The sequence below is a fragment of the Lycium barbarum genome, chromosome 9 (assembly GCF_019175385.1).
Source record: "Lycium barbarum isolate Lr01 chromosome 9, ASM1917538v2, whole genome shotgun sequence".
NCBI classification, from domain to species: Eukaryota; Viridiplantae; Streptophyta; class Magnoliopsida; order Solanales; family Solanaceae; genus Lycium; species Lycium barbarum.
This window is the reverse complement of record NC_083345.1, coordinates 10,634,363-10,706,451: the sequence shown is the minus strand read 5'-3', so window position 1 is coordinate 10,706,451 and position 72,089 is coordinate 10,634,363. Positions and strand designations below refer to the sequence as shown.

General features: G+C 36.2%; 3 protein-coding genes across 8 annotated transcripts; 2 read left to right on the top strand and 1 right to left on the bottom strand.

Annotated features, from left to right (window-relative positions):
- Nucleotides 1-32,084: 32,084 nt before the first annotated feature.
- On the top strand, nt 32,085-41,642 carry LOC132610352 (uncharacterized). 6 transcript variants are annotated; one of them, XM_060324657.1, is made up of 16 exons: nt 32,085-32,583; nt 33,674-33,832; nt 33,952-34,068; nt 34,548-34,632; nt 34,791-34,899; nt 34,994-35,061; nt 35,139-35,264; nt 35,339-35,390; nt 35,460-36,264; nt 36,508-36,702; nt 36,841-36,901; nt 38,617-38,730; nt 39,881-39,994; nt 40,108-40,194; nt 40,967-41,034; nt 41,111-41,642. In XM_060324657.1, the coding sequence occupies exons 1-15, from the start codon at nt 32,474-32,476 to the stop codon at nt 40,991-40,993; spliced, it is 2,229 nt and encodes a 742-aa protein (XP_060180640.1). In that variant the 5' UTR covers nt 32,085-32,473; the 3' UTR covers nt 40,994-41,034; nt 41,111-41,642. The 6 variants fall into 6 exon arrangements, with proteins under 6 accessions (XP_060180640.1, XP_060180641.1, XP_060180639.1 ...); XM_060324658.1 differs by having other exon boundaries at nt 35,339-35,634; nt 35,710-36,264; XM_060324656.1 differs by having other exon boundaries at nt 35,339-36,264; nt 41,104-41,642.
- Nucleotides 41,643-42,540: 898 nt separating this feature from the next.
- LOC132610354 (uncharacterized) lies at nt 42,541-45,704 on the top strand. The gene is made up of 2 exons (XM_060324661.1): nt 42,541-42,963; nt 44,806-45,704. The coding sequence occupies exons 1-2, from the start codon at nt 42,604-42,606 to the stop codon at nt 45,334-45,336; spliced, it is 891 nt and encodes a 296-aa protein (XP_060180644.1). The 5' UTR covers nt 42,541-42,603; the 3' UTR covers nt 45,337-45,704.
- A 14,239-nt stretch (nt 45,705-59,943) lies between these two features.
- On the bottom strand, nt 59,944-69,083 carry LOC132609650 (26S proteasome non-ATPase regulatory subunit 13 homolog B). The gene is made up of 6 exons (XM_060323723.1): nt 68,873-69,083; nt 63,871-64,317; nt 62,743-62,823; nt 61,411-61,607; nt 61,226-61,325; nt 59,944-60,492 (listed from the first exon to the last, which is right to left on the bottom strand). Exons 1-6 carry the CDS (start codon nt 69,020-69,022, stop codon nt 60,307-60,309), a joined length of 1,161 nt encoding a protein of 386 aa, XP_060179706.1. The 5' UTR covers nt 69,023-69,083; the 3' UTR covers nt 59,944-60,306.
- Between the last annotated feature and the right edge of the window lie 3,006 nt (nt 69,084-72,089).

Here is a 72,089-nt window from a genome sequence, read left to right as displayed (position 1 = left end):
TAAACAAATAATTTCTCAAGACCAAGTTTCATAAAAAATATGCTTATTCGGGCAAAGCTACATAAAAACTGGGGCACCAGCAGTGTAGAAATAGAAGCAGTGGAGAAGAGAGAGACAACGCAAAAATTTAGGGCAACAATATCAGATTGTTGTTACTTTCCTATTTTAATTTGGTAAACTTACAGAAATAACTACCTTATTATAGGTTCTTACCATTAGTAGCTACCCTTTTCAATATTACGATATGTAGCTACCATTTCATTAGTTTATGTCTTTGGACGCGTGTATTTGAATGTCTTCAAATACATAACTAATCCGTAAACAATAACCAGATCCCTTAAATCTAAGCATTAACGGTGGTGTTTATTAATAGGCATAATAATATCTATTTTTAATATCTTTCTCTCTTCCCTTCTTTTGGTAAGGTAAATTTTGTTCCATAAGTTTAGCTTCCATTTCTTTCTCCAACCATGATTTTCGTTCTCTCTTCCCTTCTTTTTGTAACTAAATTCAAAATTCTAAAACATTAATAATAGAAGGAAACACAAAAATAGAAACTACGATCATTCAACTGGTAATTCGAAAAATACATGATTTGTAACTTCAAAACGCTTAAAAAATAATTGTATTTAAGTTTTTATTGAAAAATTCAAATACACAAATACATTCAAACATTCATAAATGAATTTAAATGACTGTGTATTTGATTCGCAGTTCATCACTATTTCAAATACACAAATACATACAAACAAAATACGTCACTCATTGGTTCAAATACACAAAAACATGCAAACATATGCATCACTGGTTCAAATACACAAATACATAGAAACATTCATAAACGAATTTAAATGAGTGTGTATATTATTCGCAGTTGATCATTATTTCAAATACACAAATACATAAAACAAAATACGTCATTGTTTCAAATACACCAGTACATAAAACATTCATATACAAAATTGAATGTATGTGTATTCGGTAAACAGTTAATCACCGATTCAAACACACAAAAACATGCAAATATATGCATCACTGGTTCAAATACACAAATTATATACATATTGATTAATGAAAACAAAAATAATTAAGGGTTTAGGGTTTAGTGGAAAAGAAGAAGTTAACAATGCTAGTCGTTGTTGAGAAGAAGTTAGGGTTTAGGATTTAGTGGAAGAAGGAAATGGAACATGGTTGAAGAAGGAAAGGGAAGAGAGAAGGAGAATCATGGTTGACGAAGGAAAGGGAAGCTAAAATTATGGAACCAATTTTAATAATAGTCAATGCCAATTATTAAGGGATTTTTTTAACCATGTATGTGTATAGTTACTGATATAGCTATGGATGGTAAATTAGAAAAGTAAATTAGTTACTAAACATAAATAATTAAAAGCGTAGTTATTATCAATAAATAGGTATTATAAGAAGCTACATCAAGTAATTATTCCTTTTATTTTGTTCAGGACAAGTTTAAATTTTTGTCTTTTTCACTTTGTTTTGTGCTGGACCCGAGTTGGGCCTGCTCTTTTTTGTTGGACTTTTTGTTTCTACATAAAGAAAAAGCCCACTTGGGAGAATTTTTTATCTTTTTATTTTTTAGACATAGAAACTATGTCTTGTCTGACATAATTTCTATGGAGGCATAGCCTTGTCCGGCATAGTTTCGTAGGATAACTTCATTTCTACAGAATTACTACATAGAAACTATCTCTTCCTGTCACGCCCCAAAACCCACCCTGGACGTGACCGGCATCCGACGTCCTGAACAACATCGGAAGAACCTATACAACAAAATAATAATACTTGAACCCGCCAGGTTCAACATTCGCCTCCAACAATTTATAAATTAAATGTAACAAATCATGAAAACATAAATTAAATCAGCGGAAGACTTTATAATTTAAATGATTCACCCCAAAACATGATAGTGTGCCCGAAAGAGTTAAACGACAACTCTTCTTCTACCCACATTCGAATGTATACTAAGGAGCTTCTAAGAATAAAGAGTAAATGTCTAACCCATCGGGACGCAGCCCGGAAACTAAAATAAGTAAATGAAATTAAATAAATAGAGTGTCCCACGAACGAAGATGTGGGCTCACCAAATCAACAACAACAGCAAGTTCTCCTAAGCGTCGGGAGTATCACGAACCCGCTCTTCTCCGTTTCCTAATATACCATAAAAAATAACAATGGTATGCCTGAGTAATTTCGTACTCAGTGAGTGCCTCAGGGACAACAAATATTATAAAAATAAAATATAATAATACATAAAGAAATCAGTTCTGAAAAGATGGCATAAAAACAGTCATTCCACTTTGTAATTCTTAATATCATTTGTTAAACAGTTTACAAAGCCATTAATCAATATAAAACAAGTATTCAACATGTGTGTCTCAATAAGAATTATCAAAACCGATTATAAAGTCTTTTGTCAAGTTACAACTATCAATTATGCCTTTCAAATTGATCATGATTGTCAACAACAGTTCCATGAGAGATTACGAATATCACACATGCCGATACATGCCCAAGAATCAATCACATCGAGGGGATGACCATAGGGTTCCCTTGTCACAGCGCACCACACCGGATTATAAAATCCTCGGTGACCACTCATTGTTGACACCCAATTTTGTCCCACCTTTCCTCCAAAATACCTATTTTTTCGCTTCTAATATTTTGGCAACTTTAAAAAATAATTATTCACATTTTTACTATAATTAGCTTTATTAGTACCGGCATTTCATTATCCTGTCATTATCTTTACTGCCGTCACTACTACCGTTATTACCATTGTTATTAATTATTATTATTATTATTATTATTATTAATTTATTATTATTATTAATTATTATTATTCTTATTATTACCATTATTAGTATTATTATTATTATTATTATTATTATTATCGTTATTATTATTAGCACTATTATTACTATTAGCATCATTACTGCCGCTATTCGTTATTTTTATTTATTATTAGTATTATTATAATTTTTACGTTTCAGCATCTTTTACCAACCTCTGCATGCGCATCGCATTTTATTTGGCAAGATTAAATGATAGCGTTATTCGTTGTTAAAATATTATTGCACGGCTATTACAGTATCATATAATTTTATTACCTGAGCCCTAATAATTACATATTTTTTGTATTTTTTGGTAACATTTTGTCGCACTCAATATATTATTAATTAAAATGGGTCTCTTATTCAAATTTAGAAACCAAACTATTTCTTGCACTCAGTCCGTATTTGATCTATCGGACCCCAGATCGAGGTCCAATCAACTCATACTATTTTCGGACCAATTCATAAATCAACACATTTTCAATTTACCTAGCCACATCTTAATTCAATAGGCCTGTTCTTTTAATTTTCTAGCCCAAATCAATTAGCCCACATTTTAATACCCAGCCCATTACCCACTAAACCCAAACCGACTGGCCCATTTCGTTTAACAAGAGATGAAACCCTAAGGTTTCATCTTTTCTTCCATTCACGCCGCGCCTCCCCCTTCTCTCTTCCTTTCTCTCTCTCTTCCTCCACCGTACCCCCACACCACTGCGATCTCATCCTCGTCTGTTCCCCACTCTTTTCATTTCGCCTGACACCCCACGTTACCCCCACGTTTCGTACCCTTCTCCGACACCTCTGCCACCCCCCACTTCACCCTGTCGCCCCACGCCTCTGACACCCCCACTCCCCTCTGTCTTCTCCACTTCTTCTTGTTCCACCACGCCCTGTCCCCACGTGGCCTCTGCGCTCCACTCTCCTTTGCTCCCTCTCCTCTGAAACTCAAGCGGAAACCAATTTATAAGTTGGGTTTCATCATCCATGAAAGGGAAGAAGAAAAGAGATCGGGGATTTTGGTATTAAGAAAATTTCCCAAGAACCAAGTTCTGAACCATACAAAACCCTAAAAAATTGATCCCTTTAGCCGGAAAATTGGATAGAAATCGAAAAGCTTTCATTCTATCACCAGAAATCCCCCAGAAAACATCAAGTTCGCAACAGTCGTAACATTTTATATCGATTTAACATACCAAATCGATCTTCTGTTTTAGTTTTTTCCCTTTTTTATTGCGTCGGATCCGAGAATATACAAGTTTGATTCGGGTTTGGGTCGAAGTAGATTCGTAGTGTTCGAGCATAGATCGAAAGCCCGTACTCACTTCGCTGCACTCGAAGAAGGTCCGTTAATTCCCCTTCTCTCTTATATTTTTTTCGCATTTTTAGTTTCCTGATTGTTATGTGCTATCATTTGTGTGATTTGGCATGTGGTTGTGTTAGTTCAATTTGTGGTTTTGTTTTTGTGATTAAAGCATGTTTATGTGCTGGTATGATTAGATAAAATGCTTCCGTCTTAATTTGTTTTAGTATGTTAGGTTAGTTCAGTATGGTATATCTTATATGTTATAGCCTATTATGTTAAGCACGATTGGTTATTATTCTATCCTGTTTTAATTTAAGCACGTCTTTAAGCATTGTTTGAGTATGATTTGTCCAGGTTAAACATGTGTCCTGTGTTAATATACTACCGTAGTAAGCCTAGTTAGTTGATTATTACGTAGTAAAGTTCAGGCATGATTTGATTCTGCTTGGTTTGAGCATGATAGTGCAATCAGCCATCCTTTATCTTGTTGCTTATCTGAGTTAAAATGGATTAAAGGACAGGAGAAATAAATCTGAGTTTAGAAGAATATTGTTGGAGTTTAAGCTTCAGAACTTATTATGATTATCGAGAATAGATTTGAACAATTTTTCGCTGTAAAAATGGAGTTGGTGAAGCATAATGATATTTGTTTCTTGTCCAGTTTCAATATGAGTACCTGTTTGGCCATTAGATATCTAAACTAATCGGTTTATCAGTCATGATTGAGAATTAGGTGGATTTTGGTAAACTAAGGAGTCCATCTGTGTGCTTCACCTTGTTTTCAATGGAAATAACAACCTGTAGTTATACTGTTTGAATCTATCTAAACATTAACTTACATTTAGCATGGTTTAGGTGGTTAATAACTCTAAATGATGAAGGATGTCCAATTTGGCCTAATATGGTGTTGTTAGTGTTTCTATGCTAATTCACAAACTGTTCCTGAAAATTTCCTTTTTTTGGTATTGGTATGAGTCTACTTGTTTCAGTTAGTTATTCAGCATGAATAAAGTGAGAGTCAAATGGTGTTAATGAGTCTAAATAGGATCAACAGGAATCTAAATTCAACCCCAGTTAATCTTTAGAGTGAGTCATGTAGTTTGTGTCACTATCTGTCAAAAGGATCTAAAATCTTGCCTCGTCTATCTATCCGTATGTACTTCATGTGAGTATACTGAATGCTCATGCCTTCGTATAATTGAACATTTATATAGTATTTCATTTATGTTCTTCTTTAATCTTGTTGAGTATTTGAAAACCATGGGATCTTGTTGTAACCATTTCATGATCTTTGGAAGAGGTTTGAATGAGTTTCATTTAATGAATCTGATAATGCTGGAAGTTTAGCTCAATTAGCATATTTTTAAATAACTGATTTTTTTTTCAGTATTCTGAATTGTCATGCCTGTCTATGGCCACCTCATTCTTTCTTTGAAATACCTCATATTGTCACTGAAATAATGAAAGAATAAAAGGTAAGATAGAACGCATCTTTTCTAATTTAACACTTGTTTCGCATATGCTGTCAAAAATGGAAGTTTTCGCTGTGATAGTTGAGTTTCTCTCAAATCTGAAATGAACAGGATGAGATCTGATTTGTAATAAGGTGTATCATCTTTAGTAAATATTGATCCGAATTGGAATTTTAATCTTTTCTGCTCGATTAAGATGTTATACACATAGGGATATATCAGGGTATACAAAGTATACTGTCTTCACATGCTTTTGGTATGTCATAGGCTTGTATATCAAGTATACATTTGATATATCATCCATCCTTAAGAAAGCAGGGTCTGTTAAGAGGATAAGAACATCGTTTGTGGCCTTGCTTCTTTCTTCCATATCAAAACCTTGTCTGCAATCTAAGCCCTCGAGTTCGAACTTGCTTTTGCTCTTATATGGATCTCTCCATGTCATTTGATTATTGCGTTTCGCCTAACCTGCTGGACCAGGCTCTGTTTCTGTTTTTATTTGATACCATGACTACTCTTTCGGTGCTTTCTGTTTGTCCGAACTCTATACACGCCTAAGTACAATAAATATTACACTGTTTGATTCTGCCTATGTCTAAAGGCTGCCTTGCTTGTATGTTGCAAGTGTGAATTATGTATTATGTGCGTATATTGCTGGTATACTTTCGTTTAAGCACGTTAATGAGGAGATTAGATTGGTCATTATGGATTAAGCTTGAAATATACCATGTATACATAAATCATTTTGTTTGTTTTGAATATTGAAATTATTCTATTTAGCATGTCAAGGTTCAGTTCTTGTTTTGCTATTAACGTGATATTTTATATTGGTTCCGGCTATTTGCTTTCTCTTTTATTTGAAGAATAAGTCTTGTATTCACTCTATTAATCCTTTCCTTTCGTTTTTTTTTTTTTGCATGAAACTCGCATACGAGTCCAAGGGACTCATTTCTCCCCGCATTCGGTGTTGGGCTAAAAGTCCAACATAATCATCTCGAGCCATCCCCGATCAGTCCTTATTCCGCAGCAAAAAAAATAAAATTGCTGGGCTGAGGCCCATATAGCAGAAACAGTGTTTGCAGCAGTGGCCCAAATGGGCCAGATCCATTTAACAGCAGCCCTTCTTAAAATATGGGCTGAGCCCATTTTTAATTATCTCTCCCTTATTTATTTTGTGCATTTAATTTGTATACTAACTGTTTGTTTGTTTTTATTTAGTTTATATAAACCTTAATGAGTTAATAGATTTAGTTTAGTAATGGGTAGTTAGTTTAAAGAGAACTAATAATTAATCCCATGAGCTTCATTTTCTTCTTTCCACATTAAAATTATTTATAGAATCTATAATATTGGCTTCTAGAATGATTTACGGCATAAATTCATATTTTTGAGTTAAAGGAATTATATTTCATTATCTTAATTTTAAAAACATCACTAACACACAAATAGGAACTAAAGAATATTTTGTAGACATCTTTTAAGATTTATTCAAATTATGCAGATGTAGTTCATAAAACATAATCTTGTTTATACTTGTAAATGCGAAGTCAATTAACGCATCATCGTTTAGTTTGTTTCAAATATTTGTCAAAACATTTTTCTACTACTTATATGCAAATTATCATATTTTGAGAATCTTATTTTGAACAGCATTATTCTACTTCCATTTAAAGCATCAGCAGAATTTATAACTTTTTTTCAAATAGCACTTTGAGATCTCCTTTTATGCAAATTATTAGTCTCGTTTCAAATAGCATCATTATTTGAAGTATTTTTAGGAGTCTTATTATAAGTAGTATTTCAAATCCTCTTTTACGCAAAATATTATATTTCCTATAAGTTTTTATTTTAAGGTAACATTACTATGCTCATTCAAAGCTTTAACAACATTTATAAGTCTCATTTTAAAAGCATCTCCTTTATGCAAATTACTACATTTTTCTGCAAGTTAGGTCAAATAGCATTATTATATTTTTCTTCGAAACCTTAGTAATATATGCAAGCTATTTTTCTTAAAATTCAAACACAATATTCAATCTGGATTAATTAACCTAAGTTTGGTCGGATAACTGTAAGTTAACGGATTCTAAAGGATGCCTAACCCCTTCCCTTTAGGATAATATAGAACCCTTACCTAGAATCACACTGATTAAGCAGGCTATTAACAGAGGTTTAATTAGTTTTACCTTAGTTAATAATTAGGTGTCCTAATTCACCGTAAAATCAATTAGGTGGCGACTCCTTAAAACAAAACGATTTAGGAATCTCCAAAATGTTGTACTCCGCTTCAACCCGGTTAAAATGGGGTATAACAGCTTGGCGACTCTGCTGGGGATTTTAGGTTCTAACCATAACAAACTTAGGCTAATAACTAATTTAATGGATGTTTGGTTGTTTTCTTCATTTTTTTTTTTTTGCCTTTATTGTTGCTTTATTTGTTTCTCTTATGTTCTTTTAAGTGACTGTTTTGTTATGTGAAATTTTCTATGTAATAATATGTTACTGCTTTCTTTAACTGGCATTCCGTTCATATTTCTTCCACTCCTGGAAAGCTCACACATATTCACACACTTAAAACGGCTTCGCGGTTCGCGCCCGTGCACTACTAAATTACCCCTCTAGTTGGATTGGTCTAGTGGATTTAGTCGATCGGCGGTGCAGTCGACGGCCACGGACTTTCCACTCCCAAGTTGTCCGCTTGGGGGAGCCTTGTGTCATAGGAAAACAACTCCTAGTCAGCCTAAGATAGAGCTAAGCCAAAACCCTTTTTAGGACATGCACGAACCTAGGAGGCTTAATACCCAAGGTGTATTAAGTCCATTAGTCAACCTCTGCCAAATGTCCGAGTGGGTCTACGACCCCGAGCGACGGTTATCACGCTATGTGCATTGATTTGAAGGATGAACGTGTGTTATATGGACCATGTGTTATTTAGGTAGAACTAACCATTTGTGAATGCAGGTAACCATGAGTCAGCATAATGTCTACCCGAGGTTTAGCATGGTTTTGAGCGTCCCTCCCCAACTAAAAACATGGTGGGTTGATTTGGGGGACTATGGACAGCGGGTTGTATGTGGAGCATTGGGGCACTTACCGTCTTTGATGGATATCCAACCCTGTAGAGACATCATCGAGGCGGCAACTGTGTTTTGGGATGAGAAAAGGGCCGTGTTTAGATTTGGCAACATTGAGATGACTCCGTTGTTAGAGGAAATAGGAGGCTATGTAGAAAATGTTGCTTTACTACATAAGCCGAAGAAATGACAAAACTGTGGCATGATTATTCCAAAGGAACCTTTACCAAAAGAATTTGTCGACAGCTTCGGGTTCAGAAAGGGTAAAGGTGTAGAGTGTTTACAAAGGTCTAGGATACCATTTGAGTATTTGTATCATAGGTTTGGTTATCAACGAAGTTTCACCGATCATCAAGACGAGTTCTTCTCGTACGACTCTTGGAAACAAAAACGGTGCTTTGCTTTCGCCGTGTGTTTATTAGGAACTATGGTATTCCCTAAAGGAACCACAAGAGACATTCACACCCGTCTCATTACTGTGACTAAAGCTCTATTTGGTGGCATCGACGGGAAACGCTACACTGTGGTCCCTATGATCGTGGCAGATATCTATCGAGCGTTAGGACGTTGCAAGCACGGGTATAAGCATTTTGAGGGATGCAACTTACTTCTACAGATTTGGTTGATGGAACATCTTCAAAAGGTCGACGGGGGTCTAGCATTCCGAAAGCCGACGGGTGAAAATCACATTCTGGGACATGTTCCAGGCGCTATCTTGACGGGTAGATCATTTGAAAAGCCAAATTGTGTAAAAGGGTGGGTAGGATTTCTCAGCCATTTGAACGATGATTCAATTCAATGGATGTTCGGTTGGTTTCCATCCGAGGGTTTGGTGTTTCGTACGAAGATCGTGCCATTCTTAGTTTTGATGGGACTTCAGGGCTTGCAACCTTACGCCCCACTGAGAACTTTAAGGCAATCTGGAAGAAAGCAAAACATACCTTTCGTGGCAGACATGAATCATTATCGAGCTGACTACAAGGAAGGAAAAATTCCTTTTGCAAAAGAGGTTATCCGCATGTGGAAATCGAGGGAAACTATGAAAGCAGATTCAATTGAGCCGAATAGATACCAAGCTGGATGCGAGGATAACTATCTGGAGTGGCTGACCGCTAACTTGGAAGGATCAATCAAACCTGGCGTTAGTCTGAAGGGACGAATTAAGGATGGGAAAGCAGAAGCATGCATCCTACTCCGACAATTGCGTAAGAAAAGTCTTGTCTCTGAAGCCGAGCACCATGCGAGACTTAAGGAAAAGGAAAGGGAGGCAGAGAATTGAAAGCAGCAGGCACTTAATTACGAGCAAAGCATGCAAGAATTGGACACACTTCTAGCTGAGCAAGGGGACACTTGCATCAAAGAAGGCATCAAAACGGGAGGAGTGCTAGCTATGTCATACCTCGCCCAGAATCGCCGAAAGATCGATCAATCAATCCAGGCAACCAAGAGGCTCAAGAGCAACGAAGGGCCTTCCTCATTTTAATTAGTTTATGAAAGTAATTGTAATAATTTCTTTTACATGGAGATTTTAAATTCTAAACATTGTATGTTTGGGGCCTTCAATTAATAGCACATTGGGATAACATATAATTGCATATTTTATCCTTCAAATATGCGTTAGGCCTACCTCTGGCACAAAGGAGGTCCTTTGCATAATAGGTCGCGCTGTATCATGTGATTTGTTTACTATGCAATATGTGTTTTGTTTGCTATGCAATACGTGTTTCTTTCAACGTTGTTTGCAATGTTCATATCATTCGCACCCTACTAACGCATTTTTCTTCATTTTTTTGAAGGTTTTATTTTACTTTTATTATTTCCCCAAGGTTGATTCGTGTTGACTACGAACTGGCAGACCACCCACACTTCACGAGATCAAAAGCACGAGCATCCGGCGATATGAATGATTCAGGGGCATCCGAACAAACTGGCTTAGGACTCGTCACCCTTCCAAGAGACGAACCTGAGGCTTCAGGAGGGGGAAATGATGAACTCATTGCCCAATTGTTGCAGCAAATGGCCAATATGCAAACCGAAATTGAGCGACTGCGAAATCTCACCAACTTGTCCATCACCTTGAACGCTCCTCACCCGGAACACAGAACAAACACAACAATTCCACCGTCCTTTTCGCCCGTCGATTCACCCGCTCCTCAGCCCTCTCCCTCAAACCCTCCACTTTACACAGTCCATCCAAATACTACCAACCCCCAACCAACTAACCAGCAACAATCCACCTCGCAACAATCGAACCCACAACAAGCCATTCCACCCCAGATCCACTCGCAACCAACCATCCCGCAACAAACCATCCAGCAGTAAACCACCCCGCAGCAAACCAACATACAACAAACTATCTCACAGCCAAACGACCCGCAACAAGCCAATCTCCAGCAAACCAACTTCCAACAAACCAATTCACAACCTTTCACTACTCCTTACATTACTCAACCTGCAGTTACCCAAAATAACCCACATACCCAAAATTACCAAGCAGCTCAACATACACCACTGGCGCATATTGCTAGCCATCACACGCAGTACGTACCAGAAGCTCAGCCTTTCACTACCCTGATACAGGCCTTGCAGCATCTAGAGGTTGACCCTTATGAAGAGTTGGAAAGAGAAGTCAGGGCGAGAGCGGACGAGGATGTGGCAAAAGAGCTTCGCAGTCTAAGGGAAGCAGTCAGAAATATCCAAACCAATAGGGGATATGAAGGACTTGAATATGAGGATCTGTGCATTCATCCTGACATCGAGTTACCTGCTGGATATAAAGTACCGAAGTTTGACATGTTCGACGGGAAGGGAAACCCTCGAGCTCATTTGAGATCATATTGCGATTAGCTTGTCGGAGTGGGTAAAGATCAAGCTATCAGAATGAACTATTTATAAGAAGTTTAACGGGAGAGGCACTCGATTGGTACACATACCAAGACCCGCAGAGATGGCACAGTTGGGGAGAGATGGCCCAGGAATTCATGGACAGATTCAGGTTCAACACCGAGACTATCCCGGATCGGTTTTATTTGATGAAGCTGGAGAGAAAATCAATAGAAACTTTCCGGGAATACGCTATGCGCTGGAGAGCAGAAGCTGCAAAAGTCCAGCCCCCGATGGCAGAGAGTGAAATGACAATGCTCTTTCTACAATCTCTAAAAGACCCCACATACTATGAGAGAATGTTAAGCGTCATTGGACAGAAGTTTTCTGAAGTCATCAGGATGGGGGACTTCATTGAAGAAGGGATTAAAACAGGGAAAGTCACAAATCTGGCGGCTTTGCAGGCCAAGAGTAAGGCTATTCAGGCGGATCCTTCTAAGAAGAAGAGAGACGGAGTGTCCCCGGTCATGGCCATCCAAGACCGAAGACCAACCCAAAAATCAACCCACCAATATCGTTCACCCCAGCCTTCGCACTACAACCAGTACACCCAAACACCTCAGCCTTATTACCAACCCCCACCTACCCCCCTTCCTGTCTACCATACTCAACCAGCATACTACTCACCTCGAACCCCTTCCTATCAAAACCCATCACAACACCGGCCAGCCTACTCACCACAACCCCAGTACCATTCACCAAACCGCCCACAAAACACACCCAGACCGCGCCCAAATGTCGAAAGAAAACCAACCAAGACTTACACACCGTTAGCCGAACCCTTAGCCCAACTGTACGAGAGGCTGAAAATGGCAGGGATACTCCAACCGATCCAGGGAAGAACTCCCGATCCCCTCCCTGGATGGTATGGCGGGACTAAACATTGTGCGTATCATTCGGGAGTTGCGGGGCATGATACCGGAAATTGCTTTGCCCTCAAGGACAAAGTTGAAGCATTGATCAAGGAAGGGGTCATACAGCTTAAAGAAGCTCCCCCAAATATAAACGACAATCCGCTGCCCAATCATGGCGATGCAAATGTGCACATGATTACCATTGACGAAGATTGCAATTTGGAGGGGACTATCGTGTCGGTTAAAGGAAAGGAGAAGGTTGAATCGTCAGCTTGTGTTGCTCCAATAATCACGGTTCAAATGAGGGCCCCATTCGAGGTGCTCACTCCAAGGCCCAGGATCACAACTTGTGCGTGTCGGGGAACTTGGCCCTTGAATTGATCTTGTCTCGGTCGCATCCTTCATTCTTCGATGCTTCACCACACATCTTGCTTTGCCGGGGAGTTTCAGTTATACAAAATGTATTTTGAAAATAAAAGTAATGAGATTTGGATGATTTTGAAAGACAATACTTAGTGGCTCTAATCTGTAAAATGACTTGATTTTTGAATTTATTTGCATTTTAGAAATATGGATAGATTCTTATTAAAAAATGGTTAAATATTTAAGACAACTTTTATGTCATTTCTAAAAATTTGTCCCAGTTTCAGTCCTGGGGATGCTTGATTCTGGACAATTGAAAAGCAAGAACTTATAATGAAAGTTTTTGAAAGTGATTTGACCGACTTCAAAATTTTGTCCCAGTTTCAAGTCCTGGAGACACTTGGTTCTAAACAATCGAAAGGTGAGAAAGTTATAATGAAAATTTTTTGAAAGTGATTTGACCGATTTCAAAAATTGGTCCCAGTTTCAAGATATTAAGACACATGAATTTAAACGGTGGTAAGACCAAGTCTTGTATAAAAATCTTTATATATTTTATAGGAACTAAAATGTTTTGGACAATCCGAAGATATTAAAAATTTAAAAATAGAAGGGCCGAACCCGCCTCGGGTTGCCTACGTATCCCAAAGGAATCAGGCCAGACGTAGTTCGTGATCAAAATAAGAACTTTTGAGTTTTTGTTTTTTAATAAAAGGGAGGGCCGAACCCGATATGGGTTGCCTAAATTGAAATTTAAAATACCCGCATTATGAGGTGGGTGCCTGATTCGGAATGAGCTGGTCGAGAAGAGGTAAAATACCTTGCTTGGTTTGAGAATCTGGCATAGGCAAAGTCTAACGAACCCCATGAGATGGAGTTATATGTGGCGGATTTTGAGAAAATTACTGATTTTGAAGTACCATACGACTTAGTTTATCAAACCGTTGCTCCAGACGGGCAATGATCTCCAAATGTGTTTCTGGTTCATTAGAGGATGTGGGATTACTTGTGATCGATAAACTAATAGATGGCTCAGATGAAGTGGTTGCATTGATCGAAATTTGCTACATTTTAGAACGAGTCTTTTAGTTAACCAGGTGATTAGTGATGGGTTGGAATCTGATTTCTTGGCTCTAGACCGTGCGAAATATGAATGCTCCGCCAGTTCCCCTTTAGCACAAGTCAACCTTTCTTGTTTTGAAAATAAGTTTAAAAAGAAAAAAGATAAAACAAGAAAAAGAAAAAAGAAAATGAGTCAGTATACGGTAAGGACATATTATTGCATATAAATACATTATTGCACATAATACATCGCGTTTTATAATGCAAGGGACCTCTTTATGCCAGAGGTAGGCCTAACGAACATTTGAAGGACAAACATGTCTTTTATGTATCATTCCATAACTCTTTCTAAGAATAATAAAAATTATTACATGTCAATCGATAATACATCTCAAAGTTAATCTAAGATATCTAATACTTCAACTCCACTAATTTCCTTTGGTTGTCTTCAACCTCCGGCATTAATTTGGATGCTCCACGACAACCTGCAACAAAGGTCAGTTTCCTTGAAATTTGTCTATAGAGTACTAGGTCCACATATTCCACATATTTGTCCTTCAAATAATGCACATAGATAGTGAATAGTGTCACTTAGAGTCATAGACTCATTTGGACATTTGGTAAGGTTGACTAATGAACTTAATACACCAAGCGTATTAAGCCTCCTAGGTTTAAAATGATGCATGTCCTTACAAGGTTTTGGTTTTCGCTCTACCTTAGGTAGACTAAGAGTGGGTTTACTAGACGCAAGGTTCCCGAGCGGACTACTCGAGTGAGAAGGCTACGCGGTCCCCGTTACTCGGGCACCCCGCGCATACGCCAACTCTCCTAAAACTTGGATTCTATGAAAGAAATTTGCGGGTGCGCAAAACACACCTCGCGTGTACGTGTGATAGTGTGAGTTTCCAGAAGTGGAAGAAATATGAACGGAATGACAGTTTAAGGAAAGCAGTAATATACATATTACATAGGAAAAAAATGCACATAAGGAATGGAATACAAACATTAGAAATATATAAAGCAACAATATAAGGAAAATAAAGCAAAACAAACAAAATGTCCCACAAATTATTTATTAACCTAAGTTGTTATGGTTAGAGCCTAAATTCCCCAGCGGAGTCGCCAAGCTGTCACACCCCATTTTAACCCGGGTTGGATTTAGGAGTATGACGTATTGGGGATTCCTATTTATTTTGTTTTAAGGAGTCGCCACCTAATTAATTTAACGGTGAATTAGGACACCTAGAGGTTAACTAAGGCAAAGTTAAAACTAAACCTCAATTAATAGTCTGCTTGACCAGTATGATTCTAGGTAAGGGCTCTATATTATCCTAAAGGGAAGGGGTTAGGCATCCTTTAGAATCCGTTAACTACGGTTATCCGACCAAACTTAGGTTAATTAATTAATAGTAAATATAATGCTTAAAATTTAGAAAATGATTTTAAGATATTGCTAAAGTTTTAAAAGAAAATAATGTTAGTTAAAATAAGATTTACAGAAAATATAATAATTTGTATAAAAGAGACTTTAAATGTCATTTTTTGAAAATATGATTTATGAATGTTGTTAAGGTTTTAGACGAAAGCATAATAATGTTGTTTGAAATAATACTCATAAAAAACATAATAACGTACGTAAAAGAAGATTCTAAAAAAATTAAATGAGACTTGAAAATATTGATGAAGCCTTAAATGAGAGATAGTATTTAATAAGATCTATAGGAGATGTGATAATTTGCATGAAATAAAACTTACAAGCATTGTTAAGATAAAAATGCCATTGAAAGAAGACTTATAAATATGGCTGAACTTTTAAATAAAATGCTATTTAACATAAGATTTGTATAAAAATGTAATAGTTTGCGTACAATGTGATAGCTTTTAAGAAAGGGCTTAGCAAATTTGAATTTTGGATTAGGTTACATGAATATGGCAATATAGAGAAATCTAGACTTTATTTTTTTATAAATAGAATGTAAAAGGAAGTGAGTTTTTCTTTCTCCTTCACTAACTTTATTTAACTAAATTATGCATAATTCTTGAAAATGTGTTCATAAAATATACTTAAATTTATATTTACATATATCTGAAAATATATCGCATTACAATGTGAGTTCTAGAAAGTTGTTTGCAGGGTGAATTATAGAGCAAGAACGGGCATAGAATATACATTTTTTTATATTATGAAGACATGCTTTTGAAAATCAATAACAATGAACCTTATAGAATTAATTGGTTTTCCTTAAATTAACTACCCATTATTAAATTAAAACCCACTAATTTGCTAAAGTTTATCCAAATTAACAAAACAAAAGTGTTAGTCATACAACACAACTTAAATGCTCAAAATAAAATAGAAGGGGAAATGAGTTAAATGGGCTCAGCCCATTTTCGGACTGATAGTTGTTTGCCTGGGGCAACAACCCAATATTTTGTTTCCTCTGCTGTGGACTGTTGCTATCGTATGGGCCTTAGCCCAACATTATTTCTTGCAAACTGATGGGGCTGATTCGATAAGAGAGTTTCGTTGGGCTTTAGCCCAACATTGAATGCGGAAGACGAGTCGCTCGGACTCGCATATGAGGTTCATGCATAAAAGATATGAGAGAAAGGGATTAGTATCGATCAATAAGATTAAGCATACAAACATATGAATTCAAAAACAACTCTGTTGATTATGTTAATTATGCATATCCAAGTGCATTTCATGAACACAACTTCGATATGCATTTATATGCAGATTTTCAGCTGAAATATACTTACAACAAACGCACGAAATTTGAGCGAAACAAACTGAAATACAGACTATGCATTGCACACAAGTGATGTATATATACATTAAGTATACTTCGAGTATACATATGCATAATGCGTAGGCAAACAGCAGCGGTGCGCACATATGCATTATTAGGAGTTAACTGGAGACTTACGTGGAGCCACACAACGTATAGAAAAGTAATAAAATGGTCATAGGGAAGCAAAAGCCAGAGGGGTAAAAGAAGACGAGTGTGAGCACAAAAGTGAAATTAGGAAACAAAAATAATAGCGGAGCCTGGAGTATTTATTCAAATCAATGATATTTCACCAAACAATATAGTAATCTGTTCCTTCTAAGAAGGCAGCAAAGTTATAATAGCAACTATATATCAGATGTAGCATATATACTCATTTTAAACACCGATTTAAGTAGCAAACAGGGTCATATCATGAAAGAATGTATTCAGTTTTAAAAAGAAATATCATGAATTAAATCCATAAGCAAACTGCCAGATAACAGCAAAACAAGGAGACAAACAGGAAATGCAAAACACCACATTCAAATAAAGCTGAACAATCAAGGGGAGTGACATGACGTTTATACGTTGTAGCTGAAAACCAATGCCTTTGTTTCAACTCTTATATGCACATATAAATTTCAGTTTGAACCTAAAATAGCCATACTCTTCTGCTAATACACAGTAAAGATCACTAGAACCAGCAGAGATACTATCAAATTCCATACAAAATATAGCATTAGAATGAAACATGGGTACATTTGACAGCGGACATGACTACAGATTCGGAGGCTAATACTGGACCATTTTCTATCACAAAAACCATATCAACAACATTATCAGTATCTTTGAAGAGGAAAATATCATATATCACAGGTTTGTAGATACTCCTACTAATATATTGGTCCACCATGGATTAGGTGAACACGCTTCAGATCAGTTTTAGACAGTGTGCGAAATATGATCATTATTTCACTTGGCTAGTGCGCAAACCCAAACAAAAGGGACCTGTTGTCTATTCAATCCCAACAGTAAGCATACTAGACCTCAAATCAAATGTACATGCAAGGTGACTGATATTCAGCCAATGGGAAACTTAAAACAAGGCTAACAATGTATAAATCAACTAGTAACATATAAAAACTGTCCCATATCTGGATCACATAAATTCTTAAAGCATGAATCCCAATTCAACAAAGCAAGTACTAACTAAACAGGATGAAATCAGAACTAGGTATACTAGAGACTGCCTTAAAGACATATCAAATACTAAATTACCAACCAAACCATATAAATAAATTTAAACAGAGTTGAACCTAGTAAGTAACATATATGAACATACTTGGAAATTACTACTACTAAGCATAATTAAACAAAGATAACAATTAACACACATGTATATGTCCTAAACTAGCAATTAACATGGCTGTCTTCTAACACATAGAACAAGTTAATAAATGCATAAATCTAACATGTATGATTCTTAATTGACTATATGATTGTTTGGCAGGGACATACACTTGCTAATTGTGCATATAACACAACTCAGATCAAATACAATTCATAACAAACCAACACTTAACCACACTTGGTTTGGAAACTCTAACTGTCATGTTCCACATAGCGAAGATCTAATTTTATTAAATGACACATATATCAGATTAAACCCAAGCAGATTTCTATTGTGAAAACGAATAACGGGCTGAACCAATAATTATTTTACAAACTAATTTCACACAAATACATATAAATCCACGAACACCCTTAAAACTACTGAAAACTAAACAAAGGAAGAAGTTTTACCTTCTTCGGGTGCAGCGAAATGAGGCCTCGAATCTCCGATCTACACTCGAAATAACACAAACTCCGAAATCTCGGTACTCATACTCGAACGAGCAAAATAGAATGGATTTAGTATTTTTTTTTTGAGGTAATTTCGAGGAAATTGAAATTGATATCAAAAGAGAATTTGAACGATTAAAGACTGTATTTTCGGGTATTCCAAAGGGATTGAAATAACTCTTAATTTTTCACAGATTTCGAAACGGCTATGAGTAATATTTCTTTGGGGGTTTCTGCGGTTAAAAACAAATTGTGTTTTGGGAAATTTTATGAATCAAAGATCTCGTTCATGGGGGGTTCTTAACGATCCGAAAAAATCCTCCCTTAAACTGACTGGGAAAACCTATTTATAGGGCGATTCTAGGGTTTGTTGCGAAGAAGAGAGAGAGGAGCGTGAAGAGGAAAGGAACGGGGGACAAAGGGAAGTGGGGGACAGTGGTGAGTGGAGAGGAGTGTGCGGCGTGGTGGAGATGACGATGGAAGAGGAGTGGGGGTAACATGGGGGCAGAGGGAAGGGTGAAAGGGAGGCGCAGCGGAGGGGATGGGGAAAAGGATAAAAGGGATTAGGGTTTGTTTTAAAAAATATAAGGGGATGGGTTTGGACCGGGTCGGGTAATTTTGGGTTGGACCGGTCCGTTTTGAACATTGGGCTGGTATTTGAAAATGTGGATTGGGCATTAAAATGTGTTGGGCTGAATTAAAATGGGCTAATTGATTTGGGCTAGTGAATTAAAAGAATAGGCTAGTTGAATTAAAATGTGGACTGGTTTTTTGTGAATTGGTCCGAAAATAGTATGAGTTGATTGGGATACTACATTTAAATAAAAGACCTATTTAAATAACTTGTGTTAAAATATTACTTAATATAAAATATGCAATTATTAGTGCTCAGATAAAAAATGGCGTTATAATAGCCGTGCAATAATATTTCGAAAATCCACAGTGAATAAACACTATTATTTAATTATGCAAAGATAAATGTGATGCGTTTGCGTAAGCTGGCAAAAAAAAATACCGAAATGATAAAATTGTGAATAATAATAATAATAATAATAATAATAACAATAACAATAATAATAATAATAATAATAATAATAATAATAATAATAATAATAATAATAATAATAATAATAATAATAATAATAATAATAATAAGTGGGTATTAATAAGAGGCTAATAATTATAATAAAATATAAATATATATTTTTTAATTTTTTTCTAAAAATATTAGAACCGTAAACAGGTATTTCGGAGGAGAGGCGGGACAAAATTGGGTGTCAACAAAGGAGATATGCAACCTGAAGGATTAACTAAGGATTTTGAATGAAACGGAAATTATAAATTTGGGTAACTCAAAAATCATGATGGAAGTGAGAATCAGTGTCCACTTGACCACGTCGCAGAGGGAAGAATTGATCCACCTGTTGAAAGAATATATAGATGTGTTCGCTTGGTCTTACGATGATATGCCCGGATTAAGCACTGACATTGTTTCGCATAAGTTGTCTCTTGATCCATCCTGTCCTCCGGTAAAGCAAAAGAAGAGAAACATTAAATCGGATTTGAGCTTAAAAATCAAAGAAGAGATCTCCAAACAATTTGATGCAAAGGTCATTCGCACTACGATGTACCCCACTTGGTTAGCCAATGTCGTGCCCGTGCCAAAGAAGGATGGAAAAGTTAGAGTATGTGTAGATTATCGGGATCTCAACAAGGTTAGTCCGAAAGATGACTTTCCCCTCCCGAATATCCACATGCTCATTGATAATTGTGCGAAGCATGAGTTGCAGTCTTTCGTGGATTGCTATGCGGGATATCACCAAATCCTAATGGACGAGGAAGATGCAGAGAAAACGGCATTCATCACACCTTGGGGAGTGTACTATTATCGGGTGATGCCTTTTGGGCTCAAGAACGCAGGTGCTACCTACATGAGGGCCATGACCACTATTTTCCATGATATGATCCATAAAGAGATTGAAGTCTATGTGGATGATATCATCATCAAGTCACGAAAGAGCTCAGATCATCTGGCGGATTTGAGAAAATTCTTCGACAGGTTGAGACGATAAAATTCTTCTGCATAAGGCTGCGCACCGCCTTTCATATGATGCATGGGCTGCGCACCGCCCTTTGCATCGCTTTCATATATTTCATGGGCTGTGCACCGCCCTTGGAAATCTCTACATAAGTCCGCGCACCGCCTTTCATGTTGCATGGGCCATGCACCGCCCTTTTGAAAATTTCTGCATAAGGCTGAGCACCGCCTTTCATATGATGCATGGGCTGCGCACCGCCCTTTGCATCGCTTTCATATGTTGCAGGGGCTGTGCACCGCCCTTTGTAAATTCTGCATAAGGCTGCGCACCGCCTTTTGAAATTTCTGCATAAGACATCGCACCGCACTTGCTTTGCTTTATTATTATTTTTTTAATGCCTCTGCGTGCGCTCGCAGCCGCATTGCACCGTACTTGCATCGCTTTACTTCAATGTTTATTTTACTGACTATTTTTATCTAGTTCAAGTTTCGCAGGAGCTTTAGCGCAACGTGGAACTATTTCTTCGGCAGCGAACTGGGGCAATACGTCGAGAAGGATAAGCAAACTTCCCGACGAGGGTCAAAGATCTACCTCGAACACTTGGCTCCAATTTCAAATTTTCCGTTCGCGTTACAGCACACTCAATTTTCATAGTTCTATCACAATACCCAGTGTCATCATAATTCGACACTGGGACAATATTTTGCGAAGATTCGCATCAAATCGTGAGTTGCTAGTCATAGGTGTCGTAGTCTTCCCAGAACTACACACGGCCTGATTCTCGTGCAACCTGAGATATGTAAGCGATTCAGAGACCAGAGTTCGGCCGTAATTTTCTTTATCCTTAGTCCTCCACAATCCTTAGCCGGGACAAAATAGGCTACTAAGTCAACGTCTTTGCCCGAAAATTCTTTCATCATTACCAGACAAAGAGGGACAAGTTGTTGACACCCAATTTTGTCCCACCTTTCCTCCAAAATACCTATTTTTTCGCTTCTAATATTTTGGCAACTTTAAAAAATAATTATTCGCATTTTTACTATAATTAGCTTTATTAGTACCGGCATTTCATTATCCTGTCATTATCTTTACTGCCGTCACTACTACCGTTATTACCATTGTTATTAATTATTATTATTATTATTATTATTATTAATTATTATTATTCTTATTATTACCATTATTAGTATTATTATTATTATTATTATTATTATTATTATTATTATTATCGTTATTATTATTAGCACTATTATTACTATTAGCATCATTACTGCCGCTATTCGTTATTTTTATTTATTATTAGTATTATTATAATTTTTACGTTTCAGCATCTTTTACCAACCTCTGCATGCGCATCGCATTTTATTTGGCAAGATTAAATGATAGCGTTATTCGTTGTTAAAATATTATTGCACGGCTATTACAGTATCATATAATTTTATTACCTGAGCCCTAATAATTACATATTTTTTGTATTTTTTGGTAACATTTTGTCGCACTCAATATATTATTAATTAAAATGGGTCTCTTATTCAAATTTAGAAACCAAACTATTTCTTGCACTCAGTCCGTATTTTGATCTATCGGACCCCAGATCGAGGTCCAATCAACTCATACTATTTTCGGACCAATTCATAAATCAACACATTTTCAATTTACCTAGCCACATCTTAATTCAATAGGCCTGTTCTTTTAATTTTCTAGCCCAAATCAATTAGCCCACATTTTAATACCCAGCCCATTACCCACTAAACCCAAACCGACTGGCCCATTTCGTTTAACAAGAGATGAAACCCTAAGGTTTCATCTTTTCTTCCATTCACGCCGCGCCTCCCCCTTCTCTCTTCCTTTCTCTCTCTCTTCCTCCACCGTACCCCCACACCACTGCGATCTCATCCTCGTCTGTTCCCCACTCTTTTCATTTCGCCTGACACCCCACGTTACCCCCACGTTTCGTACCCTTCTCCGACACCTCTGCCACCCCCCACTTCACCCTGTCGCCCCACGCCTCTGACACCCCCACTCCCCTCTGTCTTCTCCACTTCTTCTTGTTCCACCACGCCCTGTCCCCACGTGGCCTCTGCGCTCCACTCTCCTTTGCTCCCTCTCCTCTGAAACTCAAGCGGAAACCAATTTATAAGTTGGGTTTCATCATCCATGAAAGGGAAGAAGAAAAGAGATCGGGGATTTTGGTATTAAGAAAATTTCCCAAGAACCAAGTTCTGAACCATACAAAACCCTAAAAAATTGATCCCTTTAGCCGGAAAATTGGATAGAAATCGAAAAGCTTTCATTCTATCACCAGAAATCCCCCAGAAAACATCAAGTTCGCAACAGTCGTAACATTTTATATCGATTTAACATACCAAATCGATCTTCTGTTTTAGTTTTTTCCCTTTTTTATTGCGTCGGATCCGAGAATATACAAGTTTGATTCGGGTTTGGGTCGAAGTAGATTCGTAGTGTTCGAGCATAGATCGAAAGCCCGTACTCACTTCGCTGCACTCGAAGAAGGTCCGTTAATTCCCCTTCTCTCTTATATTTTTTTCGCATTTTTAGTTTCCTGATTGTTATGTGCTATCATTTGTGTGATTTGGCATGTGGTTGTGTTAGTTCAATTTGTGGTTTTGTTTTTGTGATTAAAGCATGTTTATGTGCTGGTATGATTAGATAAAATGCTTCCGTCTTAATTTGTTTTAGTATGTTAGGTTAGTTCAGTATGGTATATCTTATATGTTATAGCCTATTATGTTAAGCACGATTGGTTATTATTCTATCCTGTTTTAATTTAAGCACGTCTTTAAGCATTGTTTGAGTATGATTTGTCCAGGTTAAACATGTGTCCTGTGTTAATATACTACCATAGTAAGCCTAGTTAGTTGATTATTACGTAGTAAAGTTCAGGCATGATTTGATTCTGCTTGGTTTGAGCATGATAGTGCAATCAGCCATCCTTTATCTTGTTGCTTATCTGAGTTAAAATGGATTAAAGGACAGGAGAAATAAATCTGAGTTTAGAAGAATATTGTTGGAGTTTAAGCTTCAGAACTTATTATGATTATCGAGAATAGATTTGAACAATTTTTCGCTGTAAAAATGGAGTTGGTGAAGCATAATGATATTTGTTTCTTGTCCAGTTTCAATATGAGTACCTGTTTGGCCATTAGATATCTAAACTAATCGGTTTATCAGTCATGATTGAGAATTAGGTGGATTTTGGTAAACTAAGGAGTCCATCTGTGTGCTTCACCTTGTTTTCAATGGAAATAACAACCTGTAGTTATACTGTTTGAATCTATCTAAACATTAACTTACATTTAGCATGGTTTAGGTGGTTAATAACTCTAAATGATGAAGGATGTCCAATTTGGCCTAATATGGTGTTGTTAGTGTTTCTATGCTAATTCACAAACTGTTCCTGAAAATTTCCTTTTTTTGGTATTGGTATGAGTCTACTTGTTTCAGTTAGTTATTCAGCATGAATAAAGTGAGAGTCAAATGGTGTTAATGAGTCTAAATAGGATCAACAGGAATCTAAATTCAACCCCAGTTAATCTTTAGAGTGAGTCATGTAGTTTGTGTGACTATCTGTCAAAAGGATCTAAAATCTTGCCTCGTCTATCTATCCGTATGTACTTCATGTGAGTATACCGAATGCTCATGCCTTCGTATAATTGAACATTTATATAGTATTTCATTTATGTTCTTCTTTAATCTTGTTGAGTATTTGAAAACCATGGGATCTTGTTGTAACCATTTCATGATCTTTGGAAGAGGTTTGAATGAGTTTCATTTAATGAATCTGATAATGCTGGAAGTTTAGCTCAATTAGCATATTTTTAAATAACTGATTTTTTTTTCAGTATTCTGAATTGTCATGCCTGTCTATGGCCACCTCATTCTTTCTTTGAAATACCTCATATTGTCACTGAAATAATGAAAGAATAAAAGGTAAGATAGAACGCATCTTTTCTAATTTAACACTTGTTTCGCATATGCTGTCAAAAATGGAAGTTTTCGCTGTGATAGTTGAGTTTCTCTCAAATCTGAAATGAACAGGATGAGATCTGATTTGTAATAAGGTGTATCATCTTTAGTAAATATTGATCCGAATTGGAATTTTAATCTTTTCTGCTCGATTAAGATGTTATACACATAGGGATATATCAGGGTATACAAAGTATACTATCTTCACATGCTTTTGGTATGTCATAGGCTTGTATATCAAGTATACATTTGATATATCATCCATCCTTAAGAAAGCAGGGTCTGTTAAGAGGATAAGAACATCGTTTGTGGCCTTGCTTCTTTCTTCCATATCAAAACCTTGTCTGCAATCTAAGCCCTCGAGTTCGAACTTGCTTTTGCTCTTATATGGATCTCTCCATGTCATTTGATTATTGCGTTTCGCCTAACCTGCTGGACCAGGCTCTGTTTCTGTTTTTATTTGATACCATGACTACTCTTTCGGTGCTTTCTGTTTGTCCGAACTCTATACACGCCTAAGTACAATAAATATTACACTGTTTGATTCTGCCTATGTCTAAAGGCTGCCTTGCTTGTATGTTGCAAGTGTGAATTATGTATTATGTGCGTATATTGCTGGTATACTTTCGTTTAAGCACGTTAATGAGGAGATTAGATTGGTCATTATGGATTAAGCTTGAAATATACCATGTATACATAAATCATTTTGTTTGTTTTGAATATTGAAATTATTCTATTTAGCATGTCAAGGTTCAGTTCTTGTTTTGCTATTAACGTGATATTTTATATTGGTTCCGGCTATTTGCTTTCTCTTTTATTTGAAGAATAAGTCTTGTATTCACTCTATTAATCCTTTCCTTTCGTTTTTTTTTTTTGCATGAAACTCGCATACGAGTCCAAGGGACTCATTTCTCCCCGCATTCGGTGTTGGGCTAAAAGTCCAACATAATCATCTCGAGCCATCCCCGATCAGTCCTTATTCCGCAGCAAAAAAAATAAAATTGCTGGGCTGAGGCCCATATAGCAGAAACAGTGTTTGCAGCAGTGGCCCAAATGGGCCAGATCCATTTAACAGCAGCCCTTCTTAAAATATGGGCTGAGCCCATTTTTAATTATCTCTCCCTTATTTATTTTGTGCATTTAATTTGTATACTAACTGTTTGTTTGTTTTTATTTAGTTTATATAAACCTTAATGAGTTAATAGATTTAGTTTAGTAATGGGTAGTTAGTTTAAAGAGAACTAATAATTAATCCCATGAGCTTCATTTTCTTCTTTCCACATTAAAATTATTTATAGAATCTATAATATTGGCTTCTAGAATAATTTACGGCATAAATTCATATTTTTGAGTTAAAGGAATTATATTTCATTATCTTAATTTTAAAAACATCACTAACACACAAATAGGAACTAAAGAATATTTTGTAGACATCTTTTAAGATTTATTCAAATTATGCAGATGTAGTTCATAAAACATAATCTTGTTTATACTTGTAAATGCGAAGTCAATTAACGCATCATCGTTTAGTTTGTTTCAAATATTTGTCAAAACATTTTTCTACTACTTATATGCAAATTATCATATTTTGAGAATCTTATTTTGAACAGCATTATTCTACTTCCATTTAAAGCATCAGCAGAATTTATAACTTTTTTTCAAATAGCACTTTGAGATCTCCTTTTATGCAAATTATTAGTCTCGTTTCAAATAGCATCATTATTTGAAGTATTTTTAGGAGTCTTATTATAATTAGTATTTCAAATCCTCTTTTACGCAAAATATTATATTTCCTATAAGTTTTTATTTTAAGGTAACATTACTATGCTCATTCAAAGCTTTAACAACATTTATAAGTCTCATTTTAAAAGCATCTCCTTTATGCAAATTACTACATTTTTCTGCAAGTTAGGTCAAATAGCATTATTATATTTTTCTTCGAAACCTTAGTAATATATGCAAGCTATTTTTCTTAAAATTCAAACACAATATTCAATCTGGATTAATTAACCTAAGTTTGGTCGGATAACTGTAAGTTAACGGATTCTAAAGGATGCCTAACCCCTTCCCTTTAGGATAATATAGAACTCTTACCTAGAATCACACTGATTAAGCAGGCTATTAACAGAGGTTTAATTAGTTTTACCTTAGTTAATAATTAGGTGTCCTAATTCACCGTAAAATCAATTAGGTGGCGACTCCTTAAAACAAAACGATTTAGGAATCTCCAAAATGTTGTACTCCGCTTCAACCCGGTTAAAATGGGGTATAACACTCATCCTCCCGAATGGCTAGGAATAAACACACCGGAATATGAAATCCTCGGTGACCACTCATCCTCCCAAATGGATAGGCATAAACACACCGGAATATGAGACCCTCGGTGACCACTCATCCTCCCAAATAGCTAGGCATAAGCACACCGGAATATGAGACCCTCGGTGACCACTCATCCTCCTGAATGGCTAAGCATAAGCACGCCGGAATATGAGACCCTCAGTGACCACTCATCCTCCCGAATGGCTAGGCATAAGCACACCGGAATATGAGACCCTCGGTGACCACTCATCCTCCCGAATGGCTAGGCAAAATCGCATCAACAGAGTTCATAGCATAAAAGCCGAATTACAATTCATCTCAAGGTAGTCATATCACCATTTACCATTAAGGTTCGTTATGCCATATCGTAAAGATAAATCATTTCAAAGAATGTCTTGAAAACGTTTCACTTCTTTAAACAAGTTTCAATTTCCACAATTCGTAATAACATACTTTTATGAGTCAACAACCTTTCAAGTAACTAGTTAAATCATCCATCAAGAGAATTCCAATATCATTACCAATCGTTATCCTTCATTATTAAGCATCTCTTATAGAGGAAAACATTCATAATATCATATACATATATAGGGTTTGTTACAATCTAGGTTTAATGTGAGTTTGTCCCCTCACACACATTAACCACCATTTAGACATGAATTGGAGTTCAAGAACCATGAAAAGAATTACTTTTCCTTTCATTCATTAAAGAATCTTCAATAAAATTAATACTTCCAAAAATAGTTTCAAAAGTGATTTTAAAAGAGACATACAAATCACAACCAAAGAGTTCGTAAAAACCGATAGAAACAGTATGTTCAAAAGAGACATACAAATTACCTTTATATTAAAAAAAAAGGATTTTAAAAGAGCCATACATTAGGGTTTTGTATGAGAAGTTCACCCTTTTTTTATTCAATAAAGAACTTTCGAGAAACAGACATATATCCATAATAAGGTTTTTAAAATAGAGACATACCTTAATATGTTAAACAAGGTTTAACAAATTACTTTTCTAATGAAGAGCACCCAAACCCTAGCTTGAATCACTTTGGGAAGAATTATGTTGCAAACCTTAGGTTTTGGTCACAAAATCATGTTAAGAATCATGAGTTTGATGTTAGAAAGGGATTAGGAACTTGAATTCAACCTAGAATCATGATAAAACTTACCTTGTAGGGTTCTTGAGGCTTGGGACTTGTTCTTCTTGACTTTAGGGAAATTTTTCGTGACTAGGGGTGTTAGGGAAATAAACCCCAAGCTTAAATATAACTAAAAACGCGTAAACCCGACTTTTTGACCCGAACCCGACCTATTTCGCGATGGGTCCGCGATGCGGGGCCATCGCGCAACAGTCTGCAGGTCAATACTCAGACTTGCGCGATCGGCCCGCGATGCCGGGCCATCGCACGCTCCCTCACGAGCCTGAAAATCCGACGGGTGTCGGTTCTGCACAGTGTTCGGTAAAATGGACATAACTCTTGTATGTAACTTTTCTTGGGCTGGGCGACCTACCGTTGGAAAGCTATTTCAAAGATCTACAACTTTAATGAAGGAAGTTTTTCCAAATTCGCAACACATTTTCATGAAAATCGCCCAGAAGACAGGCCTACCAAAACTTAGGTGAATTTAAGAGGCCTTAAGAACTTCACTAGTTGGTTTGACTTCAAAACGACCATCTTCCACCCGAATTCATCAAGAATGGATTCATATAGATATAATATCATCTTAATACTAGATTTTTACACATTCACACCTAGTTCAAGTTTACGGGGTGTTACACTTCCGCATAAATTACATAAAAAACTATGTCTTCAGGCATAATTCTATAGAAATTAAGTTATCCTACAGAAGGCATGGTTTCTATATAACTCTGCGCGAATAGGCATAATTTCTATGAAACTTTGCCTTTCGATTTTTTACTCTACTGGATACGAACCCATAATTTTAGGAATATTTTCAGCTATTTTTTTATTACTTAAAGTACCGAAGGGCAAAAGTTAAAGACCAACGATTCGAAGGACAAAAATTAAAGACCAACCAAGATAGGGCCAATCGTGTGAATTGCCCTTCATATGCCTGGTAGAGGAATTTAAGGAAAACCCACTCTTTATAAAAAAAATTAGGAATTTTTACTGGTTGTAGCTTTTTTTAAGACCTAATTATTAATAATAACTATCCTTTTATTTAATTATCACTGGTAGCTAATTCACTTTTCTAAATTACAATTGGTAGCTATATCAAAAAACATACACAAATACATATATCTTTCTCTATTCCCACTCATTACCCATTTCATATTTTTCATTCTCAAAACCCTAAAAAACTTTCTCTCTCCCCTTCTCTCATCTGCGCCGCCATAACCACCACCACGGCGTGCGCCGCCGCTGCCCCTGCCCCCAGCTGATAGGCTACGGAAACCCTCAGATCTTGAGGTTAAGGGATTTATGAACAAATAGATCTTCGCCACCATCATCATCAGATGATTCCAACCGTAGTAGACGTTATCGACCATACTAGAACGGTCAAATATTGTAGTTGATGGTACTTGTTTCTTGAATTGAGCGTCAGACCAGTAACCCAGGACATATGTTTCCTACTTCCTCTTTATTTACAAAAGAAAAAATGTTAGACCAATCTCAACAACTTAATGTGCATTGTAACTAAACAAGGATGTTTGAGATGCATTTGGGCATTCCATAATCTTTTTTCTGCTGGACTTTTAGTTCATAAATTGCTTCTCTAGTGTTAGGGTGAATGTTCATGAAATGGTTGAACAATGTTCTCAAATACACAGAAATTTGAATGTATTTGGCTTTATATGTAATTTGAATGTACACAATGTATTTGAAATTTTGTTGAAATCCATTCAAATAAGTGAATATATGAACAATGCTCTCAAATACACGGAAATTTGAATGCATTTGGCTTCATATGTAGTTTTGGCGTAACTGGTAAAGTTGTTGTCATGTGACCAGGAGGTCACGGGTTCGAGCCGTGGAAACAGCCTCTTGTAGAAATGCAAGGTAAGGCTGCGTATAATAGACCCTTGTGGTCCGGCCCTTCCCCGAACCCCGCGCATAGCGGGAGCTTAGTGCACCGGGCTGCCCTTGGCTTCATATGTAGTTTGAAAGTACACAATGTGTTTTATTGTTACTGATTAGATATGTATTTGAAGCCCTTCAAATACACGCGTCCAAATACATAAAATCATTGTTACTGATTAGTCATGTATTTGAAGGCCTTCAAATACACGCGAAAAAATACATAATTTTAGCAAAGCATAGCTATAAATGATAATATTTAAAAGGATAGCTTCAAATGATGGGAAACTACAATAAGATAGTCATTTGAGTAATTTTACCTTTTTTTTAATCTATTATAGAGGTCTCAACTCCGATGGAGAAATTAATTCATTATACCGCTTATGTCAGTGATAAAATCACTTATTCAATACGTACTGTGGCATACCAATTTTAGAGTTTACATGAATAGTCATGAGCAAGAATTGGGAAACCAAGCTATGATTGGAAAGTCAAGAGCCAAACTTTTGAATTTCTACAAACAATTTAGGATACCAAATCATAGTTATAAACTGGTCGTTCTTTTTCTATTTTGTGAGAATGAGAAAGAAAGAGAAGAACTAGAAAAAGGTAAGGTTATTGAATTTTCTAATACCAATAAGTCAACAACATTAAATGTAATTGACTTTGACGGCCTATTATTGAATAGCCCATAGCTTAATCTAAAGTGGATAAATTAATCCAAATTATCCATTTGGCATCTCAAAGAAAATTTCCTGATTTTTCTTTTTTGCATCAGAAAGCATCACAAAACAAATAAATGAGTAAACTTTTTAATGAAGAGAAAATAAACATCAAGATTTGCTAGTGTTAAAAAGGGCAATTTACAAATTTCTCCGCAATATTCATTTTAGTGACAATTGGTTAATAAAAGATATGAAATTACTAAATACAACTTCGTGTTCTTTTTCAAAGATATGTTCGTTTAGATAAAATGTCATTGGATGAATGTATTTGTGGAAAAAAAACATCTAATAAATGTTCGTGAACGAGCATTTTATTGATCCATAAATTATAAGATAATCACTAATTCAGGAGAAATTATATTTTGAGGAGGTGTATTTTCTTAAATATTGTTAACCATATAATATATAAAGTGTTGTTATGTCGTAAAATATTTTTAATTAAAATTATGAGAATAAATTTTAATGATAAGTCTTATAATATTCTGATACTGTCCTTTAATGAACTTAATTACTGAATGAAATTTTTTATGCATTTATATTTAAAATTCTCTTATGTAATTCGAATACTTATCTTTTAAGATTTATTCAAAAAGAAAAAACATATTTGTTTATCAAAAGTTTTTATTCCTAAAGTTCGATTGCAAAACTCTTAATGAAGGATGAAATTAAAAAGAAAAAAGTGATAATGGTCAATAACACATCTGAACTTTCACTTTTTTGCGAGTGCCTCGGCTCCCGGGGTTAGGGTATTCCCTATTATGAGCCTACTCAGATCAAAACAAAACTAGTTGATTCTCTTTGGCCGGCTGGCTTGTTGCAACCTTCGCATTTCCTGCTGAGATTTCAAGTCTCCAATTGGGCCCTCTTGGCCACCCACGACCTTGGCTTTTTCGAGAATCCCGCTCCTGTGTCGTCGGACTTGCATTCACGCCCAACAATCAGTAATTCCCTTTTCCTACTGAACTATCATCATTATCTATGTATTAAAATATATATAGTTGAGTAGATGGTGATACTTTAGGTAAGAAATATCGAGATGTGTTTTAATACATACCTAATACATAAATGATGATAAATCAGCTAGGATAAAGAAACATCTGACAATTGGAGTGTGAAACTCGCGAAAAGGCGAATCTGACTTTCACTTTTTTTTTTCCGCGAGTTTCACGCCCAACAATCAGTTGTTCCTTTTTTCTACTTGAACTATCAGCATCTATGTATTAAAATACATAAAGCTGAGTAGATGGTGACAGTTTAGGTAGGAAATATCTAGGTATGCTTTAATACCTAAACTCTAGCTATGTTTAATACATAAATGACGATAACTCAGTTAGAAAAAAGAATAACTGATAATTGGAGTGTGAAACTCGTGAAAACATGATCGTTCATTCAACATTAACTCAAACAACAACCTAGAAAGGGAAAGAGTGCACTCGCGCCCTAGCATAAACAATTGAGATTAAACTTTTCATCCCACAAAGCTAGAGATCAGGCATGCGTAAATCCAATCTCTCATATGGAATTACACCGGATATGTTGCTATTATTGTGGTTGTGTCCAGCAAGGTCATATCTGTCATTTAACAACATCACAACATCAAAAGTAAACATATTACTGTCTGAAAGCCGGAAAATCCAACCCCCCAAAATCTCAAACACACCTTCGATCATCGTCTTCATCATTTCTTCTCATCATTTTCTCCGAAAACATTTCTCTATTCCCATTTTGCCCTTCTCCAAGATCTCAAAATCCCCCTCAATTTCCTGCAAATTCGAGGCCATTTCAGGGAATTCAATAAAACAAACCGAGAACTTTCAGTTCTGAATAAAATGGCGGAAATTTTTGGGGCATGAGGTATTGGTTTTTGTAGGGATAGAATTATGAGGGCAAATTCGTCTTTTTGGGCTGAGAATTCAAGTAGTGATTCATCAACGTCAAATTCGGTTGTTCCACGGAATTCGATTGCGCAAAACCCTAATTGCAAACACAGGTCTTTTGTTTTTGATCTTCAAACTCTAAAGATTTGATTTTTATATTGATATTAATTATTGTTTTCATTCAAAGATCTAAAATTTAGAGGCTTTGTATGGGTTTTCGTGGAAATAGAATTAGAAATTCATGATTGATCTGAGTTAATAAAATGATTAATGTGTTGAATGATATTTGCATCTATTAATTTAGAGTTAATGGTCAAAACAAACCTGGACTATCACTTTTTCGCGAGTTTCACACCCCAACTATCATTTTTTTCCCTTTTTCTTACCGGTACTATCACCATCTATATATTAAAACACATTTCGAAGCTGATTAGGCCAACTATCGGGAACAACTGATAGTTGGCGTGTGAAACTCGCAAAAAGGTGATAGTTCAGGTGTGTGTTTGAACATTATCTCTTTAATTTGATGAGTCTATATTACACAATATTATCAACTCAGAGGCAGGCCACCAGTTGGAATTTTGTCTGGTGAACCAGGTCTGGTATTTAAGTGGAGAAAGGTCGAGAATTGGCCATTATCCCGCTGGGTTCTAAGCTGAAGCTGAAAAACAACTAACTTTTTGGTTGACTGTAATTATTATGTAGCTAAATATGTGAGTCTTTATATATGATGTTGGCATACTTACTGTTAGCTTAAAAGGGTTCACAGTGATATGTATCATGGTGATGCTTATGATATGGTTACTATTGGAATAGGTCTTTGGATAAAAAGATTGAACTTTCAGCTTCAATTGGGTTGAATTTAGTTTGAGATTATATTCTCAAAGATGGGAAATATATCAGTTTTTAATTGTTTAATGCTGTATTTTATTATATTACAATTGTGAAATAGCACGGTAGAAAGGACTCTCAACTTCCAACCTTGAGTGGTGGTGTGGGGTGGGATGGTGGTGTTTAGTGTTTACCATATAAAAAGTTTTATTTATTATACGCATGGGTAATAAAGATAAGCATTGTGAGTGTTTTCTCATTTTTCTAAAAGATGAACTTTTGTGGGTAGGCACAAAGGTGCAAAGCTTGTAAATTAGATTGCACAAATTTGCTTGTATTTTGGTTGCTGAGGCGGTTTATTTTCTTTGCCAGCTGCGGTAACGTCTTTCAGCTTTTAACGAGGAGGGAGGTATCTCCTCGAACTAAACGCAGCTCTAAGAAGTTTTGGGGTGAGACCTCTAAATGTTCTGTTCATTCCAATGCGTTAAAAAGCCAAGTAGGAAGAGACCCAAGACGGAGTCTTATATCATGGTAGTTATATTCTGTCTGCTTTTTGTAACATTCTGTCTGCTTTTTTCTTTTCCATAAAGTTAATTTGTTGCAAATCTTCAATGCTGCTTTCTGACTTTGTCTCATTTTAATTTTACCAGGGTAGAGGCAGAGTCATTGAGACACTTTTCAGCTAACTATTGTCCACTGTTGCCTCCGCCTAGGTCTACTATAGCTGCGGCATTCAGTCCTGATGGAAAGACACTTGCTTCTACTCAGTCAGTCTCTCTTTGAATACATAGACATGTACAAGTATATATCATGTTATGCATTTTAGTGTCTTGCTGGTTAATTTGAGATTTGACTCATTTATTATTTCTCCCCTCAGATGTGAAACTGTTTATCTAATACAGACCTTTGAGTCCAAGTAATCATTATATACACATTTCTAAATCATCAGTCAGATTCATATCTTAAAAAAGGAAACAATTGAATCCTTTGTCAGTATTTGTGAATTAAGATACAAAGGAAACTATTCCACTTTTGTTGCCCTTTGAGTCCAAGTAATCATTATATACACATTTCTAAATCATCAGTCAGATTCATATCTTAAAAAAGGAAACAATTGAATCCTTTGTCAGTATTTGTGAATTAAGATACAAAGGAAACTATTCCACTTTTGTTGCATTGTGATTTTTTTTTTTTTTTTTTTTGCTTCTATCAAGTTCGTTGACATATTTTGTTACCATGGTGGCAGTGGAGATCACACGGTAAAGATAATTGATTGCCAAAGCGGGAAATGCTTAAAGGTGTTAAGTGGACATCGCAGGACTCCTTGGGTGGTAAGTCTGTTTGAGATCTTTAGTCATCTGAAATAGTTGTGCTGCATTCATGGATGATCTCATTATCTCTTGGCAAATACTCTTATTTCATACACTTTGTGGCTGTTTGAATATCTCATTCCTCCATTGTTATCTAACATTGTGGTGAACTTCTGCAGGTTCGTTTCCATCCACTGTACTCTGAGATACTTGCAAGTGGAAGTTTGGACCATGAAGTTCGTTTATGGGATGCAAAAACTGCCGAGTGTATAGGATCGCGTGATTTTTGTAATAACCTGTAACATCTTACTGATTGAAAAAAATTACTCTTTAGCATTTTGTTTTGTTAATTAGTACATATGGTGGGAATTTTATCCTGCAGACCGTCCTATAGCATCCATTGCCTTCCATGCCCAAGGGGAAGTTCTCGCTGTTGCTTCAGGGCACAAGGTAAGAAATTCAGAACTCATACATTGTGGTTTGCTTGCAAGTTCTTCTTGTAATGATGCTGTTTCAATCTATGGTAGCTTTATATGTGGCACTACAACAGAAGAGGGGAGGCATCTTCTCCAGCTATTGTACTAAAGACAAGACGTTCACTTCGTGCTGTGCATTTCCACCCACATGGCGCACCATTTCTCTTAACAGCTGAGGTGTCACTCTGGTGCTGTTACTTTGGATTTTAACTTGTGAATACTGTAGATCTGATCAACCCTCTTGTTTTTAGGTCAATGATCTGGACTCATCAGATTCGTCAATGACGCTTGCAACTTCTCCCGGTAACTTGCGGTACCCTCCTCCTACTGTGTATTTGACAGATGCTCACTCCACTTATCGATCTGCTTCAGCAAATGAACTACCCATCATGTCTCTACCATTCATGATTTGGCCATCAAACGCTAGAGGTGATCCTAGATTGCCTTTGCAGCAGAGCAATGCAGACATGGGTTCTGACAGTACACAGAACAGAGCAGACACTTCTGCATCTGTCCGGCTTCTCACGTACTCAACTCCTTCTGGCCAGTATGAACTTTTATTGTCCCCTATTGACCCAACTTTATCTCCTGCACGAGAAGCTCAGACTGGTTCCTCTGTTAGGGATACTGAGAATGCATCTCATCCTGTAATTGATCCTATGGAGACTGATGTGCCGGCTGAAGAGAGAAACAATCAGTTTTTTCCTTTCAGTGACCCTGCATACTGGGAATTACCTTTCTTGCAAGGATGGTTGATTGGCCAAAGCCAAGCAGGCCGACGAGCTATTCATCCAGAGCATAGTGGTGCCACGAACAGTGTATCGGCTTATGGTGAAGTAGAACATCCTCCTGCAGTTCCGGCAGTCATTTCAAACAGTAATCATCCAAGGTCTGGAAGATCTGGTTCTCGCCACCGTTCTTCACGCTCTAGAGCGATACCTGTTGCCGGATCTAGTGATAGTGCTGCTCCCATTAATATTGTACATGATGAAAGTGATTCTCAGGCTTTTATGAGTCGATTCCAGTCAGAGATAGCTACTTCACTGACTGCAGCAGCAGCTTCTGAATTGCCTTGTACTGTGAAACTCAGAGTATGGCCTTATGATGTTAAGGCTCCATGTGCTCCGCTTGATGCTGAAAAATGTCGCTTAATCATACCACATGCTGTGCTTTGTAGGTGAGATAATTTCTATTGTTTCAAAGCTTTCGGTTGAAGTCTTGATATGCCTTGAAGGACAGCAGGGTATTTAACTGTCTCTCATGCTGTACTAGCTGCTTGACCTAATTTTCTCTTAGGGTAGTTCATGATTATCCTGTTACCGTCATTTGGCAACTCCTATATGTTATGTCAGTGTAAAACCAGACACCACGTGCAATTAACTGCCCTTAATGCTTACATGATATATATTGTCTATTTCAGTGAAATGGGCGCCCACTTTTCACCATGTGGGAGATTCTTAGCAGCTTGTGTTGCATGTATTCTGCCCAACATGGAAGCTGATCCTGGTTTTCACGGACAATTTCGTCATGATGCTGCAACTTCACCTACCAGGCATCCAATTGCAGCCCATCGGGTTATGTATGAGCTACGGATATATTCCTTGGAGGAGGCAACGTAAATACCAAATCTTATCGCTTTGTTTTCTTTTCCTCTCTGCTTACTCACTCGTTCTATTTTATTTTTCGTTTGTTCCTTGTTTCTTTTCATGGCTTTGTTTGGTGGTCACTTGGGAACTCTATTACCCCATTGCAGGTTTGGTTCAGTGCTTGTATCTCGAGCAATTAGAGCTGCTCATTGTTTGACTTCTATTCAGGTGAGTGCTTCCTAGGTCTTTGCTCTGATTGGTTTGTAATCCAAAACTATGTTTTTGGGTAGGAACTTTGTGGTTTTCTGGGAGAATGAACTCTAGATGGTTTACTTGTTTAACATTTTCGACTCAATCCTTTGAGAAAGTAAAAGAAAATATTAGTTGTTAGATGGGAGAGAAATGAAGAGGAAGCTCTTTCTTTAATCTGTTTGGAAATGAAATTTAAAACTGGTTGAGCATGAGTTCGATAAGAAATTGTGCCCTAAATGAGGGCACAAATGTATCACCTTTCTTTGTAGAACAATCCTTTTTATGTGAAAAGTTCCTCTAGATTGGTATTTGAACCTTATCTTGTTTTACATTTCTACTGCGGGATATTTGGTTTTGTTGACCTTGTGTAATTGTACAATAGTACATTATTATTGCGTAAAAAGAATCTCAGCTTTTCCTGAAAAGAAATGAATCTCGACATGATTTCTCCAGTTAAGAGATGTTCACAATTGCATTATTTTATGAATTAGAACTGTAAATCACAGTAATGATTGCTCTTATGGATTGAAATGTTATTTTCTCATCAACCAATATATTTAAGATGGTTCCCTGCTTTGCAGAATACCACATCTTTGTTTGTTGGTGTTTTTCTTGCTAGTCGTTTCTTCTTAAGATAGATCTCTGTCTCTGTTGCTTGAAGTGTGGAAATATGGATACCTGGCATGGATCGTTTCACCTCTGGTCCTTTGTAGTTTCTTCTCTAAATGTGGAAGTTCTATTTATGTTGCTTAATGATTAATTATGCACATCTATATTCATCAAGTATGCACATCTTATAGACACTTTATTAAGCAGAAATGTTTTTTAGGGGACGTTAATTTTGTATTTTGTAGCGCTCTACTGTGGCAGTTTGATGTGTTCTTTTTCTTCAATTAGGAAGAGATAAATACTTCAAGTTCTTGATTTTGAAATCCGTTCTTTATTCTAAATTAGAGGGTCAGAATACTAGTTCATATACAAGCCTTCTTAAGTACTAGTGCAATGCCATTGCCCCGCAAGCTGTTAAATGCGTGCTCTGATGATCAGTGATGTTGCTGATTCAATGATAGAAGCTTTATAGTAGTTGCACAAAGCGGTCATAAGTATTCTGGTGATTGAGAAAGTAGCAGTTAAAAAAAGGGCAGCCCGGTGGACAGGGTCCGGGAAGGGCCGCATCCCAAGGGGTGTGATGTAGACAACGTGATCTAATGCAAGCATTAGTGGCTGCTTCTACGGCGCGGAATATACAGAGCTTTGAATCAGCAATTATTTGGAGTGACTTCTGATTCTTGTCCTTCAATTAAGGGATTAGTGGTGTTTACCTGTGGTATCCTCCTAAGTCTGATTAAGCCACATGACATTTTATAGTACAGGTTCCCTACAACTGTAGAGAATATGTTTGTCAGTTCATAATCCCATGGAGTTTTTACATTCACATGCCCCATTTTTATGTACTTTCTCATGTAACTATCAAGTAAAAATCCATTTACTATATGCCAGTACCTTACATAGCACCAACTGATAGTTCTCAAGATTGGGCAGTAAAATTCCTTTTTTGACCTGATAAAAAGAGTGCTCCGCAAAGTTGTGTATATGCAGCTAATACTGTTCATTTATGTCCAAAACGACCATGCTTTCTGGCTTTCTGATGTGAGAAACTGATTGTGGCTCCACATCTATTGAAAATGCAGTTCTCTCCAACTTCTGAGCATCTTTTACTTGCCTATGGGCGTCGCCACGGTTCACTTCTGAAAAGTATAGTGATTGATGGAGATACAACTGTACCAGTTTACACGATTCTTGAGGTGAGTACCTGATTATATCCTGGCTTCTTATGGAATGTCAGTTTCTCACCACCACCAAGACTGGGTCATGTACTTTCACTTGTTTTCATTTACTTGTCTTAATTCTTTTGTATACTTTCTTATGTTAGGACATCCTAAAATGTTAATCATATGACTTATGGAAGTTTCAAGAGTTTTGTTTTAAACCTGAGAAGGTTTTTTATCTGTCACTATGCTTCTTATAAGTTCTTTTATATATTTCATCTGCTTCTGCAAATATGCAAGGGAGTTTTAACTTCTTCACCTCCTAGCCAATCAATCTGGGTTATGAACAGTTGGTTCCAGAGAGTAGTTGATGACAGAGGGTTAAACATATTAGTCCTTTATACCCATGTTATGTCACCCATGTTTAACTATGACATGTCGCTGAAGGTTTGATGCCACAAGAATATGTTGTACGCTATTTACAAATTAAATGAATTTAAATTACATTTCACAACTTTGAACAATTTATCTTCGATTCATGCCATTATGTTTTTCTTCTCTTTATACAGAGCTCAAATTGTCAAGTTCTTCTTAACATGTGTCATTGCTCACGTAATATATTAGTTGATCTAGCTTAATCTCCTGTACCTGTACCAGTCAAATAATATCACATAAATGGGATTGTAGAGACTAATTTCAATTGCACTGCAACCTAAACTACAAACTCAACTAGTACACCTTGGTCCAAAACAAGTTGGGTGGGCTAGATGAAGTGATGCAGGATATTTTTGACTTTAGAACCAAAACTTCCGAAACAAAAAAAAAGATTAACTCATGGAGTAAGGTTCTTCAGGCTGGACTTAAGTTGATGAAGATGGGGCTAGATTAACTGGAGCTAATATGGGCTTGATATGCAAGTGCAACAACAATGTGTTAGGACACTTTTAAGGTTGAAGAGGGTCAGTTTTAATTGGCTTGCTAGTATGTCATGAAACTTTGTTCTTTTATGGGGATGCATATTGTTTTTGGACTGCACAAAACTTAAAAAGGAAGAATTATGCTCCTGCTCACAATTTATTGAGATCATTTTACTGAACCTGAAAGAAGAATAAATTTGGCTTGTTCATGATGTCGGTGTATTTTTTTGTTGTCTCTAGTTAGTTCAGATTGTGTGTCTTTGAATCAGGTCTATAGAGTTTCGGATATGGAACTTGTGAGAGTTCTTCCCAGTGCGGAGGATGAGGTTAATGTCGCTTGTTTCCATCCTTTGGTTGGTGGTGGCCTAGTATATGGAACCAAGGTAATTATGCAGACATTGTTTGAGCTTCTTATTTCTTGGTTTCAACTATAAAACTGTTTCTCTTCTCAAAAGTATTTCATCTTCTTTTTTTTTTTCAACCTTAAATTGTGCAGGAAGGAAAATTGAGAATCCTCCAATTTGATAAATCAAATGGTTTGGACGGGACAGTATCCTGTTTCCCTGATGAAGACATGCTTGAGGTAGTCTAAAGCCTGATTTCAAAGTTATCTTATAATAATAATGACTTTAGTAGAAGCAAACAACTTGATCCTGCTTTACCAATTGTTTCTTCTTTTTTTTTTTTTTTTTTTTTTTGGTTGTTGACTTAGGGTTTTGGGGTTGGGTGTGTTTTTTGGGGGGGGGGAGGTCAGGAGAATTTGATATTATAGGCTCTCTTTTTGTAATGTAGATTAGAGTAAGTCTCTTTTGGAAAGGAGAAGAAGGCTCGGAATAGTCGTTTTTTTCTTTTGGGGGGATGAAAGAAGCAGCATAGTTGTTTTCTTACCAAGTTTTGAAGGGTTTAAAGGTTCCTCTTTGGGACAATCTAAATAGCTCAGCAGCTAAGAAGAAAACACAATTCAAGCAAATGATCAATAAGACGGTATCGACTTAAAGGAAAATTATATAGTATTGGATTTTTTTGTAGTATTGGAATGAATTGGATCTAACTAGAGCAAAGTGAAATTTATTAAAATAAGCTAGGGCAAAATCCTGTAGCCAAATCCTCTTAGGATTTAGACGTAAGGGGAAGAGGAGTAGCCCAGACACTCATTACCAACTCCCTCTACTGATGTGGTTGCACCTCCGGGACAAAAGCCACAATCATCATGTGTATGTGATACTTTAGTGTCAACCAGAACTATAATCTTTTAACAAAAAGGATTTGTGTAAATGACCGTTGCCATGGGGGTTTTGGTGCGAGATATTTATGATCTCTATTGCTGACATCGTTATGTTGCAAATGTAATACAGGTCTCAACATATGCTTTAGAAGGCTAGAAACTTTGAAGATAGCAGATGGTTTTTAGCTGTAAAACTTGGTAACTGCCTCTTGATTCTGTTCTTTTTATGTTCCTCCGAAACTTTTTTTTTTGTCTGACACATACTAGTATTCAGGGTGTCATGAAAATATACGTATCAGGAGGCGGGTGGTTGCAAAATTGTGTCTTGTTGATGGTGGCTGTATAGTTAAATGTGTTGCTGCTGGTGGCAAAGAGAGGGTTTATACTTACAGTTGTGTACTGACACTAGCCATTACAGGCTGACTGATCTTTTTCGTGTGCGAAAAACGTTGTGCTTAAACTACAAAGGTGGTTTCAGGAGAGCCACGGTTCTCCATCTAGAGAAATTATACTAACTTTGATAGAGGAAGTGTCGTCGGAAAGTTGCGAGGGGCGAAGAAGTTTGCTGTTTCTGCAAGTTGACATTTCGTTATATTGTCATATGGTTTCAAATGTACATCAGAAATTGAAATAGACTAGTTAATTTTCTTTCAAGTGAAAGGGGGTAAAAGAAAAGGATAAGGAAAAAAAAGTCAGTTGCAAACATTCAAGTGTTTATATGTATTCAACTTTTTATACTTTCTTTCAAATGGTTTCTATTTTGTTGACGTACTAAAAGAAAGAAAAGAAAAGAGTTATCTTTCAAACTCAGGACCCAAAAAAAAAAAAAAGTTCCGTTCTTCTGAATCATGATTGCATATAAAGTGTGTATTGATCATATTCTTTTACCTCTGAATGAAATTCTACTACGTTGATTTGACAAAATTATCTAGTAGATACATGTAATAATTCTCTGTGTATGTACTGAAATTCGTACACTAACCAAAATAATCTTCTATTTCAATACGTGCAATTACTATTACTTGCAAAATTTCTGAAGTCAGATTGACTTCTTGAGTCGAAAAGGTCAATTTCCAGTGACATAGTTATTCCGTTACTGCTAGTATGGGTTAAAGAAAAGTGGAACTTGTTCTTTAAAGTGATTGAACTTTTGAAAAAACTATATTCATTATTACCTATGCAAATTGTAAAACTTCTTTCAGTTTTTGTTCTTATTGTGACGCCCAGCTTAGAAGGAAAGTTCATATTAGCAAAACACATGAGACATGTTGTTATATAAGCAGGTGTTAATACTGTGAAGCATTTTACAGATGCGCGGGACTTAGGCTTAAAGCGGAAAATATTACTAGCGGGGTTGGATCTTTACTGAACATACTTTATTCTTGAAAGTTAGAATGCCCTATTTGCACCCTAAACTTGCATCAAATTATAAAATTGACCAGCCAACTCTTATTTTTCTCATTTTAACGCTTCAACTCAATGAAATGCATATATAAACGACTCTAATTGTTGACCATGTTTATGTGAGGAGCGCGAAAAACTTATTTTGATTAAAAAAAAAAGTACTACAATAAAATGATAAAGTGTCTTCAATTATGTGATGGTGAAAGTTACATAACAGCGATTGATAAACATATTGCTGTGGAGGTGTTTTAAAACACGTGTTTTTATCAGTCAACAACTGGCTTAAAATCAGGTAGGGAGCCATTTAAATATTCCTGAAATAGCATAGTACAGTAGTGAGTCAATATCTGAGAGGATAATGTGATGAGTAATATTAGCCAATGGAATGGACCATCATCAATGAAGAATGGTGGTCTTCTTCTTCTTCACCTACCCTCTCAACCCTTAAACCCCAACCATTCTCTTCTTGTTTTCTTCACTAAAAACCCCAATTCCTTAAACCCTGCAAATTATTCACTGTCTTCTCATTTTCTTCTTCAGCAACCTTTTCACCTATGCTGCAAGTCTAACAAGTGGGACTCAAATGCTGAGACTATCAAGAACCAGAATTTTAGTGGAGTTGGGGGTCTTGAAGATGAGCAAGAGGAGCTTGATGAGGATGAAATCTTGGACCAAGGAGCTCAAGTTTTGGAGGAATATATTCAAAGTATTTGGATTTTTAAGGTACCAACTTTTCTGCTTCTCACTTTTATTCTTTCTGTTAGTATTCCTGACTTTTTCTGTAAAATTTGGTTGCTTTAACATTTTGGATACTTGAATTTTGGGTTTTCTGCTTATAGTTTGGATTTTTTGCGTGGATATGTGGTTTTTGACATTTTTGGTTCTTGAATTTTGGGTTTTCTGCTGAAAGTTGGATTTTTTTTTGGCATGGCTATGGGGGTTTGACATTTTTGGGTACTTGAATGGATTGAAGGAAGATGGGGTTTTGTGGAATCTGTATTTTAGCCTGAATCCATTTTTTTCCCTTTTGAGTAAGAGTATGACAAGAAGAATATTGCTGGTTGAAATGATCAGCTAAATTATGAAGGAAGTTGTTTAGATGCTAGTGTAAAGTGATGCCTTGGATATGCTGAGACTGAATCAGATTGTTTATGAATTTAGTAAATTTAGTACTCCTATGATGTTTTCTTGAAATGCATAAGTTGTGTTCTTTGAATTCACATTGTTGTGTAAAGTGATGCCTTGGATATGCTGAGACTGAATCAGATTGTTTATGAATTTTGTAAATTTAGTACTCCTATGATGTTTTCTTGAAATGCATAAGTTGTGTTCTTTGAATTCACATTGTTGGAGCGCATGATTGTAAATTAGTTAAGGTTACTGGTTACTACAATGATAATCTTGAGTTGAAATTTGAAAGCAAGATTATGCCAAAGAATTTCCATCTTCTTCACAATATTTGGAAGAAGCTATCTAACAACTGACTACATTCCAAGATTTTCCATCATGAAACATTTATTATAAGAATTTTCCATTAGGAAACATGGGAAATCTTTGATGCGCTTAAGACCAATGGCGTATTCTACACATATTTCAACTGTAGATACGAATCTTTTGAAATTATAAACACTAGTTAGGTCATATCAGCTAGGTCTTATTCTTTATGCCTAATCATTTTATATCACATAAAATACCTAGAGAGGATTAAAGTGACATCTAAAATACCTTGAAATGGTTGGAGTACAATTTCACTTGTCACGGAATTCTCTTATCATCAGTCATCATAACGGTGCAGAAGCTAGCCATGTAATTCTTAAACACTCAACATCAGAATTCTTTGCTAAGATTGCTCCAAAGTCCAAAGTAACTTCCATTAAGTGAAAAGTAGGATATAACCGTATTGCCAGTCTTTTCTGCAGACGCTCGTGATAATGTAGGCATAGGCTGAGATAGAGATTTGAGGAAAAAGAAGGAAAAAAGAAAACTAGTTTGAGAATTATCATGACTCAAGACCTTCAACATTGAAATAATATCCTATGCACACAATGTTTTTCCCGTAAATGGTTGGTTAATGGAATATTACCAATTGTTCTGAACCCCCCCTCCTGTTCAAGCTTTTCTCCAAGTCTTTTGCCCTTTCAAATCTGAAAGTTTCCCGTAACGACGGCATGTTCAATGTTCTAGCTCCGCCACTACTTATGAGGATATCTTATGCCTTATCTAACCGCAGGGTTGAAGCTTCAGACTAGAAAGTCTCTTTGATTCTTATTATATGCTTCTTGAAGATCTGATTATTATATATTTAAGAGCTCTGTTTGATGTATATTTTCTTCTATGTTTTCAGTAGCTTTCTTTTCACTACATTTTCTACTGACTTCCCGAGTAGAACTATCTAACTTAAGTATAAACATTTGGTGCTCAACAGATCGAGAGCCACATGTTCAAGTGTCATTATCAAAATCCATTAGATAATGACTAGTCTTGCTAAAACTCCAACAGAAATTTTAACATAAGCGGATGATTTTTGTCAAATAACTTACAAGTTAGCATTCTTGGGCAGTGCAGGTTTTCTGGTCCTACGGTTGGGCGCTTCCACCAATTATAATAGCATTGCTGATAACAGGAGGACCTAAAGCTTTTCTTATGGCATTAGCCATCCCTCTTGGACATTCCACATTTTCCTTTGCGATCCAAAAGATGCTGGATGCGACACAAGACAAACCAAGGAGCAAGAGTAAAACTAAGAAGAGACGGCGTGCTCCCACCTCAAGCAAGACAAACTTTTGGAGAAGAGGAGGAAGCCCCAAGACGGGGAAGAGAAAGTCGGGTTATCAATCATGGGTTTCCAACAATGAAGTCTCAACCAATAAGGATGACCAAGAGGTGTCTAGATATGGAGGGTGGGATGAACTTGATCGAGAAACAGAATCTAGAACTGGCTTTAAAAGCTCATTTCAATCATCCGTTAAAACTTCAAATATACCTACAGAAAAGGGTAAGTTAAGTACACCAGAAGCAAAAAGTGATACGCCCTTGTTGTTACGATTATTGATTTCCATGTTCCCTTTCTTGGCTTCATGGACTAAGATGCTATAATGGGCAGCTTTTGCCGCCAATCCGAGTTACTCCAGTGGAACAACTGTTGTTAGTCAACTCTAGGAGATACTTTGTTTTTGTCTATGTTGATTGGGACCCTTCAAAAATGCTGCCTCCCCCGATCCTTCAAAAATGCATAGCTTTTGGAGAATCCGACACACCGGAGGTACTTTTGAAGAGGTTGAGGAACATAGGTTTTTCTTGCTTCAGTATCTTCTTATTGCATAGGTAAAGATATGATTGATTACTGCACAAAAGATTGAGGATATCTACAGAATAAGCATGAATATAAATTTTCTTTGTATGAAGTTTCCATTTTCCCCCATAGACAAATTTATGTCCAAGTAATTATGATCATATTGTGATGATTTTGCGAGTCAACAATCGTTTATGTTTTAGTCATTGTTTTATCATTTTCTTTTTTCAAAAGCTTGGTCGTTCATATAGTTTTACGTAATTAGTGAACAGTGTAAAAGATAAATATACCAACTTTTCATGCATTTAAAAAGTCAACTTATGTAGTTATTCAAATTCTTGCTGTTATATAGATACAACCATTGTTTTGAGTTCTGTATTTCTGTTAAACAACTTATTAGTATAAAATTGGATAGAGTAATTTTTTTAAAATCTTTAGAAGTGGAAAAGAATCACTTTGTGAAAAGATAACTAATTCTACAACTAGAAATTAGAAATGATGAGCAACACTCATGCCAAAAATAAAACTTCAACATTAACAAAAATCCCAAACTAATATCACGTTTAAGATATTATCAATCATAGTCCTTTTGTTCGGGGATGAAATTTAAAAAGTAAAACTTTACTCGCACTTGGTGCTTATATAAAACAAATGTATTTAAGAGACGTTCCTCGTATATGAACCGTCACTAATTAGTCATCACTACGTGGTATTATTGCTACCTTAATTTATGACTCTGATGATTATATTGATGTGAATATCAAGTATAAGTAAGTAGTTCCCCGCTAAGTGGTCTCTATATCTGTCTCCTTTTAGCCTTATCTCTCTACATTTATTGTGAAAACTGTTTTTTTTTTTTTTTTGTATGATTCTTCAGCAAAGAATAAAAAAACGCTCATTATCATATATTATTTGATCTTGAATGTAAAAAGGTTAGCTTCTAAAGAAATTAAAAGTTGGTACTTCAATCTAGAGAACTATATTTCTTTGCTTTATAACAAAAGGATTAAAATAAACAAGTTCTTTCAGACAGGAAATAAGAGACAAAGAAATGTAAAAGATTGAACTTTGATAAACTGGGCCAAAAGAAAAAAGTGGTGGTTTAATTGGAGCAGCCCATCAGGCGTTACTGAACTTGGAAAGCACTGGCCCGTTATCCTTCCACTGCATAAAGCGGGAGCTGTTCGTTGCTCTGTGAAACCAGCCTCACGCATTTCGCCCCACTTTAGGAATCCAGCAGCCCATTCTTTCGATTGGGCCACAGGATCCAACTCTGCGCTTGGAGAGGGCAGGCCAGAAATTAGCCCCCCAAGCCCAACCATCTGGAACAGCCCAACAGAGTTCTTTTAGACAGGAAATAAGAGACAAAGAAATGTAAAAGATTGAACTTTGATAAACTGGGCCAAAAGAAAAAAGTGGTGGTTTAATTGGAGCAGCCCATCAGGCGTTACTGAACTTGGAAAGCACTGGCCCGTTATCCTTCCACTGTACAAAGCGGGAGCTGTTCGTTGCTCTGTGAAACCAGCCTCACGCATTCCGCCCCACTTTAGGAATCCAGCAGCCCATTCTTTCGATTGGGCCACAGGATCCAACTCTGCGCTTGGAGAGGGCAGGCCAGAAATTAGCCCCCCAAGCCCAACCATCTGGAACAGCCCAACAGAGTTCTTTTAGACAGGAAATAAGAGACAAAGAAATGTAAAAGATTGAACTTTGATAAACTGGGCCAAAAGAAAAAAGTGGTGGTTTAATTGGAGCAGCCCATCAGGCGTTACTGAACTTGGAAAGCACTGGCCCGTTATCCTTCCACTGCATAAAGCGGGAGCTGTTCGTTGCTCTGTGAAACCAGCCTCACGCATTCCGCCCCACTTTAGGAATCCAGCAGCCCATTCTTTCGATTGGGCCACAGGATCCAACTCTGCGCTTGGAGAGGGCAGGCCAGAAATTAGCCCAACCATCTGGAACAGCCCAACAGAGTTCTTTCAGACAGGAAATAAGAGACAAAGAATGTAAAAGATTGAACTTTGATAAACTGGGCCAAAAGAAAAAAGTGATGGTTCAATTGGAGCAGCCCATCAGGCGTTACTGAACTTGGAAAGCACTGGCCAGTTATCCTTCCACTGCACAAAGCGGGAGCTGTTCGTTGCTCTGTGAAACCAGCCTCACGCATTCCGCCCCACTTTAGGAATCCAGCAGCCCATTCTTTCGATTGGGCCACAGGATCCAACTCTGCGCTTGGAGAGGGCAGGCCAGAAATTAGCCCCCCAAAGCCCAACCATCTGGAGCAGCCAGCCTCACGCATTCCGCCCCACTTTAGGAATGCAGCAGCCCATTCTTTCGATTGGGCCACAGGATCCAACTCTGCGCTTGGAGAGGGCAGGCCAGAAATTAGCCCAACCATCTGGAACAGCCCAACAGAGTTCTTTCAGACAGGAAATAAGAGACAAAGAATGTAAAAGATTGAACTTTGATAAACTGGGCCAAAAGAAAAAAGTGATGGTTCAATTGGAGCAGCCCATCAGGCGTTACTGAACTTGGAAAGCACTGGCCAGTTATCCTTCCACTGCACAAAGCGGGAGCTGTTCGTTGCTCTGTGAAACCAGCCTCACGCATTCCGCCCCACTTTAGGAATCCAGCAGCCCATTCTTTCGATTGGGCCACAGGATCCAACTCTGCGCTTGGAGAGGGCAGGCCAGAAATTAGCCCCCCAAAGCCCAACCATCTGGAGCAGCCAGCCTCACGCATTCCGCCCCACTTTAGGAATGCAGCAGCCCATTCTTTCGATTGGGCCACAGGATCCAACTCTGCGCTTGGAGAGGGCAGGCCAGAAATTAGCCCAACCATCTGGAACAGCCCAACAGAGTTCTTTCAGACAGGAAATAAGAGACAAAGAATGTAAAAGATTGAACTTTGATAAACTGGGCCAAAAGAAAAAAGTGATGGTTCAATTGGAGCAGCCCATCAGGCGTTACTGAACTTGGAAAGCACTGGCCAGTTATCCTTCCACTGCACAAAGCGGGAGCTGTTCGTTGCTCTGTGAAACCAGCCTCACGCATTCCGCCCCACTTTAGGAATCCAGCAGCCCATTCTTTCGATTGGGCCACAGGATCCAACTCTGCGCTTGGAGAGGGCAGGCCAGAAATTAGCCCCCCAAAGCCCAACCATCTGGAGCAGCCCAACATTCCACCACAATAATGCCTCCACTTGGATTACAAGCCCTCGTGAGTGAGCTCGGCGAATAAATTACGTCAACTAGCTGTAGTTAAAGGTCAGAAATTGCTTTGAGTCTTCGATGTGGGATAGTTGTATAGATTGACACAATGTGCCAAACAAAAAGTTTACTACGAATCGGATTTTGTATAGGCTGACACAATATGCCAAACAAAAAGTTAACTACTAATAGGTTTTTTTATTAGTGGGTAAAATATAGAATGAAGATTATTTATTGTAGTACCTTCAGATACCCTATTTACTGATGATGAAACCAGTAATATTAATATTTTCTCATCCACTGGATGTATCTATTTTCATTTCTCAATTTTTGCTTTCAAACTGTGTCTAGCGACTTTGGATCTAAGCAAAACATAGTTTCTCAAGCTATACTTTGGTTTCCAATTAGTATATTGCGAACAATTTCATCTCCTAACAATTATGCCTAAGTCTCAAATAAGCAAAAGCTCAATTATCCTCACTATCTATATTTGTTCATTTAAATTCAATCTCAACCCAACATTATATGATAACAACTACGTGTCATTTTTAAATGAGTTGAGGTCGGCGATATGAATCATCAACGACTATGTTTCTGATTTCTCTATTTAAACTCAAGTCATACCATATGTATTATGAGGATTCTTCAAATTGACCAGTTTTACGTTGGCTGCCAACCTACCATAACCCTCTTTCTTTATTCACGCTTGAGACCAGCTATGTGAGACTGAGTTAATCTCAGGACAATATTATACTAAATAAAAAGCATATGAAGTTCTCAATGTTTACTACTGGCATAAATTTTTTAATAGGACTAGAATACTCATAAAACATAGGACCTACATAACCGTACTAATATGATTAAAACCGACTATTAATATCGTCTACATAGATTTTTTTATTTCATCGTGGCCTATCAGTAGCGTCTAGCGAACTGCATAGATAATAATTCTGGGAGAATATCATCTAAGAAATTTCCATATGCTATGTACAAACATGAAGTGTGATAATATAGTTCAAAGCAATACATCTACAACAGGCCATCTCATAGATTAGTGGTTTCCTAATAAAAAGAAATGCTTCATTGTCCTAATCTACTTTTTTACAAAGTAATGCTCCATTGAATGTGTCATGGTGTAGAAAATCCATTGTTAACAAGTTTAAAATTTGCCTACCTGATATTCTTTACCTAGCTAGACGCAAAGTTCAGACATAATAACAGGTACCTAAATTGGGATAATTATGCTAAATATATAGTTAAGCTTAGTATTATGAATTTTTTTATAATATAATTAAGATCTCCTGGATGTTGTGTTGCATTTTTAGGAACGAAGGAACAAATCATGATTATAGTTAATTCCATCTTTACATAGAACTCTTAGAGTTAACAATTATATTTTTTCACTAAAACTGTCTAATAATTGTTGTATCTTTTTCTTCTTTTCGAAAATTGGTGGCTCTATAGATTTCATGTAACATTCTTATCTGTAAGTTTTTCATAAGAGAACTTTAAATATAAGTGTGATGTTAGTAAAAATTCAATGATTTCTAATTAATTAACTATTATATTCTTATATTATAAATTGGTGTTCTCTCAATTAAATTAACTTTTTAATCGCTGGTATATTAGTTACACTAGTAAAATATAACAAATAATTCAAACTAATTTTAAACATTGTGTTTAATAAAAAACACACATTTTATTTTTTTAATAATATTCTCAGCACCTATTATTACACATCTTAAACATAATATTATTACACATCTTAAACATACGTTTTCGGTAGCTAATACCTCACAATTTTGTCACATGGCATGCACATATAAATTGCAAACAAAACAAAGTGTGTGAAGAGGGAAACTTTTTAAAATAGAAAAGAAAAAAAAACTCCCTCTGTCTCAATTTAAGTATCTTACTTTCCTTTTTGGTTTGCCCCAAGAACAGTGTCTCTTTCTATAATTAGTAAGTCAGACAAAGGATACATGTCCATGCAATTATGATTTATATATCAATTAAGTATTTTAGAAATCATTATTTCTAGGACAAATAACTACTACTTCCGTGTAGGTGTACACTATGAAATTGAAATGGTCTGCTATCTATCCTAATGAAAGTTACGAGACCAATGTGCATAGGTATTTTCTGCTCGTATTCAGTTAAATTATAGTAAAGTTTAAGATATCGTCCCACAAAGATTAGAACCACCTAGGCTATAGATTTGTATTATTTTTGTTACTATTTGAGAGGATCAAATTGATGAAAATGGAGTTGTTCAAAAGTCTTGAAAATTATGATAACAAAATAAGAAATATTTTTGAATTTTTCTAATAAAAGATAGAGGTTGGGATATTTTGAATCGGCAAGATAAAATCATATAATAAAATCAAAAGTTTATTTGTTGTTGAAAGAATGATTGTTTATTTCTTATACAATCACTCCACATAACGACAATATGTTAATAGCACACTCTCGCTTACACTATTAATATATTGACAATTAAGCAGTGACATTAAACAATAACTAATTAATAACATCTCTTTCGATTAGTGTGAGTTAACCAATTAAAGTAATGACTTCAAACAAGAATTATCTTAGTTGAGTGCACCAAGTGAACAAAAGCCTCTTTCGATTAGCCTTTGCTAAATCAATAAACTTATTTGAGTCAATCCCTCCATGATAATTAGGACTGAAAGAAATAAGATAAAAATCATTTAAATCAATAAGCTTATTTGAGTTAATTCCTCCCCGAGAATTAGGACTAAAATAAATAAGATAAAGATCATTTAAATCAATAAACTTGTTTAAATCATCCTCTTCTCCTGGATAAGAAATAAAATAACAAGATAGAGATTTCGGTAAAGAGATATAATTATATTCCAATAATAGATATAATTAATATCAAATACCTTGGTGTATAAAGATGATAAAGAGAAAATCTCAACATAAGAAGATAATCAAATAAAGATGTTTATTATAATAGCTTCATCAAATTTCATCTAGTATCCCAATAACCAAGAAAAATTACTCCATTATGGAGAAAAGATAAAAACTAACAAAGAAATAGAAAAAGAAAAATATTATTCCCACAAAGACAAAAAGAAAAGAAGAGAAAGGAACACTAATTAATTCTTATACCTTCCTCATCCCCCTACAATTGAGAACAACTTCCTCTACTTATAGGAAAAGAAACTTGGCCTCCAATTTCATAATAGAAAATGCTAAAATAATGTAAAATTTGTTAGCGACGAATATACTTTCTTGGAGCCAAAGAATTGCATAGGCACATGCCTAATTGAAATGGACCCCACAAATATGAAGATGATTTGTGCAATGTGAATTTGTAAATGATTGTGCAATGTGAATTTGTCATTCTCGTAGTTTAGCTTCTTTTCTTTCTTTTCTATAATTTCTTTTTCCTGCAAGATTCGTTAGAAAATATGCGAAAATAGATATAATTATCATGTTTTATATTAAAATTACATAAATAATTCATATCCATCAGAAAACATATGTTAATCGAATTCGACTTCGACAACAACTCATGTTATGTATGCTGCTGTAACAAGGTAGAGACTACAATTTCTTAAAAAAAAAAAAAAAAAAGATAAAAGCTTTAAGACATGAAACATTTTGCAATCTTAGCCGATATTTGAATTATATGTTTTTGACATAATGAAACATGAAATGATTTCAAGTTGAATACTTGATATTATAAGAATTACATAACTGTAGTATTTCAAATATTACTTTTGATATTGATTTGATAGCAATTTTTCAATATGATGTGTATGCACTGATAATAAATATCAGTTGAATATGCTCATCATTCATGGGTTTGAGCTTGTATTTTATCTCTTTAATTTTTGTACAACTCATTGCATTCTTGTTGCAATATTATTAAAATATTTATAATTAATTAGCATGGAATACAAGTGCAACATACGTGTACAAAACTAGTATATTTAAAATTGGGAAAACGTAAATAATTTTTTGAAGTAAACATGATTTGTGCAATTCGTCACACGTACATGGCATTAAGTGATTGTTACTGAGAGACAATACTAGCTGATTTCAGGGATGCGAAAGCTTCCAAAAGGTTACTCAGAAACACGCCTTTTTTTCTTCTCAATTGGTGATTCTTTTTTGTTGCTTCTTTAACTAGGAACTATTGACTAGTTCAAGTTCAAAACATAGCCTGATTAGAAAATTGCCACATCAGAGCAATTTTATTAAAGGCTAATGATAAAGCGTGCTGATTAATGCTACAACTTTTTATATATAATAATTTTATGTAAATATCAGGTAGAATTTTTCCTTTATTTATGATGATGATTAATATTACGAAACACTCTCTTCTTTCACGGGTCTTGCACGTGGATTTTTTTTTTTGATAATGTGAGGCGGTGAGATTCGATCCTAACACATTTATTTTTTTAATAATATTCTCAATACCTATTATTACGCATCTTAAGCATATTTTTTCGGTAGCTAATACCTCACAATGGACATATAAATTGCAAACAAAACGAAGCGTGTGTGAAGAGGGAAACTTTTTAAAATAGAAAAAAAAAACACTCCCTCTGTCTCAATTTAAATATCTTATTTTCTTTTTTAGTTTGCCTAAAAAAGAGTGTCTCTTTCTATAATTCTTCAAGGACGCAGGACATGAGTTCTTTAAGCGTGAGACATAACTTATTCGATATTATAATGCGTAAATATATACTTTCCCAACACAAAATAGGGACAAAAGTGCAAATGACCCATGAAAAAGTGTTGAACTTGATGGGCTGGCCGAAGCACATAATAGACCAAAAATATGTGGTGGTTTAATTGGAACAGCCCATCTGGCGTTACTGGACTTGGAAGACACCGGCCTGTTATCCTTCCATTAGGGATGTATATGGATCGGGTTTGTTCGAATTTTTTAAATGTCAAACCAAATCAATTGCGTCGGATTTTTACATTTACACCAAACCAAATCAATAAATTCGGGGTTTTCGGGTTTTTTTGGGGAAAAGTCTTCATATAAAACATACAAATTTTACTTCAAATATTTCTCTAGTTCTAGTAAGATACAACTTTATAATTAAGGTGTTTCTTAAGAAAATAACACAACACGTGAGATGAGTGATAACATTGTATTAAAATATTCAACAAAAAAGGATAATAAATATTGCTAATTAATAAGCCATAAAGAAAATGATCATAATCTAAAAATACTAAGTCATGCTAAAATAAATACGGCTAATAAGTATTAATTACATGACAAAGAAAAAAAAATTAAGTTATGTATTTCACTCTCTAAACCAATTATGCAAAACTAAAGAATAGATATCCAACATTATTGTCATTCATTGTGGTAGAATTGAATTACTTTTGTTAGCAATGTGTTGAGTTGGTTTTGGTTTGGACTTTATTTGAGTTACTAAAATCCATGGGATATAAAACTTATTGACGTTCAAAATTCTAAGTTCAAGCTTGAAATAATATGATAAAAGACAAAAAACTACGAATTTTTTTAAGAAATATTTATAAATTACATTACTAATAAATATTTTTATGTATAAAATATGTTAAAAATTGAATATATGTAATGTCGGGTTGGTTTGGTTTGGTTTGACCTTTTTTTAGCTAAAACCAAACCAAACCAATTATGGTCAGATTTTTTTTTTTTTAACACCAAATCAAGTCAAAACAAACCACTTGTCAGGTTTTTTTTTTCTCGATTTGACTCAGTTTATTGATTTGGTGTGATTTGTCGATTTACTTTGTACACCCCTACCTTCCACTGTACAGAGCAGGAGCTGTTCGTTGCTCTGTGAAACCAGCCCACCCCACTCTAGGAATCTAGCAGCCCATTCTTTCGATTGGGCCACAGAATCCAACTATGCACTTGGAGAGGGCACGCCAGAAATAAGCCCAACCATCTGAGACAGTCCAACATCCCACTGCAATATTGCCGGACAATTTGCACAATTACCTTATTAGGGGGTGGTCTTTAATTTTTATCCTGCGCTAAAAACCCTTGGTTTCGGATTCAAACCCTCGGTCAGTCAAAAAAAATTTTAAAAAATTGCAAGACATAGTTTTGCCTTCACGCATAAGGCAATTTTTTTTTTTTTTTACTCAGTCGAAATTTTGCAAAACTCTACTTTAAGGCTTAACTTTGCTACGAAACTTTGTCTTTTTTTTTTAACTGAGTCGAGATTCAAACCCTAAATCTCATGATATTAGGAGAAGGCCAAAAATTAAGGACCAACAATTCGAGAGTGACAAAAATTAAAAACCAGTGCCTTTGAAATTTTGAAGGGCAATCCGCACAAAACACCGAATGATGCCCACACTTGGCTTATGTGAGGACCCACAGAACCTCGGAACTGTGAACCCCCTGGACCTCGGTCCCATGACTGACTGCTAGTGGCCTCGGCCCTGCTGACTGGTCATGACATACTCAGGTATTGTATGTCAACAGACAATTCGATCAATTGGTGAGAGTCGTCTCCTTTGGGAGAACAAAAGGGGGGAGGTCACGGGTTCGATACCAGCCGCTGCAGCGTATATCGAATTGTCTGTTGGCACCTGCCCATACAATACCTGAGTATCTGTTGACATACAATACCTGAGTATGTCATGACCAGTCAGCAGGGCCGAGGCCACTAGCAGTCAGTCATGGGACCGAGGTCCAGGGGGTTCACAGTTCCGAGGTTCTGTGGGTCCTCACAAAAAAGGCGACTTTTTGTCGAGGATCCACAGGCTCGCCTGTGGGTTGCCCCGGTTCACAGTTCCGAAGTTCTGTGGGTCCTCACAGCTTACAAGCCCACCCTAAAGAGCTCGTTGTTAGATTACACCAACCAGTTGTATCTAAACTGCAAGAAATTGCTTCGGAGTCTACGATGTGGGAGTTTAGATGCCAAACAAAAGTTAAATTTGAATTTTGTTCAGATAGGTTTCTATCAGTGGATAAATTATAGAATGAAGTTGAAATTTATGAGAGTATTTATTCAGATATCTTATTTACTGATGATGAAATTAGTACTACATACTAATATGTTTTCATTTCGTAATTTTTGCTTCCGAACAGTGTGTAGCTTACGACTTATGGATCCAAACAAACATAATTTCTCAAACTATACTTTGGTTTCCAATTAGAATATTATCAACAGTTTCATCTGCTAACAATTATGCCTGAGTCTCAAATAAGTAAAGACTCAGTTATGTATATCCTCACTAACCATATTTGTTCATGTATATTCAATCTCAAGAGAGCATTCTATGATAACAAAATAACTACGTGCAGTTTTAAATGAGTTGAGGTCGGCAACATAAATCATCAATGACCATCTTTCTCTATTTAAACTCAAATCATACCATATGTATTATGAAGATTCTTCATATTGATAAGTTTCACGTTGGCTATCAGCCTACCACAACCCTCTTCCTTTATTCAAGCTTGGACCAGCTATGTGAGACGGAGTTAATCTCAGGACAATATTATATTAATAAAAAGCATATGAAGTTCTCAATATCTTCTATTGACATAACATTTTTAATAGGACTAGAATACTCATAAAATATAGGACATAAATATGATTAAAACAAGACCGACAAGTCATATCATATACATAGGTTTTTTTACTTCATTGTGCCCTATTCTTAGGAGTATACTATCTAAGATATATTCATATGCTATGTACAAACATGATGTAAAAGAGATAGGCAAGTGCAGAGATGTTCCTTGAGGTGCAGTGTAGTGTATCAACTCTTTAATTAATTAGAGCAGTCTTTGTACAGTCAAAGTTAGTTAGTTGTAATTAGTAGAGTCGGTTAGTTGAAGTGCTAGCTGGCATTGTACTTCCATGTATATATCCTCATTGTACAGCACATTCTGAATCCAATCAGATATTTTTCATTTTGCTCATTCTCAAGCTGAGCTTACATTTCCTCTGCAATGGCGGCTATCATTTTACTTGTTTTCTTCTTCTTTTCACTTCATTGAATTCATAGCTTCAAGCTATTTTACACATGAAGTGTGATAACAGTGGTTTCTTAATTAAAAAGTGCTTCATCGTCTTAATCTACTTTCTTACAAAGTAATCCTCCAATATAGTGATGCTCCGATATCGAATGTGTCATGGTGTAGTTTCACCCATTGTTAACAAGTTTTAAATATGCCTACCTGATATTCTTTACCTAGACACAAAGTTCAGAAATAATAACAGGTACTTAAATTAGGATAATTATGCTAAATATATAGTTAATTAAGCTCAGTATTATGAAAAATTTGATAATACAATTAAGACCTCCTGGATGTTGTGTTGCATTTTTAGGAACGAAGGAGCAAATCATGATTATAGTTAATTCCATCTTTAAATAGAACTCATTAGAGTTAAGAATGCTATTTTTTCACTAAAACTGTCTAATAATTGTTGTATCTTTTTCGTCTTTTCGAAAATGGGTGGCCCTATAAATTTCATGTACATTCTTATCTGAAAAATTTCCATAAGAGAAATTTAAGTAATGTGTGATGTTAGTAAAAAATTAATGATTTCAAATTAATATACTAGTATATTCCTATATTTTAAATTGATGTTCTCTCAATTAAATTAACTTTTTAATCACTGCTTAGTATATTAGTTACACTACTAAAATATAACAAATAATTCAAACTAAGGCCCCAAAGCCCATTAAGAAAAAATGTGGTGGTTTAATTAGAGGAGCCCATCAGGCTTTCGTTGGACTTGGTGATTAATAATTGTTGTATCTTTTTCGTCTTTTCGAAAATGGGTGGCCCTATAAATTTCATGTACATTCTTATCTGAAAAATTTCCATAAGAGAAATTTAAGTAATGTGTGATGTTAGTAAAAAATTAATGATTTCAAATTAATATACTAGTATATTCCTATATTTTAAATTGATGTTCTCTCAATTAAATTAACTTTTTAATCACTGCTTAGTATATTAGTTACACTACTAAAATATAACAAATAATTCAAACTAAGGCCCCAAAGCCCATTAAGAAAAAATGTGGTGGTTTAATTAGAGGAGCCCATCAGGCTTTCGTTGGACTTGGTGAACACCCAGCCCGTTATCCTTCCACTGCACAGAGCGGGGCCTTTTCGTTGCTCTGTGAAACCAGCCTCACGCGATCCGGCCCACTTCAGCAGAGTGACGCAGCCCGTGCTTTCGGTCGGGCCACGTGTCTCAACTCCGCACTTGGATAGGGCAGGCCAGCCAATAGCCCACCAAGCCCTGCCAAATGAGGCGGCCCAACATTCCACCACATTAATACCCCCATTTGGGTTACAAGCACGCATTACCAAGCTCGGTGACCGCGGGCCTCTCACATTCTATTAAAAAGCACTAAATGTTTCTGTTTTGTAGCGATGTGGGACTCTGGGACAAATCCTTCATTTCATCTCAGAGAGAAACTTATTGTTTTGTCATTATAAAGCATTTCTGTGTCTTAACTAGTGTGTTCAAATTCGATCAACTAACCAATGCTAAAGGTAACCATATGAATGATGCAAACAATACTCTACCAGAGTAGTAGTAATATTTATCGACGAAGCGATGAACAATTTACCTAATGAAATATACTAGTGAAAAACTTAAAACATCGTCAAAGTTAAGGACTAAAAACAGATTAAAAGGTCCAACTTTTGTTTTATGTTACTAAGTAGGGGTTTGGCCATGAAAACAAAAAATTATTCACTTTGTTTGGAATTTTGAAGTTGAAGTTGAAGATGGAGTTGTGTTAGGTTATAGTTTTTGCAAAGAATATCTGGTTGTTTGAATGTAATGAAAGTGAAAAAAGTGAAAACAAGATTTTTGATGTTTTTCAAATTCCAAATACAACTTATTTGGAATTTTCATGGCCAAACACTGTTTTTCAAATAAATTGAAAAAGTTTTCCGGAAAAAGTTAAAAATATACTTTGAATTCATGACACCGTCAGATAGCAAATCTGTGATCAAACTTCAGTTGAGCAAAAACTTGTGAAATAAAAGAGGATTTTGCAAAATATCATTTACGAGGAGAAATTTTCAACTACTATTATTTAAGATTTACCGTCTAAGAATCTTTATTAATGCCATGGAACAAGTATGAAGCGTGAAGAAGTTCAAAAAGAGCGCTACAAGACTACAACAAGCATTTTCATAAAGCATTGCTATATTTTATTTATTTATTTTTGCTAATTACTAAGTATTTATTCTTCATTCTCCTTATCACTTCTACACAAACAAATGCGCCACGAATATGTGTACATATTCGGTTTAGTTTTTCTTTTACCTGCAGTTGGACAAAGCTTTAGTCGTCCAAACCAAATTAATCAACTTGAAAATTCGATAAATGGTGAAAGGGCTGAAGTTGTCTAAGATTTAACCGGCGTTTGCCTCCAAATTTAACAAGTTCTTTCAACTTTGCTGTCCTAAGCTTTGAACTCCATAATTTAAAACTTCAAGACAGTTCTTTCACTTCAATATTTTCCTTCTTTCTGGACCATATGATAATTTTTCCATTTCGCTTGTACGTCAATCTAAATATGAAGATCACTCTTTAATATTCCAATTATACGATTCGGACAATATAAAATTAACATTCAGTTCGAACTGAACTTCAAAACAATATGTCTACTGCTTTTTTATGTGTCCTGAATTTCGAGGAAGCAGGGAAGAAATTAATATTTATTGCTCATTTTAAGTTGTAAGCTTTAAATACTTCACAAACACGGGCTAATTCTAAATAATGGCCCTAAAACTGGCTGCCTGGTGCCAGTTTCACTTTCCTTACTAGTGAAAATCAGCTAGTGAAATAGTCGAAATATGTACAAGCTAACTTGGCACCGCCGTTTTAAAAAAGACTACATAATCCCATTTGCTCGAGACATGCATTGCACTTGGAAGGAAAGACACAATTCATAATTCAGCCAAGTTATAAGTCTGCTCTTTCAATTTTCTGCTATCGATACTGAGGAACAAGCTGAATGAACTGACCTGGGGAAAGAGAAGTGAAGCCCTCAAATGCAAAGAAGTTGTTTTTACATAGGCCTAAGTGAACAGCAATAGATGGATTTTCAAACTCAGTGATACTAACAGTACTTCCCCAATTTGGACCTCGAAATCAAGCAAACAGAACTAATGCTTATTTTCCTTTTTGAACGTACCAAACCACAAGAAATAGATACCATCCAACACCGCTGAGTAATATATAATGGATTCTATTCAAGTGTACTGCATAAAAAGGTCTAAGAAGTACAAAATATCTAAAGGTGGTAAAATAAGCCATTTCACAATTTGGCTGGCATGTATCCCCTGGTAATGCAGTCACTATAGTCTATAGACTAAAAGTGATGGCATAATAGAACAAGCACCTTAATCCAAAAAATAATGAGATCAACGATTCAGGACATAAACCAGAGCATACAATGTAGGCCCGAGAAACTAAGCAATGTCTCCCTACTACCACCTCTGCTGTTTTACCAGCTCTCATAGGGACAGCGAAACAAAAGGAAGAAGAGATCGGAGTGTTACAGGGACCTGAAAGTGCAAACTGGGAAACTAATGATTACGATGCAACTAAATCAGGAGTTTCAGCTTCCACGGATAACAATGCAGTGTGTACTTTATCCACCCAATTGTCTAGCCGATCTCGCAATGACTTGATCTGAGGAATACCCAAAACTCTTGGTTGAACCCATGACACGTGAACAGTCCCTTCCACTTGATCGATTATTCCCTCGATCAGATGCACCTACAGTAACACAATATCACACCAGAGAAAATTTGCAGAACATCAGGAAAAAGTAAATATCCATAAGAGGGACTGGGATGAAAAAATATTTGTAATACAGCAATGCAAGATAAAACAGAGGGGGGAACGGAATGAGGCGGCAGCAGACTAAAAAGCACAAGAAAACGTCTAAAAACTTCTTGGTTGCAACCTACATATGGCTCATGTGGAGGAGCTTTCGGTCAGGGCATAATGTAATAAATGAGAATTACTTCCAAGTGACTGTTGGGAATTTGGGATATATAAACTGCACAGCAACAAGTTTGACTGCTGCCACAACTTAAGATATAGTAGCTTGATGAATCACTTAAATCAAATGATTTTTCAATAAGTACTAATAACAAATAAATGGAGAGGTTATCCTTCTCAAGGAAGGAGCTAACCTACTTCCGATGACTTGATAAACTAAGCTATTAAGCTGATTATAGCTATTACACTTCCTCCATCCAAAAGGGTTTTTGCAGCTCACTAAATTATAAACTAGAAAATGCATAAATTGGGTGTGCAGCATGTGCACTACAAGAGAAAATAGGCAAAAAGATTATGTTTGCATATCACATCTCGATACGACCTTAACATCCAATAACATTACAAAGATGAGCATTTCTTTCTTATGCATGTCTTGATGCGTGGAAGCCGGTTAGCATACAGAGGAGAGGTTAGATCTTAATTAAACAAAGAAGAATTCACTTACAGAGAGGCTCTTCATTAGGAGATACTCTACATCTTCCACGCTAAGCTTAGTGCGCTCTGCAATGGCACTCAATGGAATAGTTCTATCCTCTGCTGGACGACTGCATGCAAATGCATTCACCATAAGTTACAGTTCAACAACAGCAGATTATGGAATTATCAATACCTGCAAAATTGCCATGGTACCTGAAGATGATTTCCATCAAGCACAGAATGTTGATCTTCTCCAGAAGCTTTTTCTCATTCTGCAACAATGCTGGTTGAGCACTTAAAGCAGCTTGATGGACACGGCACAATTCTTGATAGCGAACTAAATCACCAGTGTTGAATGCTTCAAGAATATGATATAGCCATTCAACCTGTGTCCCTACCAAACTCTTTATCTGTAAAAAAAGTTAGGATCAACTCATTTTAAAATGAAACCTACACAATGTTGCCAAAGAAACCAACATAAGATCACACTACGGCTCTCTAATATAATCCTGATCAATTCCACTACTTCTGAAGCCTATTTGATGGTCAAAAGTGAAGTTTAAAAGATTTCAGATAACTTTGTGCTATGGCTACACCATAGATACTTTATATTCAGTTTCTTTTGGAAAACTTCTTGATACTTCTGTAACAAAACCGTCAATTGGTGAAAATTCTACGTACCCACTGTAAGGTATTGATCAATGGCAGTCCCGTGGGCGATTTTCCTTTTATCAGATGCCTAAAGCAAGAAGACCCCCTTTCTACTTATCTATTTGTCATGGTAATGTAGGGCCTAAGTTACTGGCTGTGTCTAAATGGAGGCAATGGATTGAGGCTTTAAAATGGAGAGTGCATCAATGACATTGATCAACACTGTCCTTGACATAATGTGTGGCTTGGATATGAAAGACAACAACAAACAACAACATACCCAGTTGAATCCCACAATGTGGGGTCTGGGGAGGGTAAAGTGTACGCAGACCTTACCCCCACCTTGGAAGGTAGGGAGGCTGTTTCCAAAAGCTTGGATATGAAAGACCTTCACTTTTTTTTTGTCCATCTACACAACCAAAGCCTGCTGCTGAAACGGCGGTGAAGACAACTGTGAAGATGATACACTCTGGAAAAGGGTGGAAGATGCTAAACACCTATCCTTTTGGGATGGGTCCATGGAAGTTCATGAGGAAGTTATGGGATAAATTCATTACAAGAGAAACCTATACGCTAGGAAGACAGCAAGGGTAATTCCTAGAGTGGGCAGCTTAGCCACATCACGGCAGAGATGCTTTGGAAGCATACAACCTACAATTTTAAGAATAGTAGAGAGACCACTGTGGAAATTTTAACCAAACTTTTGTTTCAGTTGTATTTTTTAGTGTAAGGCAACATCCCTGTTGTACAAATAGATGGGGACGGCTTTCATGGAAATTTCTTCTATGCATGACATCAACTTCGTGTGACATACAATAGAAGATCCTTTTTTTTTTTTTGAGCAGATACAATAGAATGTTTTGAATTTTCCAAATAAAACAAAAAATAACTTACAATTGGATGAGCTAGCAGCTCCCCGAAATTGTATATGTTGTCTCCCAGTAATGCCGACAAGGACAAATCAAACGCCAAATCCTGGACAAGATAGAAGAAACAATTACATAGAATAAAAAAACTCAAAATTGACACTCAACAATTTTCAGATGCTTCTTCTTTAGAAGATTGAAGTTACACAAAGAGTTTCCAGCCACACATACAACCAACATTCTACCCAAAAGCTTGACAAAATAAAGGCCTGAAAGAGCCGTAAATAAAGCATGAGTTATTTCCCAGCATCTTAATGCTTAGCAACTGCTGAAGTGAAAGATAAATGTGAGTCGCAGATATTAGAATCAACTTGTAGAAAAGATTCAAGTAAAGCACAATGCGAGTGACTGACAGTATTTTAGAAAATTAAGATCCGTAAGCATACTTATCATAAATTCAAAACAAGGACCTTCCACAGCTTCCCAAACTATGAATTGATTCCCCTATAATAAGAAGAAATACGTGATCCATCCTTCAGCAATCTAGCAAATAATGCAATCAATGAGGAAACTACAAGCATGGTTTGCTCCGGCACCAATTCTATGCATGTTGACACCTACTTATGGGATCTTTAAGCTCTGCTCAACAATGGGTATGCAATATCTGTGGCACACATCAATATGTGCACAATCAATTAATCAATCATCTATGTCAGTTAAAAAAAACCCAATCCAGTTTGCTCTATTCAGCCCATTTCTCCAATACCAAAGAATTTGTCAAGATGAAATGCACACAAATAAAAATAAAAAAAAATCAACAGCTTATATAGACTTTATGCCAAAGATTCACTTCTCTTGGATACCAAGTAGTATAAAATGCAAGGAGCATGAAGATATTAAAAATATTGCTCTAACACGTATGTATATTATCATGGATATCTACTAGCAACATTTCTTATCAACCTTCTCCATGATGTCAATAGTACACCACATTTTAGACCTTGTTCAATGTTAGGACTTCTGTGCAAAGAGATGTAATACCAAGAGTAAGATAGCAAGACAGACCAATATAGAGAGGCAGAGATCAGCTAGACATAGCCAAGAAATTCTAAGATCGTTCTTTGGATAAACGGCAGAACATTAAATGGCAACATACCAGCTTGAATGACTCTGAAAGAGAATCCACTGAAATGTATGCAAGATAGAGGAGAGCACTTTTGTAAAACTCTGCGAACTCCTGCCGAGTTTTATGATACTGAGATGAAACCCAATAGTAGCTAGCATAAACAGAGGGGTCAACATCTGTCATGTTGTCAAGTGTAGCACTCCCCTCTTCTAAAAGCTTCTTGCACCCTTTTTGATCCCCTTGCTCAAGCTTAAATAGGGCAATCTGCAACTTAATATAAAGTATCGGCTCCTCTATGCGTGTCTCTTTAGTATTTAGAAGTTTCTCAGCTACTCCTTCCAGGTAACCTATTGCAGCTTCTTTCTCCGAGTATTGTCGAGAAACGGTTACAGCGAAATGTGCAAGCTTCAGAAGATTGATCTTTGTCTCGAAATCAGTGATGAAATTGTGATACAGCTGTATCAGTGTGTCACCAGCCTAAGAACAAAATAAGGGAAACAAAAAGGAAAGGCATTAGATCTGTATACAACACAATAAAGACAACTACTGTAACTATGGCGACTGGAGAATCTAGCATATGCAATTTAACAAGGTGCATTAAGATAATGAGAAACAGAATAACAACACCACATTTCCTATGCTATATGGACACATATTTCCATGACTACATTGCAAGATTCAAGAACATCTACAGCCCTGATCATGCACCTACCCAGAGAACTCAATGCTACACATTTTACAGCACCATCCTTCAATAACTCGTGTGCAAAGGACAAGTGAAACTGATAAGATTTGCAGAAGAAAAAATTAGATTTGTTAGGAGAAGTATTATTCAGATGATTTAAATAACTGTATATTTTATTTTTTGTCAACAAACTTCAGTAACAGGAACCTTATGGCAGATAGTAGCATTGCAGTGAATGCGTAGGCAACACATCAGTATCTTATCTGCGTCTATGCCAATGAATATACAGGAAAAATACCAGTATCTTAGCTATGGTTATTCATGCTATATGAAACTAATAAACTATTCAAATCCAGGATCAATCACAAATAAGAATAAGATACTTCTCACCCAGCCTGTTGATAAAAAAGAGATAATTCTCGCTAACCCTTTTCCATAAGTAATGAAATTCCGCAAACAAACGGGTAGTCTTTGATAGATTTGTATTAGGTAATACTGAACCTCAAAAGAGTACAACAACAACAACATACCCAGTGAAATCCCACAATGCGGGGTCTGGGGAGGGTAAAATGTACGCAGACCTTACCCCCATCTTGGAAGATAGAGAGGTTGTTTCCGAAAGACCCTTGGCTCAAGAGAAAACATGATGAGAAAAGGTCAGATAAGCACAAACAGTTCAAAGCAATACGAAAATGAAACTAACTAAAACGAAAAATCCATGATAAAGCAGTCTGAGAAAAAAGAAACAGTAGCAACCACAGATAATTGTGGTACAAGGAACAACATATAGTAGCACGAATCAAAGGACAAGAAAATGAAGATCAAAACTGCGACTACTAGTACGACGGGATACACGGGACTACCTACTAGCCTTCTACCCTAATCTGAGTCCTCCATAGTCTCCTATCTAAGGTCATGTCCTCGGTAAGCAAGAACTGCGCCATGTCCTGTCTAAGCACCTCTCCCCAATACTTCTTAGGCCTACCTCTACTTCTTCTGAAACCGTCCATAGCCAACCTCTCACACCTCCGCACTGGGGCATCTGTGTCTGTCCTCTTCACATGCCCAAACCATCTCAGCCGCGCTTCCCACATCTTGTCCTCCACCGATGCCACTCCCACCTTATCTCGGATATCTTCATTCCTAATCCTATCTCGCCTGGTGTGCCCACATATCCATCGCAACATTCTCATTTCCGCAACTTTCATCTTCTGGACATGCGAGTTCTTGACTGCCCAGCACTCCGCCCCGTACAACAAAGTCGGTCTCACTACCACTTTGTAGAACTTGCCTTTAAGCTTTGGTAGCACCTTCTTATCACACAGCACTCCTGAAGCGAGCCTCCATTTCATCCACCCTGCACCAATACGATGCGTGACATCATCGTCAATATCCCCATCTCCTTGTATAATAGACCCAAGATACTTGAAACTTCCTTTCTTTTGGATGGCCTGGGTACCAAGCCTCACTTCCACGCTAGCCTCATGTGTCTCATCACTAAACTTGCACTCCATGTACTCTGTCTTGGTCCTACTCAACTTGAACCCTTTAGACTCCAGAGTTTTGTCTCCAAAACTCCAGCTTAGCATTCACTCCGTTGCGGGTCTCGTCAATCAGGACTATGCCATCTGCGAATAACATGCACCATGGCACCTCACCTTGAATTTGCCGCGTCAAACCATCCATCACCAAGGCAAATAAAAATGGGCTAAGAGCTGATCCCTGATGCAACCCCATCTCCACTGGGAAGTGTTCCTAGTCTTCTCCCACTGTTCTAATCCTGGTCTTGGCTCCCTCATACATGTCCGAGTGAGAACCTTACCACCCAGCATAAGCTCTTAGTGATGGATTTGGAGATTAAGAAGAAGAAGAAGAAAAAGAGGTTCGTGGATGACCGGCAGAGGATCAGGAGGGGGAGTCTGACTTCGCCTAGTGCCTAGGAGATGAGGGAGAAGTTGATGGCTATGGGGGCTTGGGAGAGTAGGGGGACCTATGTTGCTCGGACTCTTTAAAAATGTCAGCGGGTGCGTGTCGGATACTCCAAAAGTAGTGTATTTTTGGAATATCCAACACGGGTGCAGCATCTAAAGTGAAGAGTCCGCGCAACTTAGGGGGGGACGCAAGCAGTATGTGGGATAGGATGGCCAACTATATTAGGGAAGTAGCTAGAGATGTATTGGGGGTCTCAAAAGGTCATCGTGGTGGGCACCGAGGGGACTGGTGGTGGAATGGAGAAGTCCAAGGGAAGGTGGAAGCAAAGAAAGTGGCATATGCGAAGTTGGTAGATAGCAAAGACGATGAGGAAAATCGGACGAATAGGAAAAGGTATAAGATTACTGTTCACGCCGATATTACTGTTCACCGCCAGAATCTGCCGGAAAAATTGAACCTGTGCTGAACCGACCGGACCTACTAGAGAGGGGTTTCCGGTTGTAGAAACAAAAAAAAAAAAGAAGCAAAAAAGCAACGAGAAGAGAAGAGAGGGGAGAGATCTAGCCGGAAACCTGCCGCCGGTGCTCGTCGGCCAAAGAGAGGTGAGAGAGAGGTACCTGGTCGGAACTGCCGTGAGAGGAGAGAGGGGGGGTGGGGTGGGAGTGGGAGTTACCGTTGGGGAGAAGGGGTAAGAGATAGGAGAGAGAAAAGTGCCAGGCCCCTGAACCTCAAAAGAGTATAGACGAAAAAAACATAAGGTAGTATTTTTCCCTTTCACTAGCATTTAATTGTGTGTTGTTGTCAAAATCACTTCTTCATCCAATCTCACTTTCATATAGACATTAGATAGAGGCTTAAATCCCAAGACATATCTGAGAACTTCTAATCTCAACCATGGTTCAAAATCATTATATCCCAATTAGTTATGGAGGGTGGCTCTCCACCCTCACATGGGGTTTATCATTTCCATATTGCCAATATGAGAATTTTAGCTATGAAGAGGTTTAAGGAATTGGATTGCACATGAACACATAAGCTAAATACAGTCAACTAAGGTTTTTTTCCTGATAAGTACATGACACTCACTGTCAATTAGTAATTTCAGTGTCATTATGTTGTAGCAAGCAACATAGAAATGCAGACACACAACTCCGTCGTGGGCACCATAGCCAATGCAATTTGCATTGGTACCTATACCTAAGCTGATTCAAAGCTCTTAAACTTCATGTTTAACAACCACCAAAAAAGCATAACAACTAGGGTGTATTTGGAGCCGTTTGGACATGCATTTGGATTTCTTAAGTTGTATTTTTTCTTATAGACATAAAAAACCCACTAGTTGTGAAAACCATCAAAATTTTCCCAATTCTTATACAATCTTACCAAATGAGCAAGTCATAGTTCATATAACAAAACTAATACGCTAATAGAAGACCTTCTAAACAATACGACATCAATTAATCAAACTTTAGTTCAACAAAATGGAAATTTAACATGAATAGTAATATAACTACTCTTTAATATAATCCTCCCACATGGTACGAACAATCTCTTCACGCCGAGCATGCATTTCCCGATAAGATGACCGAGAAGACGAATCAACATTGTCGCATTTAAAAAATCTATGGGTCTTTTTTTACAAAATATAAACTTATGGGTCAAGATTTACATTTAAATATTTTGAAATCAATCATTTGAAATCCCAAATCATGCCTTCATCTCATGAGATGAAATCGCATGTCCAAACGCCTACTTGGTACGGAAGATGACATTTTCTAGAAAATGTTTTTCAATTTTCCCATGTTTGGTTTGTCAAAATGTTTTAAAAAAATGTTTTCTCTAAGAAAAAAAGTTCCTTAAAGATGAGAAAAATAACTTCCCTAATAGAAGTAGGGAAAACAAGTTCAATAAGTGACATTCCAAGTTCATTGTCTCCTCCCCACCCACCCAACACCCTCGAACCCCTAGTCCCCACGCAATCCCACCCCCCATAGTGTTTTGCTAGATTGCATATAAATGCTCTAGAAATAAAGTAACAACGCCACTTGTTTTCCAAGAAAACATTTTCCTTCGCACCAAACACACCCTTAAATCGCAACTCTCCAACTAAAGCTCTACCGTTCATCATTTTTTATGACAATGGAACCCGCAGCCACTACCTGTTCTTCACTTCTCTTAGCCCCAAGATTCCGCCTTTTCAGTTCCTTCGAAGGTTTCACATTATTAAACAAAATAACCCTAACTTTAGCATCAATCACTATACCTCCAAAACCCTAATTTATCACAAACCTAAACAACAAAAAGTCCATAAAACACAAAATAAGAATAAAATAAAGACAAAACCCAAAATTACAGATCCCTATAATCAATCACTATATCTCGACACGCAAAAAAGCCCTAATTGGATATTCGTACCTGAAAAACAGCGAGAGCGACGAACTGTTCGAGCTTGAGAGAGAGCTGATGCCAGAGCTTGCGTTGGTACAGATCTGCAAGCGTAGTGTACCAATCAGAAAGCTCTGGATGCTCATTTCTTAGCGATTCCAAGTATTCTAGTGCCGCCATTGCTGCTCGAATGAACAAACCAAAGTACTATAGTTTCAAGAGTCATATAATGTAAAGTTATAAACTGGAGTGACTTTTAAAAAAAAAAAAAAAAAAAAAAAAAGTGGGCGTTTGGGCATAGGAAATATGAAATTTGAAACTAAAATAGGTATAAAATGGCAATTATCTCTTAATTTTTTAAATTGAAAATATTTAAAAAAGTAAAAATAGATAATTACTTTTAATTCATGAAATATAAAAATGGACGGAGGAGTACTAATCTCTTTTTATCCCATGATAATTGTAAAGGTGTTCATGGTTCGGTTTCGGTCGGTTATTGATTAAAATCATAATCAAATCAAATCAAATAATAACCACCCGTTTGATTTAATTTTTTGATTTATGACTAGCAGTCATGAGACTTATCAGTAAAATATTAAAAAGTTGAAAAAGACATGTCTTTTTTTTTTGTTCAAACGATAATTTTTATTTATAGCTTAAGGTGGAACATACACCATAGAAATATTTTCACCATTAGTGATAGTGTAGTACTCAAGTTACTCAAAGTTGCTAAACTGTTACATATAGAGTTAAAAACTAACTTAGTAGTGATTGCACCATTTTTGTTATCTTAATACACATACCTAGAAATAAAGTAGAGCATTGGAGTTTTTAGTTGTTGTTACAAACATACATATTAATTAAACATAAAGACTGCCTAAAATTAAAATATATGAAATAAAAAAAACTTTGTGTAATGATCCAAAACTTTGGGGCAGTACTTGCATTTTGCCCTCAATTCTCCCATTTTATTAAAAAAACTTTGTGTAATGATCCCAAACTTCAGATGTTTTTCTACCATTATCCCCAAGGCTAGGGTCTCGACTACAAGGAGTTGTTATTTTCTGCTTTTTAGGAGGATTACCCATGGAAGAAGTATTAGGGCATTACCATGTGCTTGAATTGCAGCATATGCTGATGTTACTGAAGTATCTTCGATAGGAACCTCCAAATCTACAACCTCTGATCTGTTTATGTGAAAAATATTAGAAGTTTAGAACCCATTCAGACAAGAAAAAAGAAAGGTATGAATTCGAAAAGAAAAAAAAAACAACCTAACATCAAATGGCTGACAAAGAAAGTCTAAAAATTTAAGTTAAAGACATTACACTCTAATGCGAGCTCCTGTTAGTAGGTTTACACTTAACACTTAAAAGACATGGGCTTGGATATATTCTTTAAAACATGGTCTTAAACAATCATGTGAAATAAGTAGACCAAAATCAAATTAATGATTAAAAGGTATAAAATATTTATAATTATTTATGAAAAACTAATATTATACATATAAATAATTATAAAATTTATGTATATAATTTATCGGTTTGGTTCGGTTATTTTTTAATAGAATCATAACCAAACCAAATATTATCGGTTTTTAAAATTTAAAACCAAATCAAACCAAATGTCGGTTCGTTTATTCGGTTTGATTAAATTTTCGGTTTGGTTTTAACCAAAACTGTGAAAACCCTAATTGTAATATACAAAAGAAAACGTATTCCAAATCTATAGTAATAGTTTACATTTCGTGTTTGAATTCTAATCTTAGAGGGGATATGTTAAAAAATAGGGAAAAGGACATATATGGCCGGTCGACCATAAATAATCCCACCCTCTAATTCAATTTTTTCCAAACTCAAATTATACTCATTAAACTAATTCCATTCATTAGCCAAAACTTAAATAAGATAATTTTCAAATAAAAACCCAAACACTAAAATGTTTGAGGCGATTTTTATATATAATATGCGTCATTTGTGTATAAAATATGTATCAGTACTTATCTATAATGTATAGAAACTGTATAAAATATGAATTATTAAGGTATGTATCATTTTTGTATATAATATGTATCATTTGTGTATATAATGTGTATCAACACAGTGCAACTGCCCTGTATAGAATAGAAAATTGTATCATTTTTGTATGTAATATGTATCATATTTTGTATAGAAAGTGTATATATAATTTCAGCATGTGCGTATAAATTATATCAGTCTTGTATAGAAAGTGTAGCATATGTAAAAAAAAATGTATAATAGAAATCGTATCATTGTGGTATATAATATGTATCACTGTTGTATATGTAAAAAAAAATCATATCATTATTGCATAATATGTGTATAATAAATGTATAATTTATGTAAATAAATGTATGATTAATTTCAACATGTGTATATAAAATGTATAATTCTTGTATATAAAGTGTATATATAATTTCAACATATGTATATATGCTGTAGCAGCTTGGGCCGGCCAGCCTTGGCATTATTTTGGGCCGACCGGCCATTTTTTGGCATTATTTTGGGCCGAGCGGACTCCTAGGGGTATTACGCCCAAATATTGGTCATATGTGGCATTACTTTGGGTCATTGGATACACAATGTCCTTTTCCCTAATAAATATACAGTTTTTGAAAGTATTATGCCATGAAGCCCAATCTATAATAAATATTATACAACGTTATATCTGTGGGGAAATTATACTCAATGTATCAACCTTGTATAAAATGTATAATAGTGTATAGAAGTTATTTATTCACAAATATGAGCTAAATCGATGTTTATACACAAAATATGGCTACGTGGCGTAAATGTTTTCTCTTGTTATAATAGTAGAGATAACCTAATATTCTTTAATTATTTGTATTGTATTAAACCCAAAAGAGAGAAAAGGGTTATTTAGATGTTATTTTGTGCTGATTGTCACAAAAATGGCTAGATGGCAAACTGTCATTAAAGAGTGGTTCAGGCCCAAAATGTCATCAATGAGTGGTTCAGGCCCAAAATGTCAGGCAGTTATCAAGAGAACCCATGAAGCGTCATTTTTTTGCGCGGATTTCCTTCAAAGGTGTCTTTAATTTTTATCCTTCACCTAATACCTCGAGATTTGGAATTTCAACCCTGGATCAGTAAAAAAAATCGCACGGTAGAGTTTCGTAGTAAATTAGGCCTATTCAGGCAAAAGTTAGGCCTCAAGGAGGAGTTTTGTAAAATTTCAGCTGAGTTAAAAAAAATTGTCTTAATGC

What these genes read in the sequence shown, in the direction of transcription:
- LOC132610354 (XM_060324661.1), top strand. Translation starts at nt 42,604, where the DNA reads ATGAGTAATATTAGCCAATGGAATGGACCATCATCAATGAAGAATGGT. An exon ending in AAAGTATTTGGATTTTTAAG is followed by an intron (nt 42,964 to 44,805) that starts GTACCAACTTTT and finishes TGGGCAGTGCAG; the next exon opens with GTTTTCTGGTCCTACGGTTG.
- LOC132609650 (XM_060323723.1), bottom strand. Translation starts at nt 69,022, where the DNA reads ATGGCGGCACTAGAATACTTGGAATCGCTAAGAAATGAGCATCCAGAG. An exon ending in TTGATGGAAATCATCTTCAG is followed by an intron (nt 61,326 to 61,410) that starts GTACCATGGCAA and finishes ATTTGCATGCAG; the next exon opens with TCGTCCAGCAGAGGATAGAA. An exon ending in TCCTAATGAAGAGCCTCTCT is followed by an intron (nt 60,493 to 61,225) that starts GTAAGTGAATTC and finishes GTGTTACTGTAG; the next exon opens with GTGCATCTGATCGAGGGAAT.
- LOC132610352 (XM_060324656.1), top strand. Translation starts at nt 32,474, where the DNA reads ATGAGGGCAAATTCGTCTTTTTGGGCTGAGAATTCAAGTAGTGATTCA. An exon ending in AACCCTAATTGCAAACACAG is followed by an intron (nt 32,584 to 33,673) that starts GTCTTTTGTTTT and finishes TTTCTTTGCCAG; the next exon opens with CTGCGGTAACGTCTTTCAGC. An exon ending in AGACGGAGTCTTATATCATG is followed by an intron (nt 33,833 to 33,951) that starts GTAGTTATATTC and finishes TAATTTTACCAG; the next exon opens with GGTAGAGGCAGAGTCATTGA.